Here is a 72089-nt window from a genome sequence, read left to right on the forward strand (position 1 = left end):
AGAAATCTGGAGTAAAGACAACCAATAAATCCCTGCAAATAGCAGCGATTCTGTGATTTTGTAGACTTTGTGACCTAAGAGTTAGCACTGTTTGACAAAAGGCTTGAAATGCATAGAGCAGCTATACTTAAAAGTGATTTCCTGATGGGTCCAGGGGGCTCACACTCTCCACCTGTCAGGTTATGCACATACTAGGAAAGCAATGTTCTGCAGTGGTTACATTACTCCACAGCACATGGCCTATTAAAGCTATCAATGCTGTAACAGAAGTCTCAAAAGCATGGGAATATTGTTCTCTTTTATCCTAATGTAAGGAGAAAAAGCAAAGTGCTGGAAACTCACGCTCAGAAACAAGTAATGCAAAATCCATAGTCACATATGTATAACAAGATTTATTTTTGTGTTTAATTCTTCACACCATCATTGAAAGAATTAATCTGTGTGTAAGGCAGCACACTTGAAGTCAAGCTTCTTTAAGTGAGTTTAAACTGTATTTTGATTAAATTAAAATACTTTTAGTTAACCACAGTGATGACTGTAATATGATTTATGACTCATACAAAAATACACTGTTCTAATTTATTCATGGTAGGCCCAGTTAGACCTGCAGGATTTGATCCGCTATTTTCCAGATAAATATTATTCTTGACTCAATAATCCAGATTATTTCTTGCCAACTTCTGATGTAATTTCCCTAGGTGCTTTTTTGTAGTCCAGAGAGCAATCCATCCAACAGCTCCTCAATCCAGCCATGAAGTCAGGAAGACCCCTTAGTGTGACACTGTCCAACTGCAGTAATAGCAATGGGCTACCCTGGCTCACTATGTTATTTGCCACACTAATGTTGTACACAATAATTAGCATTAGCATACTCACATGTCTGGCCTTTCCACTGCAGCTCCGCTGAACTACAGAAGTTGAGCATGCAGCTTTCAGCTTCCATTTGTGCTTGTTACTACAGCACACACAGGACCAAAGACAGGGCAGAATCTCAAAAGAAATCTGAATATTAAAATAGCTTGCAGTGAGACTGTACTCTGAAATACTGTAAAATCCTTCAACTGTAACAATAGCCCTTCCTGCTAACAGGTCCAGACATCACCTAACCATTCTCAAAGACAAACACTGCTGCTTGTCATATCTAAGTCATTTTTATTTCCTTCTCTTTCAACTGTTTAGTGCTCCAAGGAAATCAATGATTAAATAACTAAATTATTCTTGGTTAAAAAGTTTTATTTACTTCCACACAAAATGGAAAAAAGAAAACAACAACAACAAAAAACAACAACGACAAAATAAAGAAGCATTACTCAAGAAGTACCATGAAACCACATTCAGTATACTCTGGAAAAATACCACAATTCTATAAATGATAGAAACCAGCCTGAAAAAGAAATTTCAACCCTGCCACAACTCATTTTATGGAGCTGAAGGTTTTGAGCTATAGGAAACATCAAGAACTTGCTTATTTGAAATGGGCTCCATACAGTGAGCTGTCCCTTAGTTCCATACCACTCTGAAGAGGAAAAACATCCAGCTTTTTTTCCCCCCCACATTCTCTTTTTGTTCCAGGCCCAAATAAACAGTCACAAAAAAGCATCATACTTACCAGTTCACATCTCTAGAGCTGATTCCCAGTTAGGTTATGGCTTTTACAAGATTTCAGGGCAGAACCAAACAACCCACACATAAATGAACACTTGCCCCAACACAAACTATGCAGAGCTGTTCTGTACTACAACCAGCAACCACAAAAATGAGAGTATGAGTAGTTTCCTTTCAACAGTCTGAACAAAAAGGAGTAGTGAAACTAATACAATTGCTCAGCATAAAGTACTTTCATTCATATTCATTCAGCAGAATGTATGTTGGACTGCTAAGTAGAAAAAAATCTGTCTGCAAAGTACAGAACTAAATCTGGGATCGAGCAACAGTGGAAGTGAGCAAACAGTATCTTTCAGGTTGTAAACAGTCACACAAAAAATAGCAAGTGACATTTTATCTCAAGCCTCTATATCTGAATGGCTCCCTGCAACACAAGCAAGTTAAGTGTGTGCTGCCAAGAATGCCAGATTCCTACCAGCAACACTCAGCTGTTTTTCTCTGGGTGCAAAAGCCCAGGGAGGCTGTGTCTGCCCAGCAGCTGTGCACCATGGTCCCAGGTGGGTGAAGATGGAAGCAGCACAGCTGTGTGCGCAGCCCACAGACACACACACCCCGTGGCTGCCCCTTCCCCTTTGACTGTGATGAACCTCTGCAGCTTGTAGGAAGTTACTATGAAACCAAACTCCTAATAACGAATTCAAGTGTGACTTTTATTACCAAACATTAGCGAGTGACCAAGCAGAACTTCTCAATGCATGACTTAAGACATCCAGAGTCTATGGCCTGTATTCACCTAGTATTAGCATCCTCTTTTGGCAGGGAGAGAGCCTTGGGGACCGAGAAAATGCACTGCAAAGTCACGCACCTACAGATGGAAGCAGCTATAAAGAAACAGGGCAGGTATTTCTCGTCTCAGAGTAGCTTGCTCAACAGCGGGTTGAGTAATATTTGCAGCAGGGATCGCACCTCGCTGTCTGAGGAGTATGGAGGGAAAAGGAGGTCAGCAGCTCCTCAAAGCACAGCAGTAACTCTTACAGCATCCCCATCAGGCCGCTGCGTCACCCCACCGCCATCACGGCCAGCCCCAATTTAGGGCGGGCAGCCCTAAAAGCGCATGCGCATGGCGCCCAAAGGCTCAGAGGGACCCGCCAGTCCTCCACAAAACAGCGCGTGCGCACTCCGCCCGTCCCACACCTCCCTCCCCCCCCTCCGCCGCCCGGCCTGCTGCCGCTACGCCTCGCACCCACCGCCCTCCGCCCGCTCAGCTCCGGGAGCCGCTGCGCCTGCCCGGGGCTGTGAGGAGACAGCGGCCCGCTGCTCCGCCTCCGCTCCTCCCGCCGTGCCGTGCCCCGACCCGGGGAAGGAGCGCGCCGGACGGCCTGCCGCCGCCATGCAGATCACCCTGAAGACGCTGCAGCAGCAGACGTTCCGCATCGACATCGACCCCGAGGAAACGGTGCGAGAGTGGGGGGAATCTGGACGTGTCCGCTTCTCCCGAGCTGTGGGCCTCCCCGCCGTCACAGCGGGGCGAGCGCCGTGTCCGGGCCGTGGCCGTGGGGGTGGGGGGAGTGCGGCGGGAGCAGGGTGGTCCGGGACAGCGGGGGGAGGGACCGGGGGGATCGCGGAGCTACTGTTGCGTGGAGGAGGGAAGGGAAATACCTTCCAGATACCTTCCTTTGGGCCCTGCAGGGCGGCGGGGAGGTCTGGGCCAGGGGTGTTGTTCTGCGCGGAGCAGCTCCGGCGCAGGGCAGGTGGGCTCCGGCGAGGCGGCGTCCGCCGGACATGGCGGCAGGGACATGGCGTGGGGGGTGGAGGGCCGGGCGGCCGTACGCAGCTTCCCGCCGAAAAAGCACGAGCAGAGAAAGCGGTGGGGCGGCCCCCGCTGTTCTCCTGCAGTGACGGTGCAGGTGGGTGATTGCTGGCTCACGGCAGGTTGCTGGGTGTCTTCGGGATCTCCAAGAGGTGAGGGAGTCCCAGGGAAGGCACTCACTTTGTGCGAGTGCTTTCCTTGGAGCAGAGCTGTGAGCTGGGCCTTTGGAGGTGTCTGCAGCAGCCTTATGTCTGTGCTGTGCTTGCTGCTGCTGCCAGGCCTGTTGGCTTGCCCTCCTTCGTCTGTGAAAACAATCCAGGAGGACAGCCAAAATCTGGTTGAGCTCGTTTGGCCCAATGGTGTGACAGGGAGATGGCAAAATGCTCACTGAAGCATGTATTAGAAACCACCAAGGATCTAAAATGTTGTTTACTTACTACTGGGAGAAAATATCGTGTAATCTTACCTGCTCTTCTCTACACCGAGGAAAGCCCTGGAAAAACGAGAGCAAGGGAATTGCTGGGAGAATATTGCCAGCCTGTGAGACAGCGAAATGCATCAGGAAGAAGTTGTGTGATTTGAAACTGGCTTGCCCCATCTTCGTACAGATGTGTTCCCACTGAGGTGCAGCAGCTGACAGGAATACTTCTCGTGAGCACAGTCTGTTGGGCCTTGGCTAAGAGTAGGTGCCTGGGCAGATATAGCATAGTTAGGATTTGGTGTGCAGGGTTAGGACTTGGCTGTGTCAGTCCTCAGGGTGTCAAGGTGAAAATGTATTTAAAAGTGCTTGGACGGCGTTTTAGAAAATTAAGGGCAGACTTACTGTAGAAAGCTGTGGATATTAGAAATTAATGAATAGAATAGGGAAGCCTTCAAACCCAGAGTACTAACCAAATGTCCCTTGGGGAGTCCTCAGATTTTGAAGAATAGTAATTTTAGTAGATTGCACTGAACCCTTAGGTGAATTTTCTGGCATCTTCGAACAGATGTCTGTTTTGAGAGTTCAGGGAGTATTGCTTTTAGTCTTTGAACTACACTTGCGTGTTTTGCTGCTGGAGGTAAACTTGTTTACTTGGAGCTGTGCCCTATGCTGTGACAAGGCCAAAAATGATCTAGTGATAGGCCAGGGAAACTTGTTGCGCTAAATTTGGCTTCTGTTTCTAGCACTTTCTCCCAGAATTCTGAGTAAAAATGAGTCTGAAGAGATTTGATGTTAAATGCAAGATAGTAGTGTAATAAGAATTTATGTTTGTAACAGAGAACTCTTGTCAGTAGTAAGGAAAGTCTTTAAATATACTTTCCAGGGGGGAGTGTGAAGAAATACACTTCAAAATAACTGATTTGTCTTCTTAAAGCTTTTACACAAGCAATGCTTAATTTTCTGCTTGATCAAGCAGTTAAAATGTGTAGTTCGAGATGTGTTTTTAATATTCCAACTTTATTTTGTGCTTAGGTATGTTGCAAAGTACTAGCCCACTGAGCAGTTGAACTGTTGAAAAATCAGTCTGGGGGTATGAAATACTCTTGCTTGTGGAGACAGTAGATAAGGACTGTCAAGTATTTTAACTGAATAAAAGCTGGAAAAAAAAAAAATCTAGCCTCAGGCCACATTGTCTGAGAAGGGTTATTATCAAATGAAGAAATTTTTGCAAGCGTGGCTTTTTGGGGTGGGGAAAGGGAGGGAGAGGAGACAAAGCCACAGGAGTACGTCAGAATCAATGCTATACTCATCCTCTATAAAAAGCATGATGGATTTACTAGCTGTAGTCGTTCTGGTTCTGCACAGAGCAGTTCAGTACCTGAGCATTCAGACAGCCAGGACAAATCAGAATGGGCATTTATGGACACAAGCTGGTTATTGTGTTCATTGACTAACCATGAGAGAACGCGTTAAGTTACATGTTAGAAGGGGATAATAAGTAGTCTGAAACTGATGCAGACCAGCGTAGATAAATCTCTTCTGAACTGGTAGTACTGGCACTGGAAACTTTGAAGTCTTGCACATCTTTTCCAGATATTGCTGTGTAAGTCTGAAATAAGCTTTTAAAAAAAAATCAACAAGTATCTGTAATTTCTGTTTTAAAGTGAAATAGTAATTTTAATCAAGACTGTCCTGTTTCTTTATTAGTTTCCCTGTGTTTTTAGTCCTAACATTCTCACTGTCAGAAGGGGGAGAAGTGGAAGATACAGTATGTGAAGCAAACTTTGCTAGTCTCATTCTTCTATGTTGGGCTTTTACATTGAGCTTTTCTGACACAGTGAGATGTCTGCTTGTTTAACACTGCACAGGGTTAACAGGATGCTTACTTAGGGAAGTTTGAACCTCTTCATATTTTAGTATGTACTTAATATTTTTATGTTTTAGATGCGTCAGGATTTTAGAATGTGCACATGATACTCTCTTGTGCTGGATCTCCTGTTTTTAAAGTTTAGAAATTTAGGCCAGGTGCTAACCTAAGCTGTATTGAATGCCACAGGAGTATGCTCCAATAAAAATCAGCCTTGTCTACATGTATAGACCGGGGGATGAGGAAGGAGAAAGCAGTCCCATGGATAGGGATCAGGGGGTTTTGGCAGGCTGAACAGGATGCAGCAGTGTGCCCTGGAGCCCAAAGGACCAACCATACTGTGGGGTGCAGCAGGCCCAGCGCTGCCACTGGGCGAGGGGAGGGGCTGCCCCCTCTGCTCTGCACTGTGTGGCCTCACCTCCAGCACTGCATGCAGGTCAGCTGCCACAGTGTTGGAAGGGCATCAGGATAGTAGAGGTGTTCAGAGGGGCGGAGTGGAAGTCTGTTCTCTGGTGACAGCGGCAGGGCCTGGGGGAATGGCATGGAGCTGTGTCTGGTGGGGTATTAGGAAAAGGTCGCAGAAGGTAGGAGTTTAGAGGTCTTGCATTTGCCTCCTGAGATTTGATAGATGACTCTGCAGAAAACATTATTTTTGATGATAACCAGACAAAATGTCAGGAACCACGCGCAGTTTTTTCCTCATTTTAACACTGTGTAAGTACTAGAGCATTTTAAAGTTATGCTCTGTTCTACTAGTTTTTTTGTTTTATTAAGTGTATACTTCTTTTGCATTTACTTCTGTATTTAGTCTCTTCTATTTAATGTTGGAGTTTGGCTTTTCAAGCAAGTAAAGTTTTAAGTTCTTAGCTGAAGGAGTTCTTGACGTCTTCAATATGTACGCTGGCCACTTGTTCCCAGAGGAGTGAATTTCTACTAGAACAGTTATAGCAAAGAGGGTATGTTAAGAGTAAATAAAAAAGCCTTGGCTAGCTTAGCGCACAAGGTGGGAGGGGAATTTGGTTGTGCTGAATGTTCTATGCAGGTAGGTACCATGGCAAATGGAAAGGTTGTCCGTGATTAAATTATAATACTGGCTTAAAACCAGAGGATTATTAATAATTAATGGATTAATTTGGGCTGAAAATGAGAAAAAGCTGTTTTTTTTTTTTTTTTAACTTGTACATTTTACCACAGAGCATAAGATGAGAGAAGTTGAAACTGCTGTGTGAGAGGGAAGGGAATTAATTTGTTCTATACACTTGGGTCATGGGAACTGCTTGCTTAGAAGGAACCCTTTGTGTCCTGCTTGCTTAGCTGGCTGAAATAACCAAGGGGAGCAGCTGGGCAATTCAGCACTATCAGTTTCATGTAACCCATTTTTAGGGTGTTCATCTGGGATGCACTTGGGACTGGTATTTTTTTTTTGATGACCTGTTCTGCAGTTAGGTGTTCATCAGCTGTAATTCTTAATTAAACAGATTGCATGGCATCATTTTGAGAGCATTGTGTTCAGTATTCTCTGATTGGTAGGGGATAGTCCTTTAAATTCACAGGGAGCAGAAAAAATCAGCTTGTCATGTAAATTGGCTCCTGCTGTGTATCTTCATCTTAAGTGTTTATAGAGGATGGATCTCCCATAAGCAGCAAACAGATACAGAGTCTTTGACTCTGCTTTGGGTCCTCCTGCAATCAAGGTCCAGTAAGAACTTCTACAATGGAAGGAAAAATATCAGGAGGAATAAGCAGGTGTTCACGTAGAGGCAGTCATGCCTGACTCTCATGCTGGGGTAGTGTTAATTTTCTTCATAGAGTCTCACATGGTGCTGTGTTTTGGATTTTTGATGAAAACAGTGATCATAACACACTTGATGTTTTCAGTTGTTGATAAGCGGTGCTTGCAGGAAGCCAGCTAGGCATACAGGAGAAGATAGGAGGGGACCCAGCCAGGACAGCTAACCCAAACTGGTTAAAGGGATGATCCATACCATACGGTGTACTCAGCCATAAAAGCTGGGGAAAAGGAAGAAGGGGAGTTCACAGTGATGCTATTTGTCTTCCCAGGAAACTGTTAAGCATGATGAGCCCCGCTTTCCAGGAAGTCTCTAACATTTGCCCGTTGATTGGAAGCAATAATTAACTCCTTGTTTTGCTTTGGCTGCATGCACTGTTTTTATTTTAAAGTAGTTAACAGTCTTTATCACTGCATAGGAGTTCTATGTCATTTTCTCCTCCATCCTGCTTGGGGAGAAGTGGCTGTGTGGTACTTAGTTGCCTGCAGGAGGATGGCTGATAATCTTCTGTAATGAAGTCACTGGTATGATGGATGAGGGTGGAGCAGTGGATGCTGTCTGCCTGGACTTCAGTACGATCCAAACGCTATTCCATAAGATCCTCTTGGAGACAGTGTTGAAGTATGGGCTGGCTGTGCAGACAGTGTTTTATGAGAAGGCTGTCTCAATTCCATGGGTGTAGAAGTTGACTGTGTATCTTAAAACCTGATTTCCCAAATTAAGAGATTAATTTGCTGCAGCCAGCTGTTCCTTTCCAGAAAGTAATTTTCACTTAATAACTCTGCATTGATGATTATGTTAGAATCCAGAAAATCTAGAGACTTGCAAATACTATTTGGTAGAGGCAAAGTTCAGGTTATTACTGTTTCCAACATCTCATCATGCCTTTGTTTGGAAGATGCTGCTGACCTTTTTAACAGTAGTGACAGGCTTCTCTTTTTTGCTTGAAAAATGAGCATTTATATTTCAAATCTTAATGAAGCTAGTTTAGACTACTGTGTCTGACATAACTGAGGTGTTTTAGGGAGTGCTTCTTTCCTGCAGGTGTACTAGAAGCACAAGTGTCATATCTACAGTGAATGCCAAGACTTAAGTCAGTCTAGCTAGAACTACAAGAGGAAATTTTATCTTTCATTAGCATGTTAGTGTTGAATTGTATATCAGTTATTATTTTATTTTACTTTTTAATATTCTGTGAATTCTTTGCAAGTGAAAGGAATCTGGACTACAGGATAAATAGTGGCTGAAATCAAAAGAACAGGCAAATGCTCTTCAGATAAATACACTTTAGTGTGTTTCTTGAACACCTCTAACAACTGGATGCTGATATGCAGCTGATTGTAATTTTGTGCATATTTACATGCAGAAAAGTGGGACAATCTTAAGTAGCTTAGGAGACTTGGACTGCACTGGGGAAAGTGCATCTTGATCCAGGTGACAATGCAAACGAAAGGAGAAGTGTTGCTGGACATTTTGCTTACAAGCACAGATGAGTTAATTAGAGGGGCCAAGACTAGTAGCAGCCTGGGCTACAATGGTCATGCCCTAATAGAATTCATGAAGTTGAAGACTGAAGTTACAGCCATGATTTTTAGCAGACTTCCAGTTGTTTGAGGAATTAGTGAATGGGACCTCCAGAGATTGCACTTAAGGATTAAGGAGCAGAACAGAGCTGGCAGCTGTGTAAGGACATTGTTAGAGCATGAGAGCTCTCAATTCCTATGTGTAAGAAGTGATACAAATAAAACAGGAGACCAACATGGCTGAGTAACAATATCCCTGTAAAACTAACATCTAAGAAGGAAATGCATAGGCAGTGGAGCCAGGGATATGTGTACTGGGAAGAGTGGGGACATTGCTCAGATATTTAGGGATGGGGTTGGGAGAGCTAAAGAACAGTTAGAACAGAATTTGGCAAGGAGTTTGAAGAATAATAAGGGCTTTTGCAGGTACACTGGTCAGAAAAGGAATATTAAAGAAAATGTAACCCCCACCTTGATAAATAAGACAGGAGGAGTGGTGGAAACTGACACAGGAGGTGGCTGATGTACTCATCAATTTTTTTGCCTGTTTTCAGTAGTAATCCCATTGTTCAACTTTAGGGCGGTGACTAGGGAAACCAAGTCCATTCCATTAAGCCATTAAAGAAAGAAAAAACAATAAAACACCAGCTATGTGAATTAGGGGATTCCACTGCTGGAATCATGCATGTGAACGTCATCCCGTTTTCTAAGCTGTGCTTGGGGTAGAAGTCCAGCAGGAAGTGCTGCCACTGGAGGCTGTGGGCTAACAGTTTCAGTTGGATAAAATGATGTTGTAGGGAAGTCATCCTTGACTCCTACTCCATTGAAGCCAGCAGAAGCTGTATGTACTGAGAAACTGTACTGTAGAAGCTGAGTTTAGTTACTAGTTATAGAAGGAAACTGTAAAGGGACTTGCCCTAGCATCTTGAACATTGACATTTTGGAGAAGCAGGTGTTCTTATGATCTGTGAAAACACTGGTGAATATTTGGCATTGCTACTGTCAAAATGAGGATGACTCCCCTTTGGGGTGATGGCCTGATCTCCCAGAAGGGATGCTGATAGTAGAGCAGCAGGCATTACTGTTGATGGTGCTGGCTGCTACTCATAGGGAGCAGTGATGGCGATACTGGATCACCAGAGAATATAAAAGAACTTGGGATTCAAAAAGTGGTCATCTGAACTCATTCACCCTTCAGCACCTTCATCTAGCTCTTGGGAACCCCAGTGGATTTGTAAGATTAATAGTTGATTACTGAGGTTTGATTATTGGATGTGATGCAAAACCACCCATGAGTGCAGCATTTCCAAATGTGCTAGTAGTACAGCATAAATATGAAGCAAATAGTACTGCTTGTTAATTGGTCATCATCACAGCTAACACATTTAACTTAATTTTGTTGGTAGTGCAGTTTCTCTGTATCTGGAGAGGTGTGCTGTACACCTCCATCCATGTGCCAGAAGGAAGAAAGCATAGCCCCATCGATTGTCATGGGCTTGAGCATAGGGCAAGAGTGAGGTTGCTGCCCTACGTCACTTACAGTGTGTCAGTGATAACACTGCGCATGAGGTGGACAGCAAAAGCATCATGTAATTTTGCTGTTAGTATTTTACCTAAGTGAGGAACTCCTTTGCATGGTTGTTGTGTAACAGTTCAAGTGTGTGTTTTGTCTGTCCCTGCCTAACCTATGTGATCTGCTGAGATGGTTCTATTTGAGAGAACACTTTAGTTTGGTTCCTTGTAGAAAGCAAATAGTATTCTGGAATAGAACTCAAATCCTAGAACATGAAGAAAATAGAAGTCAGGAGATATCTGACAAGAACAGCTTGACTGAGTGCAGAGGATGTGAGATGAGTTTTAAATTTCAGTGTCAAAAAGGATCACATTACATTATTTGTCTAATCTATGGCAAACATAGTGACTAAGTGAAAGGAGAAACTGAGACATCTTTTTTGAGTCATTAGTGTAGGTATAGAAGTACATGGAATAGGTACGCAGTATGTTAAGATGCAGGCTTATAGAACATGGCCCTTTCAACATGGTTAGGCGTTTAGTTTTCTCTGGTGGAGCACAGAACTTCTGAAATTCAGAAAAATTGCTTTATTGCTTATCCGTGGTCTAGGCAGACTGTTGTGTTGTGAGTGACTGTCAGCTTGAAGTAATAATGGTAGGAATTCATAACTTCAGTTTTTACTTTTGGGGAAAAACATTATTTGTTAATATTAAATCATATTAGTAATATGCCATTAAACAAGCATAACTCCAGAGAAAGAGTGGACTTCTGTCAAAGTAAAATGCAAGGGGATGGTGATGTTATCAGTAAATCAGTAATATTAAGGTAGTTAGTGTTTTGAGCTTTTGAAAACTTATAGATAGTTGTAAGCTGCTGTTAGTTTTGTTATGGAAAAGCAAGTGACTGGCTGGAGGTGGATCATAAAGCTTTTGTCAGGTCCTGAAGTGGCACACGCAGAAAGGGTACTGACAGCGTTTCTTTCCAACTGCTGAGGGGGAAAAAAAGTTTGCTTTGTATTTCAGCGTTGTCCCACGGACAGCATCGTATGTTGTCCTCTGTATCCTTTATGACTCGTAATCACCTACATCAGATGCAAGTTTAGATATTAGGCTTGATTTTGCAGGCCTGTTCTGTGACGTAATACAGCATGGTAAAATGAAAGCTCCTTTTTATACTATTGCTGAAAATATGCAGCTTCTTTTGTCAATGTTAAAGTTTCTTCAGTCCCTGGTGGACCGGGATTAGCGTGATAAAGAGCCTCACAAATAAAATCCAAGAGGAAAACAGAGGAGGGGGGGGCTGCTGAAAAGGAGAAAGATAACACAAAAGTCTAAGACAAATGTCTTAAGAAGAAGAGAGATGTGGAGTTAGGAAGTACGGCCTTGTGTTGAGCAGATGAGATCTTAATTTTGCTGAAAAGTTCACCTTCATGAGTTTTAGTAAAGTTAGCATTGACACGTGAAAATGTTTAAGTGTATTTACTACTTAAGGAACCCTAGCAGTGAACTACAGCTTCAAAAATTAACAAAAGATGAGAATTTTGCAAGTACCTGTGGTACAAAAAAATGGTCAGTCTAGTTCAGCTGTCAGGTATAGCTGGTTAAATTGCTAGACAGAAGCTTAATAACAGGATCAAGCAAAAAAAGTTTGAGTATACAGGAATGCAGAAGGTGGAATTAGTTTGGATTAATCAGTTCATAATCCATTGGCTGTCTATTGCGTCTATATTGGGAGCATCTGCCAAGAAGCAGGAATTAATGTTTTGATACAGGCATTAAAATGTGGTTGCAAATGTGTTGGTACGGACACTTCTACAGGAACAACCTTTGCCTGTGTTTTTAGGTTTCTGTAATTCTCTCCTTGGTGTATTGTAGTGCAGTCTTTCTGGAGAATATGATCACAAAATGAATTTTGTAGGTTTAAATTTGCTACATGAAGCTCTGCACATTGCCAGGGAGGGAAAATAGTTGGAAGCTGTTCTGTAAAATGAACAATGAGACAGTTTGCACAAAGTGCTGCTTATCAATAGCTCATTAATTCCAGTGAGTTAAATGAAATGTCATAGTGACCTTAGCAAAAATAAAAACACAACAAACTATCAAACATTCCATGAAGAGTCATTATGATAAATGTTTCAGCTGTGCGTGGTCTGTCTTAGCATTCAGAGAACAGGGAATGGAAGTAGATTAAATTATTTTCTGCCCAAATTTCTCAACTTTTCTATGTAATGTAGGCTTGCGCTTAATCTAATTCAGTTAAGAAGATGAGAGAAGAGCTTTTATGGATAGATCAGTTATTTGTGGAGGGTACACTTTATACTGATAAGGTGTCTGTGCTGATGTCTTTGGAAGACTGCTGTGCTTTATCAATGAAGTATATAAGATTTAACTGAAAACTAATTTTTAGTAATAAAATTGTATGGAATGATGTATGCTTAATGTTTATATTGTGAACTTATGCTTTTTTAAAACAAGACTTCTTTTGTGATTTAGGTGAAGGCACTGAAAGAGAAGATTGAGTCAGAAAGGGGGAAAGATGCTTTTCCAGTTGCCGGTCAAAAACTAATTTATGCAGGTAATGAATATTTTGAAAATGCTTTATCTGAATTTACCATATTATTTCTGTTATTCTTTGATTTGAATTTAAAGCCCTATAAAGATAAGTTCTGAAACATAAACTAAGTTTAAGCAAAAAAACCCACTAACTTTAAACTAAACTAAGTTTAAACAAACAAAAAAAAAAACCACATCAGGTCTCATTGCCAAGGAGAATTCCTAACTTTAAGTTAAATTTGTTCAAGTTTTAGTGTATATATATATATATATATAAATACACTAAAACTATATATATATATATATGCATTTCTGTTGTTACCTGTCTTGTAACATTGTATGCTAATGGCTTCAGTTATGGATGGTGTAAGCTAGGTGGAATAGAAATGGCTTTCGTTACAATAAATTGGAATTTACAGTTAAATCTTATATTTCATTCAGTTTATGTTGACTACCTGAAGCACTTCTCCGTTTATCTCAGGCAATTAAACAGAGTGTTTCTTTGAGTCTGATTAAGGAAAACAACCACCAAAACTCTTATGTTTTTAGTTTCAAGTGTGCTTGTTTTTGTACATTGTATTACTTCCAAGCAGTTGATAAAAAGTGTGTTCTGTGGTAGCAAAAAGCATTCTAATGTCAGATGAGGATATGAAATTACTCTGTATTAACATAGTTCATTGAAATTTTATGGTAGTGGTTTTTGTTATTTTTCTACCATACTGATCCATTCTATTACTAAATCGCAGAGACAGTTTTTGTTTTTACTTGAAGTCAGAATTCAGAACGTCTTATCACAAAACCCACAGTTCTGCTTCTTTCTCTTAGATTGTGCCTGAATTAAATTTTGGAGATTTCTCACACTCCCCCCCTGCCCCATCTAGTGCTTTATAAGCAGTGCTGTTTTTTCCACTGGTAATAAGCTAAAGACACTAGTGATGATAAAGGTGATCACAAGAGAAGTCAGAAATCTGTACTTGTTTGTAGGAACTTCACACAACAGTTTCTCTTAGCAAAGTTTGTCCCTGTCCTTAAAGAAAGTGCACATCATTGCTAAGGTGAGAGACCCGTATATGATTAAGGCATGTGATAGGCTTTGTACAATACATGTAGTCATGTGGCATTTTTAATACTTTGCAATTTAAAAAAAATTGAGTTGTATAAGATCTTAGAATATGATTTGCATATTTTCAAAAGCCAGAATTCATCTGCTTGCACTGTATCATGAACAAGCAGTAGAAAATGTTGAAAATAAGATATGGAACAGAACTCTGTTCTTTGTAATGACTCTTATTTGTATAATCATATTATGCTTGAGGGTGCTTCTCAAAGATGAATTTTTTTTTCTTGGGTAAGAGTTGAAAAGTTGTGTTGATGTTTTTACATTAAAATGAACTTTAATATTTTCATATTTTGATGAAAGTGTAAGTTGTAGCACATTGATAACCCACCTGAACGATGGAAAAAACACTCATAACTAAAACAGTTTCTTATTTCAAAAAAATAAAAGGCTAATCAACAGTGAGGTAGATCTTCTGTTTTTATCTGTAGTAGCTTGGAATCTAAAAAGCCTGAGGACAGTGTGTCCTGAAAAACAACTCCTTCCCTAAAGTGCATGTAAAATGAAAAGTGTAAAGCCTGTATGGGTTCTGAGTCAGATGCTGCATGATCTGCTACGTGCATTACCATTACTGCTTCTACCTCACACTTAACATGTTCTTGGTCATTTGACCTGAAAGGCCATGGTGGAAACTATGGGGAGTGGGACAGTAGCACCTTGTTTGTGTTTTAAGTGCTGTCAGTGTAAGGATAATTCCTGCTAGTTACAACTAAGTGGTGTATTCTGCTGTAGCTGAGAATGGTTAGGAAAATTTGCACTTTAATGGTGAAATGGCCACTTCCCCATTGACAAGTCTTCAAAAAATGAGTCATTTAAAGCCATGAAATACATACTGAAAATTCTGTAGTGGAATAAGTAAGTGCTATAACACTCACTGTTATATAGTCAATTCTCTGATTTTAAGTTCTTGTAGAAGTGATGTAATTAGCCAGAATACCATTTCTGCTTATGGAACATAGGAAGTAGTATTGTAACAAAAAAACATCTGTCAGGGTAACAGATGTGGAGCTGTTCTAGATTTTTTACTAATACTTTAGCCTTCTTCTATGAATAATTTTTTGAAGTTGTAAAGTCATGAATTGGTGTCATGCAGATAAACTGTGACAGGCAACTGTAGTTAGCAAATTAAATGAGAAGCAGAAAGGTGCAGACGGGATTTTTTTTGTTGCGTCTTGTGTGGGCAGTTACTTTGTTCAGCATAACTGTATGCTAATACATTTTCTCTGCATTATTTATATCTGCGTTTACAGGAAGATTTGTTCTACTGTTGATTTAGCATTTCTGATTTTAATGACTTAATAAAAGCATATTCAAAACTTAGAGCAAATGTCTGACTTTGTACCAAAGCAGAGTTGCAGCTAACAATGGACATCGTAGGAGGAAAGCTAGTTGGAACTGTACTGCTAGGGCTTAATAGCTGATACACTTCAAAATTATGAAGTTTATAAGTATGCAAAATACTTAATTTTATGTGGTTTTGGAGCCTTGTTTATGTGAGGGAATACCAAAGTAATCCAATGATCCATTACACGACTTCTTACAAATTTCCATGTTTTATTTGCCAGGTAAAATTCTTAATGATGATACGGCTCTTAAAGAATACAAAATAGATGAGAAGAACTTTGTGGTGGTTATGGTGACAAAAGTGAGTAATCCTATTTTTTGAAAGGAAAATTCCTTTCACTTTTTTTGTCATTGTTTTTACATACCATAAAGCCAATGGAAGCTAGTTTTCTGGAAGGTTTTATTCTACATTGGTGTAACTACTTGAACAGACTTGATCCCTCCAGGGCTTTTCTTAAAAGGAAGAAAGGAAACTAGGTAGGTTTGTTACTAAGTTATTTATACAGAATTTGTTCCAGTCTTGCCATGTTGCTTTTCAAAACTTGAGCTGTTTCTTTTGAGAAGCTCAGAAGCTTGAACCTGGTGGCTTAACAGAAAAGTTCCATCAATAAATCTGAGAGTTTTGAAGGGTTGCATTGGCAAATTAAAGGGAACAGCTGTGATGTGTGCTTGATGTTTCTTTGCTTTTGACCGGTTTTTAGATTGCTGTCAGGGAATCAAGCCACTGATTGTCTACTTCTTTCAGACACTTGGGGTTTGAATTAAACTGGCTTAATCTGTGTCTTGAGATATGAGGGCAACTGTGTAGTTAAACGTCCTCCCTTTGAGGAAGAAAACCTGCGTCAAGTTGCACTTCACATATGGCCAGTATTAGTTCCTAAGATTCTTCGTTTGAATGTGGCTGTTGTTGCACTTGTGAATAAACAAATGTTCTAGTCTGTAGTATACAATTTGTGACATTTATCAGTAGAAGCAGATATGGATAGATTTTCAGAGTGTGTTTCTCATTTTATTTATAGTACAAGAGACAAAGACCCAACAAAAATTGCTGAATGTAGTTCCTTATGTCAACTTGTTTCATTGTTGGGCAGTTCAGTTTTTCCTGCTTGTGAGTCGATTCTGAGTGTGAGATGCCTGTTGCATAAGCACAACTGCAAACTTTTTCTGATGATCAGAACTATTTTTTTTTCTGTGAATGCTTGGTAAAGTCATCTTCACTGTTGGAAGCTGTTCAATCTCAGACTTTCTGTTTAGACAAAAGGGGAAAATGCGCTTTCCCTAATTAAAAGTAACAAAACAACGTCTGAAAGCAATTCACTTTAAGTAGTTGTGTTACGCTGTTTCTCTTGGTGAGGTGAGGATGCGGTCAGATGTGTAGGTAAGGGACTGTAGGGATAGTGCTTTTCAAAAATTCAATTCCAAAGTTATTTCTTTCTGATGGATTTAATACTGCATCAGAAATTGGTATTTCCAATAGTGAGGCATGAAGATCAAAGCACAGTTGTGTGAGTATTAGCAGACATGAATTTCTTGCTGTTGGTCTGATAGTGCTTGATTCTGCTGGCCTTCCAGTACTTACTATCAAACTCAAGCATGTGAAGTGTTATTTGTGTGATGCTTTAAATCAGTAAACAGTGCAGAAGTTAAAATTGTTACAGGTGAAGCTTAAATTTATTACCTTTCATTTTTAATATTTTTAATATTTCATTTTCCAGAAAAAAATACTGATAATGAAAATTGATTTCTGCCTTTATCGCTTATTTGTAAATATGAGTGGTGAAAAAACCTTATGCTTATTATACTTGTCAGATGTCTTCTGACAACTGTTTCATCTAAAAAATGCACTTTTACAAAACACAGGATTGTTCTCACATTTGGAGTAGTGCAGTTTATAAATACTTGGACCTTATCTTTGCATTTCCCATCACAGGTGAACAGTGTGAATGCTTATGTTTCTAATAAGTACTAGAGTTGTCACTCAAGTCACTACCAGTTGCCAATTTAAGCACAACAAAAAGTATAGATTATCTTGGAAGTATTAATGTTATGATTGTGTTTGACACTGCTGCCTCAACAACAAATGGTTATAATAGAACTTATTCATTGTATGCACTATAGGAAGCATTAGTTTCATAGCTTTGTTGTGTTGTGTCTGAATTCTGTTGTCTTCCAATAGCCTAAAGCAGCAGCTGCAGCAACTACAGCAACTCAGCAGACTAATTCCACTACGGGCATTAGTGTGACAACTGCAGCTCCCACACCAGTCTCTTCACCAACTCCTGCAGCTGCTCCCATGCCAGCTCCCATGCCAGCTCCTGTCCCTACCACTCCGGCACCAGCTGCAATTGCTTGTGAATCTGCACCTGTGAGTACTCCTAAAGAAGAAAAGCCAGCAGAAAAACCGCCAGAGGCACCAACTGCTGTCAGCCTGCCTTCTAATGAAAGGTATGAATGAACGTCCAAATATGGCTTCTCTTGTCCATTTCTGTTGCTTCTAGTTCTGGCTTTAAGTTGAATTTTCCATTATTCCAATCCCTTTTTCTGTCCTACATAATTTTTCTTCTGGTCTCTAACTTCAGTCTCTGACTTAACATTACTTTGTTGTTTTTCATGTGGGAATATGTTTTTTTGACTAAACCTGTGGAGTGGGGAATTTAATGACACAGAATAGTTGCTTTGCCTCCAGGTTTCAGAGTGACTGTGGCCCAGAGTTTCTTAGGGTAATACTCAGCTGTGTGGAGAACTGCTGTTACCAAAGCTTTTTGAAGGGGTCTGTCCTCTTTTGTTCATGGAAGTCTGGTTGCATTATAATCATACATCATACTGGTTAGCTTTGAACCATGCTCTGTATTGCTCTTAACTTCTAGAAAGAGCTTCTTTTATTTTTTCCAAAGCATAAGTTAAAACATTCTTCTTAACCATGTAATAGCTTAAATCCACAAACTTAGTCATTGTGAATAATACCTGGCCTATATGCAGGTAGCTGTGGGAAATGGGATGCCTTTTAACCTCAGTTCTCAACATTCAGGAAAATCAGGTGCAGAGTTAGAGGTTACCTCCCTGTTCTATGCTCTGGACTTTGCTCACCTAAAATTACCTGAGTGTTGCATGGGATTAGAATCTTCTTAATTATAGTTTAGTGACCTTCGAGTGCTGGATAGCATCAGATCTTCATTTTTCATATTGCTTTGCAATTATTTATTTATTACTTATGTGAATACCAGTGCACACGGCATTAATTTTTGAAATGGTTGTCCTTAAATGCCATCAAATATTGATTTGTTTTGATGTTGAGGAAACAAAACTTTTGGCTAATGTCCTAAAAATCATAGAACAGATTTCACACACTGAATACCTGAATTGTTGGTTTAATTTTGCAAAAAAATTACATTTGAGAAATTACATCTGTTTACAAGTTACAACTGAAGCTTCAGTTGTCAGTAGAAAAAATTAAAATTCCTAATGAGTGCTTTTTTTGCTGCTCAGTTTGTATAGTGAGTTCAAAGATTAAATTTAATCTTTAGTACTAAAACAACTTTCCATGTTTTTCATGTAGAGACTGCACTGCTGTAAAACCTACTGTAAGGGAGTCTCGGTGTAAATACTTAAAGGAGAAAGCTACCTACTTTTAGGTTTTGATTTGCTTTAGAAGCTGAATTACTGAAGTAATGTAGCGTGTTCGTTGTTTTTTTTTTCTTTTTTTCTTTTCTTACCCTTGGCCGGGCAAACTATTTTTCTCCTTTGCCTTTAATCAATTGCAGTAGTTATAATTCACTATCACTCATAAAATTTATATGTAGTTACCTGTCATATTTCTAATGTCATCTGAAAACTGATTCAGATTAATATGGTCTTGCGCTTGCTGTTAGGAGTAGCCAGCTCTGTACCCTGATAGATGTGAGGTATCTGCAGCTCCTTGTCCCTGGGTCTATCAAGTACTGAGATGGAGCACACGGTCCATGATATATATGTTCCTATATGTATAACTGGCTGCACAGATCAGCACAGACCAAAGAATAAAGTTCTTAAGCAAATGTACACCACTAGAATTCTCATGCCATTCACTCAAAGGCACGGCTTACTACTGAGGAATACACTCATACGTACCCAGAAAATGAATCCATCCAGTATCTGGCCTTAGTCTTTTCCAGTAGCAGAACCCTAGATTTCCCAGTCTGTCCAGTTACTGGTGCTTGTACATACAGCCAACCTCCTGAGCTCAGCAACCCAATTCTAGGCGCTTATGTTCAGAGTCCCTCTGTACCCTGACTTGTATGCACATACACAGAGTGGAACTGTTGTGGCTGTAGGCATGCTGTGTACCAGCACCTACTCCCTACATGCTCTGTTCTCTCATGCATGGAAGCACAAACAAATGGACCTCCCTGCTACCTGACAATGTCCTTACCTTTAGCTGATGCTCAGGTGCTACAGTCCTTCCAGCAGCTGACCAATTTTCTGCCATTCCATATCTGGCTCTCATGTCTCTTATCCTGCTCAACAGCTGGTCAGCCTTGACATTCACTGGTGAGTACATGCCCATGTACACATCCCTGTGCACTGAGCATGCACTCCAGTTTCTTCAGTTTGATATAGGCCTGTAAGGTCTATCCCTTCTTCAGCTGCTGGCATCTAGACCTCCATACGCTCTTGCATATTGAATGAATGCACTCTTGGTAGTGGAAAACTTATTTAAAATTATGTCTAGAACAGGCTGGTGATCAGGTGCAGGGAATGACCAGTCAAGTGCTATTTACGAGTTACTGGTCCACTTCAGTTGTCTTTACCCCCTCTTCTTCACCCCATACTTTTCATCTGCTGAGCGCCTTAATGCTTCCCTTTCCCCGCCTTTCATTCTTCCTCTAAATAGCCCATGATAAGTCTTTCACAACCTTCAAATGCTTTTTCTGGCCACACATAGTGAGTCCCATCACCCTGCAGACAGTAGTGCCCTTGGTGACCTGGAGATCATCTCCTGTTGACCCACCAAGGGTGACACTCCCAGCCTATCAGGCTGATGAGCTTCAGCTTGCAGCCCTGGAAAGAGCTGAGACAGGGGCTCCCTTGGCTATAACTGGGCTGTTGGGGTTCATCTGCCTGCTGCTGTGCTCCCTGGTGAGTCTTTTCTACTGTAACATAACAATTTTGATCATTTGAGAGAGAATAATTGCAAATATCAGTAATTTGTTTTACTGGAAAAGTAAGGTACTGATATTTTAAGGAGTGCTTCCCACTGATTTCCTTTGGTCCTCGCTGAGGTCAAACCAAATTATGCCAGTGAATAAGGGGAGGCAGTTAAGGAGACTGCTGTCTGCTTTGAAAAACCTTGTTCTCCCACTCTTCAAAACATTCTAGCAAACAGATGGCTAATCCCTGAACAGATGGGTAAGAGCCAAAATATTGGGGGGCAGAGGGAGAGGTTGGTCTATCAGTGTTAAAAGTGGTAGCATTGTAAGTTTATAAAGTCTGGTCTCACTATAAATCCAAGCTCAAGTTCTTTGGAAAACCTTTTTATTCATTAAAAAAAAAAAAACAAACAAAAAGAACGAACAAAAGGGGCCACTTAAGAGTTACAGCTGCTGCTGCTTTTTTTTTTTTGAAAAAAAAAAATTAATAAATAAAAATAGGAAGTTTTCCAAAGTTTTGTAATTACCATTGCACTTGTCTTCGTCTTACAGTACAACAGGTGATACATCTCGATCAAATCTTTTTGAGGATGCTATAAGTGCACTTGGTAAGTGGAGTGTTTTTTTAATGTAGACATTATTTTGGTGCAGCAGAAACAAATGACGGATTAGCAGATGTTGACAGTCTCTTCTATATCTGTCATTGCTAAAGTTATGATCGAAGTACACTTTTCTGAGTTGAAGTTAATATCTTAGAACCAGCATCAAGAATTCTTACTGAAGATTATATCACTTCATATATTTTTGTTGTGTAAGAGGAAGATCCTTATCACTCCTAGTTTTTTTAATACTTTCTTTAATTTCTCTTTTAACCGTCCAGTTTGAATTGGCAGGGATAAAACAGTAGATGTGAAATATATACATATATATGCTTTTGTTTTTCCCTTTGCTTCCTAGTGAGCAGGTTGTATGGAATGGCTGCTTTTAGTATTCACTTGTTCTACTTCGACAGTGCTGTCAGAGAATCTACTTTGAATCTGTCATAGTGGATGAATGCAGTCAGGCTGCTGCTGTCTGGGTTGAGCAGTAAATGTCTCCATATACTAATGTTCAGTTTACTTTTATTTGATGGTTGAAATGTCTATGTTTCTCAGTGGATTAAACAGAATAAAATCAGCAGGAATTTCTAAACTTCTCTTGTGCTTATTTTGGTACTTAGGAAATTATTAGGTAAACAGTACCCCTACTTAAATTTTTGTAAGGAGTTTTTTTGAGTGTAGCAAGTTAGCACGCAGAAATAAAGAGGGAAATGGACTTGTGTTGTCTTTGTGAACATTAACCTGTATCTTAGAATAAAATGTTAAACCAAAATATCTTTCACATACATTTTTGTGTAGAAATATTTGGATGCATTAGAAGCAGGTGTTGTGACTAAACAGCCTTAGGTATTCTAAAGGCAAGAAATGTTTAACCTTTGTTAGTAACACAAGGTTTAGTCTGTTTAGGGTTTTATATTATGATGTGCTAGAGTAGACTGAAGAACTGCATGAACTGAAATAGCTAACAAGGTACTGTAGGAAACAGTTGGTCTACTTCTGTTGCCTTTTTAAAGTACCAGAGGTGCTGCAAGCTTCCTTAACTATTAATTATTGCTTAATGACAGAGATCTGGTCATTATAAATACTCCAGTTAACAATAATGACCAGTTATCTAAATTAAACTGATTGTCTTGATACAGATGCCTACAAAACTGATGAAAAGACTTCTTTAGTGCAGGAGAAGAGGACCACCATCCATATCTATTTTATGTGAAAATTCTTTCTGGTATAGTAAACACATGACCCTAACATTTGGAAGCACAAGACACTGAATGTAGTCTTCCAGAGCAGAATGCTGCCAAGTTCTATTTCTAAAGGCAATAAGCATAAACTCTTTTAATTCAGAAATTATTTTAAAAGGAATTTGCTTACTTGATTTAATAGAGTATGTTTTTGCATCCTAAATGGGATCGTAGTCATGTTCATACTGTTGCTTTTCAGTTACCCTGTAGGAGCATAATAGACTTCACTTAAAAACAGACATTGTTTTCTACTGAATTGCTTTTGTTTTGAGGTGCTGGAATAGGCAGCCCAAAGAAGCTGTGGGTGCCCCATCCCTGGAGGCACTCACCACCAGGTTGGATGTGGCTGTGGGCAGATTTGTCTGGTGATGGACTTTAAGGTCTCTTTCAATTTCATTCTGTGATCCTACGAAATCTGGCCTGGGATGTGTGTTATTAAAAAGCAGAGAGAGCTAATGTGTACCCTGGACTGCACTGATTTACACCCCAGCACATGCAGTTGTGGCCAACAGGCAAGCACACCCAGCTGCACTCTCACAAACAATCTTAGCTAACATTATTTAGAGAGAGTCCTGGCTGTATGATGGTACTGCTGGTGTGCAATTCCTGAACTACTGCTGTTGGTCTCATGTTATTATACTGTTTAAATAGACTGTGTATGGAGTACATGTGCTTAGATTCACAGTACTTCTGTTTCCTTCTTCCTTCTTTTTTCTGTACAAAATCTATCACTGCTCTGGTCTCTACCAAGCTTTTATTGAGAAAAGCACTACAGAAATGTTTAAGCATTAACTAATTAAATGAAAAGGTATTCTGTGTGCTGTTTATCTTCATAAGTCCATGATCAGTAGTAAGAATAAACTGTTGGTGGATGGGAAAATACGAGCAGAAAGTTGATAAATAAACTACTGTATTGGAACAGTTTTGGCTTTTTTGCTTTTTGAAGATATGTACAATAATATATAATTTTTAAGGCAAAGTTTTCATGATTGCTTATTTTAAGGAAATGAGTATGTAAAATAATGGCTATATGTAAAGACATGTATGTACCTTTGTTTAAGTTGGTTAAATCTTCTGTTTTGAAGTCTGAACAGTGGGTACTCACACTAGCCAATAGATGTTAAATCATTATTTATGTGTAATGCACAAGTGTCTTTGAGGTAGTGCTGTTCTACTCTTAAATATATTTTTTAGTTTTTCCTTTTGACTCTCTGTGGGAAGTCTCCCTTAAAATGTTGCTCAATTACAATTCAGAATAGAATAGTTTTTTCCTTTTTGTTTCAGAGGGTTTTTTTAAACCTTGTCTGTTTTTAACAGAAGTAAATGAAGCAGTTTATGTATACTTAATTTTATTTATTTCTAAACCAATTGTATAATGAACTGCCCTGAAACTGTTCCATATGCAGTATTTTTTAACTTTGTCTTGATATCTGCAGGCATGAGCCAGGTTTAGTATGTTTGCACCCAGACAAGATCGGGAGCTTAGTGTGATAGATGTTTAGTCAAAAATACATTGTGATAACTTAATCCTCACTGAAGTCTTGAGATTCTCTTAGATATAACTTTAGTCTTCTGCTTGACTTCAGTTGCTCCAAGTTAAGTTGGTTAAATTACTTTGATTGTTGTCACCAGCTCATAGTTAATAGACAATTATAACTTGATCATAACTTTGTCGCCTTTCTAACCATAGCTTAGTATAAAGTACTTCTTAGGAAAAAACATCAATGGCTAATATAGTCTGACAAGCAGGTTTCTGCCTAAAAAGCTTAATTTCTGAACTTAGACTGCAGGAGACTTTTCATAATTATGTTAGGAATTGAATATTAGTTTTAATGACATTGTTGAGCTTAGGGAAAAGCATAGAAAGGGAAGGGTATCTCAGTTATGAAGTTGGAATTGTCACATGTGCTGCTTTTTTCAGTGGAAGTTTGTAGTGTGTTCATTATCCTAGAACTCTGCTATTCCAACCAAATGCATAATGAAACTATCAGAACATGTTTTGATAGAACCATGGTGAGGTTGATATCAGTGTTTACGCTTCAGTGAATTACTCAAATTTGAATAGAAGTGACACTTCTCCATTGAAGCTTTTTAAGCTTTTTTTTTTTTTTTTGGTACCTTATTCATTTACAATGGTCAAAATGTTACTTCTAGTGACAGGTCAGTCCTATGAGAATATGGTGACTGAAATCATGTCCATCGGCTATGAACGTGAGCAAGTAATTGCAGCGCTGAGAGCCAGCTTCAACAATCCAGACAGAGCAGTGGAATACCTTTTAATGGTGAGCAGTTTGTCATGTATACTCCGTTCTCTCGTCTTCATTGAAGAACTTTGTATTTTATTTACCTGTTATTTTGAATATTGTTTTGATCGTGTGCTACGGGAAATACTGAAGTTGCTGTTAGCTACATCTCTTGCTTTGCTTATATTCTGTTGATTTTTTTGTGGTTATATGTGTTAGGCACACCCAGTTTCATTGGAAGCTCTTAATTGCTAGTGACCAACCCAAGCAGTGGTTGTTGTGACATCTTAGTGATAATGCTGTTTTGTTAGTGTGCATAACATCACACCAAGGTAACACTTTAGAAATTCCTGTTCATCATTACTACTGGTTGTACACAACAATCATACTAATGAGTTTTCCAAACAGAAGGACTTGTAAATTTTTATTAACAAATGCTTTACTTATGCAGTGTTCTGGACAAGAAACAGTTTCCCTTGTCAAAAACACAGTTTCAAAAGTGAAATGAACTTGATTGACTTGAGAGGTAATAAAATAGTAACTTCACTTTAATGGAAATCTTGTAAGTTATTTTAGGGTTTTTTGTTGTTGTCTTTGTTGTTGTTGCTTTTTAAATTACATCTCATTTTAAAGCCAGCTGTCTTGAACTAGTCCCTGCAGAGTATGAGAACAGAATTTCTGAGAGACTTGATAAGAAAACTGACCTCCAGCTGCAAAGTTTTGTTTTTGTAAACAAAATTTTTTGTTAGTGTGTACAACTAGCAGTCACTGGCACGGTTGCTATTCACACAATTGATCCCAAGATCCTGTAGTTTCTAAATGAGCAACAAATGTTTTTAGTACATGAATGTAAAAAGTTAAACTCTCATCTGGAATGGGAGCAAACAAAGGCTTTGAATTCTTGATACCCTGAGGGCAAATGGAGTAGTTCCAACCCAGCTGTCATTAATCTGGAAATCTCAAATATTTATCTTTCATGCCTTGGAAAGTGTTGGTTTTACTGTCTGCTCACTGTGCGTTTAGTTTGTACATAAATCCAGTGCCCCTTTGAAGTGCTGCGTTTGGTGTATGTTCCCCAGTCATGTACAGCCTGTAGTACTTTTGCAGTCGGAATAATATTTCCCTGCTTTAGCTCATTTGTGTTGAGGAAAAAAATAAAAATAGATTATCCAGGAGGTAGTTTAACAGGTGGCACGTTTGTTCATCAAACAGATCGATTCTGTCCTGAGTAGTTAATTTCTTGCTCATTAGGCTTGTGGGTCTTCCTCTTGCATATGTGCTCTCCCTTCTATTTTTTGTCATTCTCTTCTGAAAATATGTTTTCATTTTTCTGTCAGCTGGAGAAAGGAGTGGTGAGAAGTAATCTTGTTCTCAGAGAACATTAGTATACAGACTCTTTTTTTTTCTGTTAGAAAAATGCTATTGGTGCTACTGAACTTTTAGACAGTTTTTTGGTCTATCTAAATATGTTCATGACCAATCTGCTGCATCAGGAAAATGTTTTCTTCAGTTAGTATTGTTCCACTGATAACGCGGTTCTTTGATCTCCTAGTTTAACAGCCTCCAAATGATCTGCAGGGTAGCTTTAGGATGTTGAGCTCTTAAGTGCACACAATTATTGTGGTTTGAAGAATCAGCACCAAGAAAAAAGCCTATAAGCGGCTGGAAAGGAAAGGTCAAGTGTAGTTAATGTAGCTGTTCTGGAGATGAGAACTGGAGAATCACTGACAGCAAGTGGGATCATTTAACAAGCTATTCAATTTTTATGGCTTAGTTTCTCAATCATATATTGTCCTATATCCTTGAGCTGTGTTTGTAGAAGGAGATTTCAATTCTAAAACACACTTCTAAAAATTTTTATTTATTTATTTATTTTACTTCAGACTTGTGTTTAGGAGATATTTAGATTCAAATCTGGTTTTGACCAAAGGTTTTCTTAACCTGTTAATTAGATTTTCTGTCAGTCATCCAGCTATTTAATTCTTTACAACCCTCGTTGTCCAAAAATGTGTATGCTTCTTGGACTGTGCCTGATATGATTATTACACACACCTGTGGTGAATGTTGTCTGCTAGTAAGCCACTCTGTTTGGTTAAACTGTGAGCAGATCTGCCCACAGTAAGGCAAAAAAATGCCCTTTTCACAGTTCAAGTGATGTTTATATTCCAAATTTAAGTTTATGTTTATTGATACCGTGCTTGTATAGATGTGTAAAGGGGGTGCATATACCTTACTGATTACCATCACATATAGTCTAGGTTTGTATGGTGGATTGTTTGTTTTTTTGATAGTAATATTTCAACGTTGTATTTAAGAATTGAGACAATATTCAAAATAGTAAATTGTCTCTAAGTAAATTTGGTTAGGCTAGTTTCCATAGTGTTTCCATTCAAGGACAGACTTGAGGTTTATACAAACATTCACTGATTGGTCTGGATACAGACAGTAGTGACGACACTTTCCTGAGAATATGTAAAGTCAACCAGTAATTCCAGAAGGTTAACACACGTTCATAAGATCATTGCTGCAATACTTGAAGGGAATGTATAAACAGGAGAGGGTATGACAGTTTACAAGGGTGGATAGTGATAAGACTAGGGGGAATGGTTTTAAATTGAGACGGGGAGGTTTATGTTAGATATTAGGAGGAAGTTTTTGTGAAACAGAGGGTGGTGAAGCCCTGGAACAGGTTGCCCAAGGAGGTTGTGGATGCCCCATCCCTGGAGGCATCCAGGACCAGGCTGGATGTGCCTCTGGGCAGCCTGGTCTGATGGTGGGCAACCCCGCACATAGAAGGGGGATTGAAATGTGATGATCTCTGTGGTCCTTTTCAACTCAGGCCATTCTACAATGTGGTGGAGTCACAGAACAGACTGGCTTGGAAGATGCCTTAACACCCACCCAACCCTGTGCCATGGCTGGGGTGCCCCCCACTAGCTCAGGATGCCCAGGGCCCCCATCCAGCCTGGCCTTGAGCTCCTCCGGGGTTGGGGTACCCTCAGCTTTTCTGAGCAGCTGTTCTGGGGCCTTGCTGCCCTCTGAATAAAGAATTCCCTCCTGACACGTACCCTAAATTGCATCATCGCAAATCCAAAACACAGAATCATACAGCTATAGTCAAGAAAATTATCCCAGTGATTAACAGTACAAGTGTAGTTCTGTGCTTATTTCCACCCATTCTTTTCCTCATGTGTAGTTGTTCCCAAAATGAAGGATGCCTTTTTCCTTTAAAGTAGGTGAAATGTGTTCCTTCATACCAGACTTTCTGCCTTCTCAAACAATTGTGGATTTTTGGTGCCATGGAGATGGAGTGCTGTGAGGTAGATGATCTTATATAGGCTTGCTTGTTCAGGACTGGGCTTAGTGTAACTCCCCCAGTTAATACAGTGCATGTCAGCAGCATTACTACTCCATGGAGTCTGCTTTTCATGTGTTTGTCCTGCTTAGCATTTCTCTCTCCCTGTACCATCAGGGTGTAGCCACATACGAACCTTTCTGTTGTCTGTTCTATGCTGATACAAAAGGCTGCTTGGAAAGGTATTTCTGGGCTTCAAGGGGGGACAAGGCAAATTTGGTACAGGAATTCAGTGACGAAGAACGTGGTTAGGATGGGAAGGGTTTCCAGGTAGGAAAAAGGTAGTAATATCTGCCTGGGTTTCTAGATTTGTTAGGCTCGCTGCCCTGAACAGTTATTTAATATGTGAAGTTCTTTGCATGCAAAACAATAAAGAGAATACAGGTTGACTGTTTCTGCTGAAAGTCTGGTAACTTTTCAGGCATTTTCACAGAAGGTTTGGTGAATGATGACTGTCAAACTGTTTTTTTTGATGAAAGTGGTTGAAAGAGCTGTGCTGCCTCTTGATTAACTTTGCTGATAAGAAAGTAACTGTTTGATGTAAGTTCAGTTAGCATTGTGTAATACATGATTATGTCGCTGTAAAGTAACTTTGTTTGCAAGACTCCATAACATAACACTGTAGGTAGTTTAACTTTTCTATTCATGTCAAATACCTTGGAACATAATTCATAGCAAGTATTTGTTCATGGACTTGAAATGCACTACTAAACTGATAGAGATGCTTTACCGTGACAAATTATTTCTGTCGCAGTATGCTTCTCCACTTGTAAGTGAACACCTGTCACAGCATCTTGCTTTGGATTTGCAGTGAAAATGGTAATATTTTTTCTTTGTTCTTAAATCTAAAATATGTGCAGTATTCTGTAGGTAACAATGTCAACTGTGGTTTTAGGGCATACCTGGAGATAATCCGGCTGTGGCTGAACCAACTCAAGCAGCAAGCGCTAGTACCTCTCAGTCTTCAGCAGTGGCAGCATCTGTAGCAACCATACCTTCAACTGCTTCTTCACTAGGAGGTAAGAAAGAGTATTCTTGAGGAGATACAATAAACATGTGCATTGAAACATTCTGTGCTTTTAGTAAATTTGAATTCCTGGTAATTGTGAACTGAGCAAAGTGAGTCGATTAGAGCCATAATACAAAAATTAGCTACATGTGGTAGTGGCTTGCAACAAAAAGCTTTTTGTGTTGATATATCTAGAATAATCAGTGAAATTTTTAATAGTGCCGAGATCTCGACCATACACATAATTCCACTGGGATTATCATCACAAATGTGGAGACAGTTTTACTTTCTCTCACATAGAGTCTGGCTTCCTCCTTTTTATCTCATTGTATATTGTTGACTGTGACTATACTATAACATATTAACCACAAGTTAAGGAAGGTAGATGTAGTACCTAGTAGATCCACCATGAGCTAGGACTCTTCTCTATGCAGTGCAAGACACGGACAGAATTGTTAGGACACACTGCTGAAAATTGAGTCTTAGAGTGGAGGAAATGTATGAAAGGAGCATAGTCAGTGAGTATAAAATGTCTCTTAGTCTGTGGCAAAGACTGTAAGCCTGGTTAGCCTTCAGAGTATTAAATACAGATAGGACTGACAGCCCTCATCTGTAAGTAGAGAGGATTGGAGAATTGAATGTTTCAGAGCACTTTTGATTGTGCTGAATTCATTGCAATATCTAATAGTACAGAATATATGTGATTCTAAGACTTGACTGACCTACTACAGTAATTGGGGCTCAATTGTAGGTCAAGTGGGAAGACAGTAGCTGACTGTGTGCTTCTGAATGAGGTTACTCAAATGAGACATAAAGAGAAAACTGCTGGAGATCAGAGACAGAAACCTGTTGGATCTTCAGAGAAAGCTGAGTAAAATGAAAATGCATTTTTTTTAACCTTGATGACTAACACCTAGTTGGTAACAGTCTTCTTCAGCGAGCGGTTTATTGTCTAATTTGGTATCCTTTTTCTATGTACAGTTACAATGTTAAATATGTATATTAAAACAGTCTTGCTAACCTTTTGAAGGCATTGTCTTACTGTTTTTCAGGACATCCTCTTGAGTTCTTGCGAAGCCAGCCCCAATTCCAGCAGATGAGACAAATCATTCAGCAAAACCCTTCTCTGTTGCCAACATTGATGCAACAGATTGGACGGGAAAATCCTCAACTACTACAGGTGAATCTTAAACCAACAAAACAGTTCTGCTCATTTTGATGTAGGCTTTAGCAGAAAGGGAGATTACCTAAGATAACATGTTAATAGGAATTCCATAATACTATTGCTGACTTTCCAGCTTTTCTTACTGTATAGAAGATTGTGCTATGATCTTAGAAATGAAAGTTGCTCTCTTTGTGAGAGGTGCTAAGCGCATCAAGGAGAGGGTATCCACAACTGAACTTAAACGTGAAATTGTGTTTCCTGTGGCTAGAGTTAATAATTTTTTTCACTACACATTTTTTTTTTTTACACATTTTTGACTGCTTAATTCACTGAAGACAAATATTCCTACTTGCCTGGTGGAAGAACTAAATGTGTTTTAATATTTCTTTCTTTTATTGTCCTGTGCATCACAGCAAATAAGTCACCATCAGGAGCATTTTATTCATATGTTGAATGAGCCAGTTACAGAGTCTCGACAAGGTATAAGTGGCAGTGATGATAGTGCCAGCATTGGAATAGCAGACGTTGGAAATGTTCATATGAGCTACATTCAAGTAACACCTCAGGAAAAAGAAGCTATTGAAAGGGTGAGCCTTTCTGCTTTGAAATGTTTGTCTGTTGCTCTAAGATGCTCACTGCTGCGTGTTTAAGACATACCTTAACTTAAGCTTTTTTTTTTTTTGTTAGTTTATGCTATTAGAATATGAATTATTTCTGCTATTTCATAGCCACAGTAGTTGTTTCACAATATTCACAATAGGTGTTTCAAATCACATGCCATTTAGTCTTAAGTCTGGGTTTGTCCTACTTGAAAGATGCAGAGTCCTCTTAAGTGAACAAAGGCCATTTGAAATAATATTGAGTTTCCCTTAGGAAAGGGATGTTGGGCAGTCCCTCTGGCAAAAGCCTCAGAGAGTACTATTTAAGATAATGTCAACTATGATTGATTTCCATGTATGAAGGAGTGTATGTAATCCCTCTTAGCAAAACACTGGGGTAGTTAAAGCTCTCATAGTCACATATATTAGTTGAAGTTGTTACTTAACTCTGTCATCTGTTCATCATGAGAAGTAATTAATTTTATCTTTAAACATGTCTATAAACCATACATTTGAGGTTACGCTGTGTTCATAGTACTATATGTAACACTTGTATTTACCTAGATGGTGGTGCCTCTTGAGATGTTTTGATTTTTTTTTTCCCTTTTTAAGAACAAATAGTGAAGAATTGTTAATGCTGTAGTAATGTTTTTGCTGTTTATCAGAGGTGGATTTTTTTTTTAATGGCAAATCAAAAGGTTCTTAACTGTTATCAGAAAAGCCCATCAATATAGTTGTCAACTTTCTAGATATCAAGGAAACACTTGATTAATAAAATCAGTCTAACAAAACTGTTTGCCTATATACTTTTTGTCAGATCATCCTCTCCAGTCTGCTGCATTTACTTATAAAACACTTCATGCAGTAGTACGTTACCTCTTCAACCTGTTGCAAAACCCAACAGAGAGGGCTGTGAGCTTCTTCTGTTAATTCAGAGGAAACTTAAGTATCATTCTTGTTACACATTGATGCTATTTGTAAGCATGAAATTAAAACTAAGAATGGCTGACAAGCAATAGTAGGAAGTAGTTTCTTGCAGAGATTTGACTTGCCCTGTGTAGACAAATATCTTGTAGGTACTGTGAGGATTTTAATAAAATCTGTAAATGATAGCATATTGTAGAATCTTTTGAGTTGGAAGGGACCCTTAAAGTGCATCTAGGCCAACTCCCTTGCAGTAGGGAAACCTACACTAGATCAGATTGCTCAGAGCTCCATCCTGCCTGACCTTGAGCATCTCCAAGGATGTGGCGTCAGCTGCCTGTCTGGGCAACCTGTGCCAGTGCATCACCGCCCTATTGCTTCTTCCTTTATATGCACTGCTTTAGTTTGAAACCATTTCCCCTTGTCCTGTTGCAACCGACCCTGATAAAGATTCTGTCCTTTTCCTTTGTATAGACCCCCTTTTTAGATGCTGAGAGACAGCTGTCAGATCTCCCCAGGGCCTTCAGACTGAACAGCCTCAGCCTGTCCTTGTGGAGGGGTGTTCCATCCCTTGAGTCATTTTTGTTGCCCTCCTCCCCAGGTCTTTGGCTAAAACAAAATTTTATTTGCTTGAAGCATTTCAAATGCAAGCTAAGCCCATTTTCCTTGGAGTAGTAACAAATCTCTCAAGTATTCTAATACCCGATTGTTAACGTACGTTGGAAATCAATCTGCTGACTTTTGAAAGATTACTCTCAACTAGATATTTATAGCTGAAATTTTTAGTGAAAGTTCAACATAGCTTAATGTGGTCTGTTGTGCAACCTATCAGTTATAAGCCAAATCAGAGTCTGGGGGACCTTGCTGCAGGCAAGTTCTGGTGGAAGGCATGGGCTTTGTATCTTTAATCATTTAAAAAATCAAAATTATGTTTTTTCAACAGCAGTGCCATGTGCAGTTACTTCCTGACATTACTGTGATGTAGGTTTATTTTACTGACTTGCTATAGCATTGAGCAGTGATGTGATTTATGGTGCTTAGATTCATGGAAATCACTTTTCAATTACAAACTTTATTTTAGTTTCTAAGGACAGAAAGCAACATTTTCTTACTCTGTTCCGTTTAGTGGCAGCAGTATGGGTTTTTTTTGGTTTTTTTTGTTTTGTTTTTTTAAAAAGACATTTGCTTAAATGTTATCTGATGATAGTAGACATACAAATAAGCTTAGTATACAAAACATTCTCAATGTGTTTCTTTTCTTCAGCTAAAGGCACTAGGATTTCCAGAAGGACTTGCGATACAGGCATATTTTGCTTGTGAGAAGAATGAAAACTTGGCTGCGAATTTTCTTCTACAACAGAACTTTGATGAAGATTGAAAGACTTTTTTTTCTTTCTTTTTTTTTTTTAAATCTTACACCTCACACCAGTGCATTACACTAACTTTGTTCACTGGATTGTCTGGGATATTTGGGCTTATATTCTTAATGCTTGGGGTATATGGTGTATGAGGAGGGAGAAGAAAATGTGGTAAATCAAGTAAAGAAAACAGTAAGTATATCTGCTTTAAGTTAGCAGATGCAGAAAACCACATAGTGTAAAATACAACCAAAAATGAGCTTCTGCAGACATTTAGCTCCTTCTGTAATGTAGCTTAACATTTTTTTTTCCCAGGTTTTCATTCCTACTGTACTTTTTACAGAAAGGTAGTGTAATGCCCTGCTTCATGTTCCTTTCTGTTGGTATTGGAAATAGGCTGCACTACTAGACTCCATAGTCTGTATTTCATGGCAACAGTGGAAAGCAACATTATGACATCTAAAAGATCTGATTAGATATAAACACAAATGCCAACATGCGGATATTTATTTTGCTGTCTAAAACCTGTTAAATTAGTGCAAGAAGGACATTATTTTAATGCTGGATTTGAAATGGATTTATTCAAATGAAAACCTATTTCAACGAATCTTGATCTAATTGAGAAGCTCTCCCACCCACCCCACCTCTGATTTGGGAAGGTATATACAAAAAGAAAAAAGTGCTCTCCTGTTCACTTCTTTTCTTTCGGTGAAAATTCCTAGGTACCTAATTACTGTTCACTTTGATGTTATGTTTCATTAGAAGTGTTAAAAGCAATAGATTGCATTTTTTACTTTACTGTATGCTTTATAGTGAATTGAATATCCTTTTTTTTGCCAGCAGATAAAAACACAAGGCTCAGTTTTGTCCATTGCAGTGAGACTGAATCATCAAATCAGATTTCACTTTCATACTTGTCTTGGACCAACCTTTGCAAAAGAACATAAAAATGCAGTTGTAAGCATCTGAAGATCCTGGCATTCTCTTGATCTTGAGTAGATTATAATTATCAAACTATTTCCCTAAAGTAAGGATTTTTTTCCTTTTCATTTTGAGGAACAGATTTCAGAACTTGCAGTATCCAGCAAGCAATCAAGTTTCTGCTGTCCAAAAGAAAAAAAATGCATACCTTCCTTTCTATTGAAAATAAACTCTGATTATAGAATTCTTGATCTTAGACCCTGGTACCTTCTGACCCACTTACGTTTAGTCATAACAAAATGTAGCATTTTCCTTTGATCATGCAATTCTCTGTTAGAGACAATCTTGCAGTGCTACTGGTGAAGGCAAATTCCAGTTTTGGCTAAAATTACTTCATGCATCCTTTCCTGAACACAACTTGGGGATATTTTGACTTTTTACTGTTGTACTCCAATTAACTGAATTACAATTTTATCTCTAATAACGAAGGTGTTATTAGTATCACTAGTGGTACAGCAGTGAGTTGTGCCACTAATGATACTAATGATTTAGTGGTACAACCAAAGAATGATTTCCTGCTTTGTTTGTGTAGCAGTGGATTCAACAGCTACTTAAGCTCAGAGTAGAAGTCAAGTCCTGAGAAAAGAGGGCAAGAAAGACTGAAGCATTCGTATTTTGTTCCTTCTTTGCTTTGTTGTAGTCTGTAAATAATTATCTGCATCAAATAATTAAATGTAATAAAACCTTTGACTTTTCTTTCTATTCTTAAACATCTGTGATGTTTTTCCAGATAGTGTGTATTTTAGTTACTCAAACTTCATTATTTTCAGATTTCATAAGTGCGTATTGTTTGAGTTATTAGTGATGCAAGCAGAACTGTATCAGTAGAAGTGATACTGCTAAACTGAAAATGAATTATTCATAACGTTTCATTTTGCACAAATTAACATTAATATCTGAGTCAGCCAGTAGGTTGTAACTAAGCAGGAATATCAGTATATTTATGGACTTCGGGAGATGGATTGTAATGATGTAACACTCTGCACGAAAAAAAAGGGGATAATTGTTATATGTAAAAGGAGCAGCTGTCAGGTGCTTGAGAAATGCCAAACTGATGCAAGTACTTCCTGAATGTACTCTACTACATAGCTGATACCTAAATAAAAACAAAAGCCTTTAGCTTGTGGGTGTCTTCTGTGCTGGTTAATTTGTTTGATATCAGAAATAACCATACCTTCTCAGGAAGATGGTGGAGGAAATGAATGCCTGTGAGTGTTTTCCTCTTCTTTCTGTAGTTAAGATTCTGAGATGTTTACTTGTTGTAGGTGCATTTGAATTAAAGATTGTCCAGCATTGTCACTCCAGAAGAACTGACTGACTGAACAAGAGGTCTATAGCTGCTGTGGCCGAAGACCTAGTAGTAGTTGATGTTTCCAGTTTTCAGCATTTGACTTCTGGCAAATGGTTGTTTGATTTTATATGCTAGTAAAATATAGGAATATTTGCCAAGGAGAACCGGTATCTTTGTAGTTGCAGCCAAAGGGGAAGAATATATAGAACTTGTGGTGAGAAAGGTGTGACCCAAGGAAGTTGCACAGGTATGCTGTGCAACTTCTTATCAAGTGCTACCAGGAATGGTCTGTACAGAATGCTTTTCGGCTTGTATTCTGCAGATCTCCTAGGGATTTGGGGCAGTTTCTGTATCATATATTCTTCTGCAGCTGCGCCTAGAGACTTAGAATGAAAAGTTCATTTTACTTGCATTTAAAACAACTAGTATACAAAACTTCATTTACTTGCATTTTACTTTTTTATTTTGATAAGTCCTGAAGTACTCATGTGAACACTGTATGACCAAGGACAAAGAGCAACATCCTTGAGATTCTTGTTGCCCAAGATATCTTTTAAATTAAACTAACTCCATACACACCCCTCACCCTTTACTCTAAATGTGCTCCTCAGCCCCACTTTCCCCCCCTCCTTGTTGCTGGGGAAAGCATGCAAGCTGCAAAGGGAGTGCTACCAGCTCATGTTAGAGAAAGAAAGAAAACGAGTTCAGAAGCTGAGATGCTGGGTAATGAAATAGTTGGTCTTAGGGTTGGATATGGAACAAAACAGTGAGTGAAACAAAACAGTGAGTGCTGAATACATTGGGTGGTAGAGTGGAAGCAGTGGAAGAGTAACAGTAGTTTTTAAAGACAGTGCATGCCTGGGAGAGTTCAGCAGTGTGTTGAAGGTTGAGAGTACTGGAGTGGTACAGCAGGACTGAGTGAAAAGTCAGCTTATGAGTAAACTTTTGGTGTAACTGTACACATAAATAAGCAAGATTTTTATTGCAGGAGCAGAATTGACATTCCAGGAGACTGCGGATGGAAAGAAATGACAAAGTTAACACATTTGCAAGAGCTCTGCTAATGTAGAGTTTTGGACTGTCCAGACCTAATGAAGTGCTCCTGCTTAAAGCTAAGGGAACTTATTTCTAACTACAGATCACATTGTTACAACCTGGTGTGCTCTTCAAGTCTCTTCAGAAGCTGTTGCTCAAGGACGGAAAAATGAGTGGTCTGCCTAAATGGTGCATTTCTTAGCAATAGCACTGTTTTGTTTATTTGTGCAGCTTTGCAAAATACCAGATTGCCGTTGGCTGCAAATTTCATTTAGAGAGCTAATTCTGATGGAATTATGCTGCATAAGTGTGAATATAACTCGTGACCCGTCAGTATTGTCACCTGTTGGAAGCTGCAACGAAAACTGGGAATAATCTCAACAGAGCAGAAAGGTCAGGATGAGAAGTTATTGGTGTGTGTGAAATGGGGCTGTAAATCAAAGGAGCAATTTTTTATTTTTTATTTAAATAAGAACATAACTGTATTGATTTATTTCCCATTTCTTGGAATTTAAAGGATCTGGTTCACTGGAACAGAAATACAGAAGAGGTGAAATAGATGGAAGACCAGTTTTAGCACTTATCTAAGGCATTTGTAGAATCACAGAATTCATGCAGTGCTTAAGTTACTGTTCAAATGTGGTGACAAATTGTGTTTATGAAATGTGTAACCATGGTTTGCCTTGAACAAGAGAGATGACAGTTCACCTGCAGGATAGCTGAATGGAGAGATACAGTAGGTGGTATGACAGTGTGTGAGAGAGGAACATCTAATGGTGGTGTCACAGTAGTATGATTTTTCATTACTGGTATTCCACATCATAACATCATGTACTGCAATGGGAGTTAAAGTATTAATGCTCAAGTTCTGGGAACATGTCCGGACGAAGAAGAACTGCGTTCCCCAGGGGGCTTTGTGATCAGAGAGATGTAACCCCTGGCAAGGGGTCCCTCCCTTTTCCCTAAAGCTTTCCTACCTGTTGCTCATCCTGACTGCACACATCACCTCAGCACTACTGTAAGGCCTACAGCTTTCAGAGACTCTCATTATATTTGATTCTTCTATTGTAATTATGCTCAGATCATTGCCACTGTTTTTAATTATTTTGGGGTCCAGTTACACTTTTCTGGAGGTGTGGATTTTGCAAAACCTCTCTGTCCCACTAGTCATGGAACTGGGAGGAACCAGCCTGTCAGCTGTTGACAGGTGGCACTGTGTGCTTCTGCTAGCAACGCAATTTGCCATGTGTCCCTGAATTCAGGTTAAAAGTTGCTTCAGAACTCTTGGATCTATTGTTTTGCAAGCTTAAGAAAGTCAGCTTTGTCACTTGAGCTGTATATCCCTAACCTTCTTAGAAGAGATTCAAATTGAAAGCTAAGAATGCAAGAGAGGAGAATTGAGAAGGTCACTTGTGGCTTCCTAAATTGTTAAGAGCTCAGTCTTTTTTAAAAGCCACATTACATGAGCACAGTAATGTAAATTGATGCTGAAGTTGAAGTCTTGCATTTGATGCAGTCTATCTAGTGTTGGCAGAGAGATAAAGTAGTGGTTTTTAATGAGTCTGCAGAGCATAATTTAAGGGAAGTGAAGTCAAATTGCTTCTAAATCACTGCATGGATCCTCTTTAGTCACAGCAGGTCAGCTAGGAGAAAAATCATTGTGTTCAAATTTTTGTTTGTGTGAAGTTCTCCTTATGCAAGCATGAGTATAATGAATACAAGTTGGCGGAGGTTGTATGGTCTAGTAGCTGCCATCTCTTGATGGACCATGTCAGATGTTTTTTTTCTGATGTGCCCTTGAAGGAAACAAAAAATTGAGAGAGAAAGTCCTTTTGGAAGCTAGCATGGCAAATATGCGTGTGTATGTGTAATGTTTAACTAGTACATAGACAGAATTCTGCTTTATTGTATTTAGTCTGAATTGAGGACACTGGCTGTAGTTTCTCGTTGGTAGCATTGTTGGGATTTGTGATGCCTTACTATGCCTTCATGAGCCTTACTGTGCCTTAGTAATACCTTATCAAGTGATTTAAGTCTGTTTTCATTTAAAAATTACATTAAGTATTAAGAAATGTTTAGGTGGTAAGATCTTATTTGCATGATTGTGGTTTGTGGGTGAAGCTGCAAGCTTGCCATCTTACTCCTTCCAAATGAGAAAGGTCTCCACTTGGCTGTCCCATCATCTTCATAGCCTGCATGGAACAATTAGTGTATTTTACAAGGGTGTGGAAGAATACTGTATCTTTTTATATAGCTTCTCCTCGGCAGTTCTGCATTGTGGAAAGAATACGTTTTGGAGTGAGACAAATGAAACTCATTTTTCTGTATCTTTGCTGTTTACTGTGTTCTGCTAATACCCAATTCTGTGTATGTGTAGACAATGTAGTACCATGAAAAGGCCTGAAACTTCTTTTATAGGAATGACAGCATGATCATCATTACACAGTGGCTTTAATGAAATTCAAGTCTTGGCTGCTTAGCTTAATCCTTCATTTTGGATCCCACCAAGATTGTTTCTTGTTCTCATGCTAATAATTAATTTTGCTATTGCAGAGTGAACTACACTAGGAAGATGAGCATTGTTCAGTTCATCTGTGAAATTAAATTAGAAGTTACAGATGTGTAGACAGAGGTTACACAAAGCTGGCTTACAAGGTAACCAAGGAGAGAGGAGAAGAGGCAGGGTGATACTCCATTTGGAGAAGGATAAGGTAAGATAAAGGTTATGCAGCAGTTGGTAAGGCTTTACTGAGACTGGAGCTTAAGGTTAAAGAATTTATGAATATGAAAGCTTACATGGGAGAGTTTTTGTAGACATACGGAAGTATATGCAGCTTGATTAGGAAGGAGGTGGGGTGGGAGTTTTGAAGATACTTGCCGGTAAAGAAAACTGATTTATGTTCCCTGGTCTGAAATTTTTCTGCTGCTTGCTTCTATTTTTTTCTTTTCTTTTTTTTTTTCTTTTTTTCATTTGAAAAGAATCTGAAAGGGAACTTCCCATGGTTAATGTCTCCCTGTCACAGTCTATGCTGTCTGGTTTTTTTTGTTGTTTTTTTGTTTTTTTTTTTTAATATTTCACATAAAAATGGTTGTGCTGTTTAGGAAAACAATGCTGGGGTAAAAGGAACACTTTTTTCTTCCAATTTCAAGATAGTTTCATTGAGCAGAGGTATTAGGTCTCTTCTTCACTAGCGTACTTGTGTTCCAGGAAGAGGAAAAACTGTATTTGAGTTTTTTCCTTGGCTTCCAGTGCTCAGTATCTACATAGATGGTCTGTGGCACAAGGAGTCTGAAAGTCCTGACTGTTCATCATGCCTGTCTCAACAAACTTGAGTTCTTGTGTGTATCATGTTAATATTTATGCTGTGTGCATAAATGATTACCTGATCTGTTCTGAATGTGCTGATTTTTACCGTTCATGCATAGTTCCGTGTACGTGGTAGGCATGGAAGGGTGACACTGCCCTAAGAAAATGGATCACCTGAGATTTGTAGGCTTGGTGTTTGGGCAGTATCACAGTACAGCAGCTTATGTGTACAAGTATGTGAAACTTGAACTCTCTACTGATGTTATTTTTATTAATTTTTTGCTGTCCTTCTATTGTCTCCTTATGTTTGCATTAGAGATGTTCCATTTCTTGTTAGCAGCAGTTCGCAAGACTGTCTGCAGATACCATATGGATCATAGGCTGTGAATTACCAAGTGATGGCACATTCAGCTTTGGAAATGGCATCTTAGAATCACAACACTATCTGCATTCTGCAGATATCTATAAAGGCTTCCTAGCAAAGTTTTCATCTTACTGGTTTTACTATTGTCCATAAAAGAAAATGTCCTATAACATTTACAAGCCTAATTCCTAGATGTGGTGGAAAGACTGCGTGGCTTGAATACCATTTGTGAACCAAGTGTTAATGGAGATTAATTGATTAAGGATAGACTTGCAAAGCATGGCTTAAGGATACTGATGGATAAAAAATCAGATCTGAGCTGGAAATGTGTGCTTGCAGCCCAGTAAACCAGTGGTACTCAGGACTGTGTATAAAGAAGCATGGCCAGCAGTGAGGGAAGTGGTTGTGGCTGCTCTACTCTTGTGAAGGCTCCACCTGGACTACTGTATCCAGGCATGGGGCCCTCTGCACAAGAAGGGTGTGGAGCTGTTAGCTTGGGTCCACAAAGTTGACCAGAAGGCTGGAGCACCTCAGGTACAAAGATTGGCTGAGGGAGCTGGGCTTGTTCAGCCTGATGAGTATAAAAGGGGCTTGGCTTACAAGAAAGCCAGGCTTTTTTCACCAAAGCACGTAGGAAATATTTCACTGTGAGGGTGGTGAGACACTCAACAGGTTGCGCAAAGGATGCACTATACCTGCAGGTGCTCAAGGCCAGATTGGATGGGGCTGTGGGCAGCCTGATCTGACAGTAGGTATTTCTATCCACAGTAGAGGGATTGGAATTAAATGTTCTTTAAAGATCCCTTGCAATTCAAGCCACTCTATGATTCTTAAGTGATGAAATGAAATTTATTTAAATCAAACACTGGAACGTATAGTATAGCCCATATATATAGCCCATAGAGGTTGTGCTGCATTCACCTTTTGAGCTTTTCGGGTGCTGACTGGTTGAAGCCCTAAGCATGCTGGTATGATCTCAATGCTAATCTTGTTCTGATTGAGCCAAGAACCTCCAGAAGTCCTTTCCAGTGTGATTGTTACAGCATCTCAACTGAAGCACTTTTGCAATACATCTTGCTTTATTTTGTGATGGAGACAGAACTTATGAGAAGGTTCATCCTCAGTTTCTAAATCCCAAATTCCAGAATCATGTAAAGAGTTGGATGACAGTTCTTATTTGAGAATGTGTGACATATACTGCAAAGTGAAAGAATCTGAATAGCAAGTAAGGTAAATGACCTCTGCATCTCATTGTTATTTAGTGTAAAATTGTACAGGCTCCTTCAGATGGTAAGAATGCAATTGTTCTGTTAGAAAGTCAGGGTTACCCGTCATGGAATGTTCTTCCACGTGCCTGTGTGAAGTTGTTAGACCATTATGATGACTGCAGAACAAAGCAGATGCACAAGCTGGTGCTTGCTGTCTCCATTTTCTGCCTTGGGTTGACTCCTACCTAGGTGTCAATTTCTTTGATATTCTCTGACTGGGACTGCCTCAGTAGATTTCCAACATGGGCTTGTTTAATCTGTGGTGTGTTTTAAGTTCAGCCAGTAACAGTGATGATTGGGATGAAGCCACCCATGGAGGTGGGAGGGAGGTGTGTATTATTCTAAACAAAACTACTTTTCTCTGTCAAAAAGCTGTTTGAGTTGAAGTTGAGATGAGGTGGAAACCTGTGCTATTTGCAGGAGCTGAAAATTTAGAAACAGAACCAGTCTTTAACTGTTTGTTCAGTGTCTTCCTCTGTCATGTCCTCATTTCAGGTTTTTATGTTCAGAAATGTGCAGATTCCAGCCATCTAGAATGAAGAATGAGGATCACATTATTCTGAATCAATCTGGCAATCTGTAAGGACTGAAACAACATGAGAGTTTATCAGGACTCTTAGGAGTCAGAAGGTCAAAGCTTGCTTTCAGCCACAAGAATAATACATTTCCATCATGAGAGATGCTTACTAAAATGTCTCCTGATCCTTTTTTAGGTTGAACTGCTTCGGTCTTTGTGCTGCTAAAACATTGCTGGGTTTTTGTTTTTGTTTTTTTTTGCTCCAGTGAAAAATGACAATGTGAAAATGAATGTCCATATGGGAACTTCTCAGAGGATTTTTCAGTTTATGGTGTCTGCCTGGTTATGTGCAGACTGGGTGGTGGGAAGAGGAAGTCATATGTTGGAATGACAGAGCAGGAGAGTACACATAATCAGGTCTTGTAGCTGTGTGCGTGCTATCTCACTTCAGAGGACACGCTTGTTATCAGCCCTGGAGTTACCATGCACCTTTCTCACTGACAAAGAGGAGGGATGGTGAAAGCCTTTGCTTCTTGAGCCTGTCTCTTGCAAATAGACATGGCATGAGCTAACTCAAGCCAATAAATCAGAGCTCATTTCTGAGTTTTAGAAGTGTCTGGACAAGAACAGGACTTTGCATAGTGGATATAGAGAGGGGGTGGGGAAAGAAAGCTAAAGGACTGCTCAGCTGTGTTTCTGAGTGAAGTGCTACCACTGCTCTGTGTTTTGGGCCCCTGCCTGTCTGGGCTCTCTCTGATTTTGAGCGTGAGCAGATGGAAAACGAGGCAGTAACTCAAAGAAACAAGCCACGTACTAAATGAGTATTCAGGAGAGAAAAGAGCCATCTGCTGACCAGACAGTATCATGCTGTAGAGCATGTGCTGAAAGGAAAAGCAGTTATGCTTCTGTGTCTGTGTGAACAATGCACTTGATGCTGTGAAGGTCTCTAGATGCGACTCTGACACGTTAGGAATAATTTACATCATAAGCTGCTCCTTTACGGCAATCTGGGAATCCAGAAGTAATCTTCTCTGATTTTTAGAGGTTTGCACATTATAAAGCAGAGGTTTGTTTGCACAGTGCAATCTACATCTGTTTCACAATATTAGGAAATTAAAACAAGTTTTATTTCCCCCCCCCACCTTCCTGTCCAGAATACTCCCAAATGTCCCCAAGTCATCTCTAGTGCATTGTGTTCTTCCCTTACGATGAAACTGGTGGTTCCTAATTAGAAATATCAATGTGATTTATATTGGCCCAAAGCTTTAATCTATTGTCATGTAGTAATGGACCCCACTGTGTTAGATCTTCTCTTGTTTCCTGCAGCCTCCCACCTTGTGGTGGTCTCCATTTGAAGGAGCTAGCTGACCCAAAGCTGTTGTTGCTGTGGTAGTTGTCAGCCTGAGAGAGTGTTTACCTACATGATAACAAGCAGGGTCAGGCTCTGTATGAGGTGCTCGAATAACATCTCAGCTTGAATGCGAGTTGTATATTTCCTAGGAAGTGGAAGGCTTTCAGTACTCAAACAGCAGCTGAGCCTTCCTGGGAATGTAGGTGTTTTACAACAAGATTCTCAGATGGGGTTTTCATAGAACGTGGAGTATTTGTGCTACATTCTTGGTATCTGGGTCATTTCTCATCTCTTCAGCTGTAGCATCAGTGACTTCGTGTCATTCATAAAAAGAGATTTAGAAAGGGAGTAACTGCAAACTAGCTGTATGGGCGTTTTAGTAATTGAGCAAAAGACAAAAAGTATTGTAAAGAATAGGTCAACTGACAGCTAGCCTGATTTGTGCTCCTCTTCTGGTTTAACCTGCATCATTCTAGTGCTCTTCTGAACCATCTGAAATGAAACCAGGTTGTCTATGGTTTTCACAGTCTCATAGTATCATAGTCTGGTGCGGGTTGGAAGGGACCTTAGAGATCATCGAGTCCAACCCCCGGGGATTTGAGCCTCCTGTGTAGCAGAGCAGCACTTCTACCACTTGTGCCACAGGGGGGATTTGAACCCAGGGCCTCCGGTGTTGCAACATGGCATTCCTACCACTGCACCACCAGGGCACTTGGTGTGCATTAAGCCTTCGCAGAAGCTTTCTCTCTCTGTTGAGATGTTTATAGAACTTTTTATTTCACTCATTTGTCCTACTGGTTTCTAACCACCAACATTTTCAGTTTTCACTGAGCTCTGCTTTTCTGAAATACTATGAATTATTTCTTAGGCTGGAAACATCTTCCCACATCAAAACTGTTGGTCGGGTTTGTAGGATTGGAGTTGTTTGAATGGATAGATACGAGAACAGCAAATAATTATGTCCATCTCACAGATGTGACTGCTGTAGGAAGAAAAGTTCTCTTCAGGATCTCAGTAAAAACACCAAACCCAACAGCTGAGTCCCAGATCCTCACTGCCATCTGTTCTTGTTGCCATCCATTCCCTATGTTTCATTTTCCAAACTGTCACATTTCCTCTACATCAAACGCTTAAGCCCACCCAAACTCTTTGGATGAATATCTATTTTTGAACTATTCTATTTGCAAGTACCTTCTGCTGTTGTACCACCTACACTTCCAAGCAGGGTTGTCTTTTTTGTTTTTCTTTCTTTCTTTTTTTTTTTTTTTTTTCCTTAGAGTCCTTTATTATTTTTGAAGTGACTGATTAAAAAATGAAGCTACCTTCACCCTAAAGCATGGAACAATCTGTTTACAATTACAGTACAGACACCTTTTGAAACCTTTTCCGTATCTCCCATTAACCCCTCTGCAGCTGTCAGTACCCCCATAGAAGACTGCTACGAACACATCCACTACTCTTCACAATGACATGGCAGCTTCTGTGTGAGTTCCAGATGATTCCTCCCCCCCACCCAAGAGGAACAGGAACAAAGACCATGACATTCCCTTCTGGAAATTCCACTTTCCCGGTGGGCTCTTCCAAAGCTGATGGCAAGTGCAAATAAGAATCAGGCACTTTAAAGTGCAGAGGGATAACAAACACGGCCATTAATTTTCTTTTTGCAATATCACAACAAAGGCTTTTGCAGAGGCCAGAGCATCTGCTGATGAAAATTACCATAGTTTTACTTATCAGGGGATTCATATCCCTTCATCCCAGCTTGGGGTTTGCCATTGAGAGATGGTTTAGTGTTCTACCAGCTTTGACAGATAGAAGAAAGCAACACTGAAGAAATCCATCTACTTATGTTGGTATGGGTGTTAAAGGCCTGATTTAAAACAAGAGAAAAGGTTACATGTTATAGTTGATTTTAGAATGGGTTTGCAGTGACTTCCTACAGTTGTGCATATGGACCAGCAGTCTTGTTAAATGTGAGGCTTTTTGTTTGTACTTGTAATTACCGGCTTCAGAAATTAAATACAGTTCGGAACATGCAAATTAGTGCCTTTTGCTGGCAGATTGAGTATGCACATAACTTGGTCTCTAGACTTCAAAGTGGTTACTCACATGATCGAAAATTACATGCAGCACTGTTGTGTTCTCATCTACTAAGCTGGTGTCTCCTAGTGTAAGCTCTGGAGCCTTACCATGAGGATCAGACTAGCATCTTTCTGAAATGTGGAAATTCCCCATGTTAGTCCCATTAGTAATAAAGATATTTTCTTTCTTTTTCACGCGATAGAATAGGTTGCATTGTATTGCTTCCTGGGTATTGAAGAAGGGCTGAAATTGGCCTCTGGCTGGTGATGTGCCTGCTAGAACATGTAGTCTGACCAGTCTGATCTCACTACCCTGACAGAGGCATCCCTCATCTTGTGCTGGCATGGCCGGCTCCTGTGTGCAGAGGGACGCTCCTGGTTCCAGGCAGGTGTTTGGAGGCCAGGCTCCTAGCTGTGTTAAAAAGAAGCAGCCCATCTTGCTGCTGCTGGGCTTGGTGCAGATCTGTCTGCCTCTGCTGCCTTTCTGTGATGCTCCAGTCAGCCATGTGGGGCTGGGAGTGGCAAGAAGGGGACATGCGGACATCTTGTGGGCTGAGAACACACTAAACCTATTCAGCTCGTGTTCAGAGTTATTCTTGTGGCATATTGACTGGTGTGTTCTGTATTCAGAAGGCTCAAGTGACTTGGTTTACAGATCCAGCTCTCTGAGAGCAAGTCCATGTGACCTAACCAAGGAGCATTACGGCTCAGTTAATTCAGGCCAATCCTTCTTGAGTTAAAAGCATTAGATGTCACCAAAGTAGTGAAGTGGATTTTGTTTCCTTTTTTTTTTTTTTTTTATTAGTAATATCATATGCTCGATTGTACATTTAGCTTTTTGCTTCTTACCATATCAGAAATTCTATTCTCCTTGCCCTCTCAATCTGCATCAGACCCCTTCTTATGTCTGATTCTAACACTTCTGCAGCTTTGCATCCATGCTTTCATCACTTCACTAAGGCAAACACAAACAAGGCTTTTACCCATCTTCAAGTCAGTGGGAATCTTTCATCTTTCCTTCCTCAGAACTGGTTATCTCAGGCCCATTTTTGTTGTTCCTTTCTTAGCCTTTGTTCCCATCATGTCTAGGTACTTCAGTGTGCAGTTGGTTGTTCTTTCTTGTTCTGCTACATTTGTTATGTTTCATGATGAGTCTGGCAAATGCCAGGGTCTCCATTATTTCACATCCCCATCCTTAACTGTATATGAGTTACAAAGATGAAAGGCCAAATTTTCAAGATGTGCATGGCCATCCACTCAGATTTCTTCAAATTGCCCCAACAAGGACAGGTTTTGGGTTTTTTTTCGTTTTTTTTTTTTTTGTTTGTTTTTCCTGCTCCTTTAAACCTGTAAGTGTCCTGGAAAGACTTAGCATAAAATAAACCTCAGTAGAAGCCACCTGTAGCATTTGATGGAGGAGAGCTGAAAAGGCACCAGCTGCATATCTGCTTCTGAATGGTTGGATTCTCCCTGTTCTGAAATTAAGTTACCTCCCAGCCACAGGCTTCTTTGTGGAATGGAAGCAAAATGCAGACAGAAGCCCTGTAGGGAAAAGCCACTCTCTAAAGCAAAAGATGGTCTCTGTGGCCATGTTTAAGGTTTCAAGTACTCTTCTCCCTTGTGTGCCTTTTCAGTTCAGGGGGATAGTCCTGTGATTTAAGAAAAATCTAAGCAAACTAATTCCTGCAAGGCCAAAGCCTCACAGAGTGAGCATTAAGTAAACTTTCAGAGGTGAGGAGCAGTGCCTTGTCTTGTTCCTTTCATATAGGAATGAGTAAAAGGATGTGAAAAATGGGAGAACTGGATAATTGTATTGTTGACAAAAAAACCAAACCAAAACAAAACCTCATTCCTCTATCTTGATTACAGCTTACCTAGTGGATCTTGCATGGCTTCCATGATGTGTTCAGGTGCTCAAGCTGTACCACCAGTACTGGCAATTAGTTGTACCTCCAAAAATGGAGTCCCTCATTAAAGCTTGGCCAAAGATGTGAAGACATAGCATTTCACTTGAAACCTTTGAAGTCTTTGAATGTTGAAAGTGTAATAACGATAATAACGATTATATATAAACCCATAAACACTTCTTGAGTGTGTCATAACCACATAAAGTAGAGACTAAGCTCGAAGATACCCACTGCATGTTTTCATAACAAACGTTGTTCTTTTAATAATAAATGTGTTCCTTTCTCTTTGGCCAAAAATTTGTTCCCAGTTATACCAGCATTGCGGCACCAGTTCAGGGCACTCTGTGTCATAACTGAGTTACTAAGATTATGGAGGGGAGGAGTGGTGGTTTTTGAGGTGAACATACAACTGTTCAGCCGTTCCACAAAACTGTTGCTGAAGGGTTGCATGAAAAGTTCATATCCTTGCAACCTTGGCTGAGGAAAGATAATCTCTGAAGTATAGCAAGAGCCAAACTTTCCTCCAGGAATTACTGCTGTGTTCGGGAAAAGAGTCTGGAGGTTCAAAAAAGAACTACCACTACAGTTTGAGGACAGCTTGGGCCATAAGATCTTTGGAGCCAATAGAGCATATAAGAGCTGAGCTACTTAGGACAAGAGGTAATGGCCTCAAATTGCACCAGAGGAGGTTTGGGTTGTATATAAGGAAAAACTTCCCAGAAAGAGCAGTGATACAGTGGCACAGGCACAGGGAGGTGGTGGAGTCACTGTCACGGAGGTTCAATAACTGTGTGGATGTGTCACTGAGAGACATGGTTAGTGGACATGGTGGGATGAGCCACCGTTAGACTCAGTGATCTTAGGAGTCTTTCATCTCTTTTAACCTTAATGAGTGTGTGATTCTATGATTTGAGAGACCTTTCTCAGTTAGCTAATTCTTTATGAGTGTGAAAAGGTGCTATGTCTTGCGCATGCTGCACACTGTCTATGCAGTACAACTGGGGATCAGGCCTGGACAGCATGGGTTCATGAAAGGCAGGTCCTGCTTGACCAACCTGATCTCCTGTGATCAAATGATCTGCCTGGTGGATGAGGGAAAGGCTGTTTGTGTAGCGTACCTAGACTTCAACAAAGCCTTTGACACAGTTTCCCACAGTATTCTTATGGAGAAGCTGGTAGCCTGTGGCTTAGACAGGTACACTTTTTGCTGGATGGAAGAACTGGCTGGATGGCTGGGCTCAGAGAGTGGTGTCAGCTGGTGTCAGAGTTAAACTGGTAGCAAGTTGTGAGTGGTGCTCCCAGTCAGTACTGGAGCCTGTCCTGTTCAGCGGCTTTATTGATGATGAGGACACTGAATGCACTCTCTGTAAGTTTGCAGATGACATCAGGCTGGCAGGAAGTGCTGTTCTGCCTGAGGGTAGGAAGGCCCTACAGAGTGATATGAACAGGCTGGATAGTGGGACGAGGTTCAACATGTCCAAGTGCCAGATCCTGCACTTTGGCCATAACAACCCCAGGAAATGCTATGGGCTTGGGGTAGAGTGGCTGGAGGACTGTGTAGAGGAAATGGACCTGGGGGTGTAGGTCAGTACTCAGCTGACGTGAGCCAGCAGAGTGGCCAAGAAAGGCAATGGCATCCTGGCTTGTGTCAGAAATAGTATTGTGAGCAGGAGTGGGGAAGCAATCACTGAGCACTGGTGAGGCCTCACCTCAAGTACTAGATAGAGTTTTGGGCCCCTCTCTACAAGAAAGACATTGAGGCCCTGGAGTGTGTTCAGAGAAGGGCAGCAAAGTTGTGAGGGGTCTGGAGCACTTTAGGGGGAGCAGCTGAGGGAGCTAGGATTCTTTAATCTGGATAAGGCTCAGAGGAGACATTATCACATCCTCAAGGGAGGTTATGGCAAGGTGGGTGGGTGTTGCTCTCTTCTCTTGTGTAACCAGTGATAGGAGTAGATGGAATGGCCTCAAGTTGTGCCAGGGGAAATTCAGGTTGGACGTTAGGAAATTCTTCTCCAAGAGAGTGGTCAGGCACTAGAATGGGCTGCCCAGGGAGGTGGTGGAGTCACCATTCCTGGTGGTGCTCAAGGAATGTTTGGATGTTGTACTGAGGGGTGTGGTTTAGAGAGAGATATTGGTGGTAGGTGGATGGCTGGACTGGATGATCTGAGAGGTTTTTGCCAACCTGGGTGATTCTGTCTTTTGTTAAGCAATATGGATGTGGCACTGTTCAGAAAGGAAAAAGCGGAGTTTTGAAAAATTCTAGAGGAGAACAAGCTACAGATTAGATGCTCATAGAAACAGTTAGTAGTCTGCTATAGCAGCTCACCAAGGAAGTGACAATATTGTTGCCATATGAAACCAAGAATAAAATGGCTGTGACAGCTCAGAAGTTGATGGCACAAAATGTTTTGAGTGTGGAATTAATTGCTCACTCTGTGGTTTGTGCACAGAGGGCAGGATCCTCACACGCTGACATCCATTGCTGATAAGCACAGGAGCAGTGCTCAGTGCCACTCTTGTACCTGGGAGCTGGGATTAATCCTATGTGTGTACCCTCAGCGTAGCAGGTCTGGTGTTCCAAGGCATCTCAGGAGTTGGCATGTGAAACGAAGCATCTCCATGCACTGCTGGACTTGCAGCATTCAGCCACAGCCACCACCAGGCAACAAGCAATACTTCTTAGAGCATCGTTTGGGTTTGAAGCTGTTCTGAATGTACTGCTCAAGGAGCTGCTGGGTCTGCAGGTGGGATATTGGTTCGGTGCTTGGGAAACATCAGTGCTTTCCTTTGCAGCTGCCTTTCTCTACAAATTGGGGTGAGTTCCTCACCTTTTTTAGCAGTCAAACTATGTTACCGTGTTACTGAGCCTAGGGCAAATGCCTTAACGCTTAAACGGCAGGCTTTGTTATTTTAATTTTGTTGTGTGATGGAGGTATAATCCTTAAAAGAATGAACAATCCTGTGCTTATTTCCCAGCGGCCACTAGGGTCTCAAAATAATTACAAAACCATGTAGTACTGGATAGAAATTGAAGCCTCTTCTTTGGACGACTTGTGTTCCCGAGCTGAGCCAGGGAGACATTTCCAGGCAGCCTGAGATTTCTTTCCACTGGGCTGCAAAGCAGGAGCTCAGACTGAATGGCACAAGGAGTTATCCTGACCACAAAAAGCTAAGCATCTGAGACCTCTTTTCTGGGTGGAGGTTTCTGGGAGTTGTGTGCCTCCCATGTAAGCCTGAAAGCTTTTTTTTTTCTTTTCTTTCTCTCTCTCTCTCTCTTTTTTTTTTTTTTTTCCTTTCTCTCCAAAAAGGCAGATCCTAGCTTCATCAGTTTGTAGCATATAGCCAAGTGTAGAAGTTTAAAATATATGAGGGGAATTGTGTTTTAAGATACAGGATGAGTCTGAAAGAAAGATGGTATTGAGTTGTACCTTCAGGATAGAGCAGCGAATTCAGAATATTGTTTGAAAGGACTTCAGTAGGTACCAGGCCCACCTTTAGAAAACTGGAGGTCTCGTGTATTTAATTTTCTTGAAAGCACACATTTTTTGCCAGTGTGAGTCCTTCAAGCTTCTGGGTTGTTCTGAGTCCCGAGCCCAGCCCTCTGGCCTGTCTCTCTGCCACAAGGCCTACGGAACTGGAAACCAGGGAAACTGATCGGCATTATAATAAAATACCTCCTGCTCTCCGGCCAAGAGTTTCAGCCTGAACAAATTTATTACCCTTTTTAGGAGATTAGATTATGCCAAGCACAGGAGATGAAGTCCTAGGGACTTGGTTTCTGAGACTTTGCTTCATTATGCTTGCTGGCAATCTATGCAGTATATTGCAGAGGGCAAACAGCCCACTCGCTGTGTCTGTGCCAGCCTGACCTGCTGTGGGGGAGTAATTTCTTCAGATCTATAAACAGTCTGTTTTGTTTTGTCTGACTTTGAAAGTGTAATGAGGACATGTTTCCTCTCAGCTCTGATCCTGGCTGGTTTTAATTTCCTCACTGCTTCACCTACCTGAACTCAAGTGCCAAACTATTGATAAAAAACTTAGGAAGAGTATGGCAGAAAAGGAAGTAAGAAATTTGGAGAATTTTGGCAGAAAATAAGCCAATGTTTGCAGTTGATACCATGCAGACATATAGCTAAAATCTTAAAAATTGGCCAGTTTCAACTACCAGACACTTAAACAGCTATCTTTGTCGGCAAGCATGAGATGTTCGCTGGCATCTGATGTCTTTTCCATGTGCCAGTATCTGGACTGAGCTGTGTCTCAGTCACAGTGGCTCCCATTCTCCAACTGCACTTTTTTTGGGTAGCTCTCTCCAAACTGATGGCCATCTTGGGCCTATCTTTGTCTTTTGAGCTCCTCAGCATGGTCTTGGACAAGCTCGAAGAAGGCACAGGACAGGCTCTCACCCTACCACTGTGACATACACTCTGTGCCCAGAAGCAGCACCTAGTTCTTAGCTCCACAAAAATGTGGTTTTGTTGTCTTGTGACCATTTACTGAGTGCTTCCTTCCATAAGGATGACACATCCTCCTAGGTTTTACTTTCCTCCCACTCCTCAGTCACCTGCTGACTTCGTTGGTGAGGATTTGGCATTGTTGCCTGAATAGAGAGTGGGAATACAAAACAATATTGCAGCAAGGATCACATCTGGGGGTGTTGCTAAAACAGGCCCACACAGTTCTCATGGTCTCATTAGCAGCCAAAGAACGTGAATACCTGTCAGTGGAGAGGGTGTTTACTCCTATCATGTCTGTTGTATAAAACCTTCATAATGCAAAATCTTGCAACAGACTGTAAGGTAAGACACCTTGGAAAATTCAAGTATATCAAGTCAACACAGTAATCTCATTGAAATGAAATGTTTATTGCATAAGGCATGCTGACTGGAATTAATTATGTCAATGAGATTCTGTCAGTATGTCCCAGGAGCAATAGTTTCATTTTGCTCTCTGCAAGTGACATTAGTCTGAAGCTCATATACCAGAAATGAGGCAGCACTTTGTGTGCCAGCTGACTGCTGATTTTCCACAATTAGAAAAGATTTGCTCATTTCTTGGACAAAAAACAAAACCAAAACCAAGCATTCCTGTGCCAAGCACCCCTTCCTGCTGCAAATGTCCACCAACCAAATACAATAAAGTGGAGAGGAAGAGGGAAGTGCATCCCATTGTCAATCCTCAAAGGCTTCTTGGCCACAAGTTGCTTGTGTGTCCTGAGGACTGCAGCAGGGGCTGCCTGGGTGACGTGTTTGCAGTAGGAAGGATGGCACACACAGGTGGATATCTGCAGCCTGTATGCTCTTATAGGAAGCTGTATCAGCACACACGTTTGCAACATGATAAGAGGTGCTAAACTTAATGCTGTTGCCATATTGAAAATTTACAGGGCAAGCAGGCTTCTGACTGCTTCACTCCATGCACTGTGTGGCTTCTGCACTGTTTTGCTTTGCAGCTTCCTGCAACTGTAATTTTCTTTCCAGTTCCAGTGTGGGGGAAAAAATGTTGAAATGCAGTTTATACCTGGTGCTTACTGAACATCTTTTAGATGTCCTCTGAGATATCTAAACATGATATGTATCAATTAGCGAAACTACAGAGGGAGAAGGCTCCATAATGTAAATAAGCACTTTCTGCAGACTTCCTGTCCTCATAATTACCCTGCAACAAGAAACAGATGATGTAAAGCATGTAATTAAGGGCAAAGGTAGGTGGTGATACCCCTGGATCTCCAATATTGTCTCTTAGTCTGACTGCAGAGATCAGCATCATGCAGCACCTGGGGCCAGACTGTCACAGGAGGTCAGCTCTTTGGAAAACCAAAGTGGTTATTTACATACAGAGTTATTTTTAAACTGGTTTCCTAAAGAAATAAGGGATTAGGTATTCCCCCTGCCTGTCCCTTTCTGACCATTTCTCTTTGAAAGCCTACCCCTGACCAACTTCTGAATGTAGTGGCTGACCATAGTTGACCCAGTAGTGAACAGCCCCTAAGCAAGAACATGAACTCTGTATCATATCTGATTTTTTTATTAGAGGAGTGAAAATGGTGATTTGTTACCTTATTTTTTGTTCCTGAAAAAATTCCAGAATGTTTCAAATGGGTATGGACCTCAGGAAGTCTTCAGTCCAACCTCCCACACAGCATGGTCAGCACTAGGTTCAGAGCAGGGTGTTCCAGGCTTTCTCCAGCCTTGAGCCCCTCCAAGAGTGAAATTAGGACATCTCTGGCCCTTGTTCCCTGGCTGAGGTTTTCCAGTAACTTAATATATGCTTTTGTCACTTCTCCTTTGGTGAATGATGAAAGACCAGAAAAGTGAGCCAGCACAGCTTGTTACCAGTATAACAACACAAGCCTCAGCAGAGTGAAAGAATCACAGAATGGTTTGTGTTGGATGGGCCTTCAAAGCCCACCCAGCCCCGACCCCGCGCTGTGGGCAGGGCTGCCCCCACCAGCTCAGCTGCCCAGGGCCCCATCCAGCCTGGCCTTGAACATTCACGGATGGGGCACCACAGCTTATCTAGGCAGCTGTGACAGGGCCTCAAAGCCCTCCAAGTAAATAACTGCTGCCTAACATTTAACCAAAATCTTCCCGTTTCCTTTTTAAGGCTGTTCCACCTCATCTTATCACTCTCAGACTATGTAAAATGTCAGCTCCCTTCTGCTAATAAGCTCCATTCAAGGACTGGAAGGCCATCTGGATTGGTGTCTTCAGCAAGCTTGCCAAAAGTGTGCTTAATCCCATAGTCTATGTCATTGATAAACATGCTAGAGAGGACCAGTCCCAGGATGGACTCTGTGGGGCACAACTCATGACCAGGCTCCATCTGCACACAGAGCTGTTCACCACAACACTTTCTGGCTGCAATCATCAAACCAATTCTTTATCTACCAAACAATCCAGCCTTCAAATCTACATTTCTGCACTTTAGCAAAACACTGCTGCTGAGTACACTCACAGTGGGTTCCACATGATGAGAAGTCACTTAAAACACATGTGAATCCGTCAGTCTTTGTGTCTGTGCTGGGGCAGCCCTTCCAGGGTGAAGCCAGCAATGCTCCTGCACTAATAGCGGGGATGATGTGGAATAAAAACAGTTTTTGTGGCCTGTAAATACAATGAGGTTTTTATATAACAGGAAGGTTAAAAAACAGTAGTGGAAGAAGCTTACATGGAGAAGGGAGAATGGTTGTCTTTCACGTTCACTTGAAAGTTCACTCATTCACTTGAGCAGCTGGTTTGAGACTGTTTTTCCAAGCTAGGGGACCTTATGTGAGCAAGCTGCGTTAAAGGCTGCCTCCACTGCACAGAGCTGTGAGTCTGAAATCACAGAGTTATTAGGGAGCTGGGCAATGTGATTTGCACAAGCCACCTCTCATCCTTGATTGTAGTATCTCTGTGTTATCCCTCAACAGCAGTAGCAACAGTAGGTCAGCAGAGACCCACCGTTCCACTTGCCCCAAGTTCAGCTGATGTCCTGTAGTTAGTGCTGTCTTGCTTGGTGATGGCACATCTCACAGCTGATCAGCAATTTGTTATCTCTGGGTCTGTACTGTCCACCACCTCACTACTTTATTGCCTTCAGCGTTCAACTGCATCATTCACATTTCCACATTAAGACAGTGCAAAGGAGAAGGGTTGTTAAAGTTGCTGTGTCAAAAAGTTACTGAACTAGTAATTGTGGAAGTTTTGGCGACCCTGCCAGGCAGGGGGGTTGGAACTTTATGATCCTTGAGGTCCCTTCCAACCCAGGTCATTCTGTGATTCTGTGAACAAAACCAAAGGACTAGATTCCTATAAAGGTCAAAAATGAAGTAGAAAAAAGAATGTCACAGCATGGTTGGTATCAGTTGGGAGCATAATCTAGGAACTTGGTCCTGGTAGCAACTGTCCCATTACTGATTTCTCTGAAGGATTTGGATTCATTTTCTTCATAAACATATGAGAAGTAATGCTCCCCATGAGAAGTGATGGTGATAATAGATGCATGATTTTATTGCATCTATTTGAAATATGAAATTCATCTATATGAAATTCAATTTCAGCTGAACTTCGCATACCAATGTGACATGCTCATCTTTTTTAAATATAATAGAGTTTATTTTCTTTGTAGTGTAGTTCAGAGGTACCCCAAGTCTCCAAATGAATAAAGCTGGGTTTCAGGGAAGTCTCCACATAGCAACATGTGCCTTGCTTTTTTTTGAAGCAGGTGGTGTTGGTCACAAACAAAGAAAGCACACAGTGACTGACATGCACTTGGCCTGATCTACTATGTCTGTCTTGCTGTGCAATTAATTAGTGTTTTTCTCTGCCTCAGTTTCCTGTCTGCAGTACTGGATTTGGCCATTGGGAAATGTTCAGCTTCACAGCCAAATACAGACCTTGGCTGAATCAAATTTCAGGATGCAGACAGTGGAGATCAAATTTAAATCCAAAATGTTGAATTCTGAACCGGTGTAAGGTAAGTAGAAAGCAAAGAGCTAAGGCCATTCGCCATGATCACTGATAAGTATTCCACCGTCATACAGTCTTTCCTCCTTTCTTCTCCCCCTCCCTCTCCCTTTCCTCTTCCCTTCCCTCCTCTCGTCTCCTCTCCCTCCTCCCCTCTTGTCTCCTCTCCCTCCTCCCTTCCTTTTTTTCTTTTTTCCTCTTTTCTTCTCTTTCTTTTTTCCTAACTCTTTTTCGTTCCCTTTTGTTTCCCTTTCTTTTTCCCTTTCCCTTCCCCCTTTCCATTTCCCTTTTCTCCTTGCCTTTTCTCCTTTCCCTTACCATTTATCTTTTCCTTTTCTCTTTCTCTTTTACTTTCCCTTTCCCATTCCCTTTTCCCTTCCTTTCCCTTTTATCTTTTCCTTTCCCTTTTCTTTTCCTTTTCCCTTCCCCTTTCCTTTCCCTTCTATTCCTTTTTATTTATTTATTTATTTCCCACAGAGCAAAGCCAGCAAGAACTATGAGTCCTATCTCTCCCGTCATCCTAAGCCCGTGTCACACATAGCAGCATTGCAGTTGGGGTGGAAAATGCACTGACTCAGCACAGCATCCTGCTGAAATGAGCTGGGGTTGGTGGCTGAGGTCTGCGCTCCGCTCACAGTTCTGCTGTCACCTGCCTGGTAAAGAAGCCGACAGCAGGGCTGGGGTTTGCTCGCAGCCTCTCCACCAAGCTGCTGGGCACTTGCTGTAATCTACTCAATGCCATCCTCACTTCTGTTTGCACTGTAAGCCCTTCAAGTCTGTGGCGGTTTCATCCTACAGTGCTAAACCCAGGAGGATGTATGTCTGAGGCTCCTTGGCAATGCATTAATTACAATGATAATAAATATGACATAGTGAAGTGCACTTCCATGTTCAGACTTTATGGGAAGTACCCTGGTTTTGAAACATCAGGCCGCAGAGAAGTGTGCTTGCCTGCTGGCCATATCTGCTTGTCTCGGGTTATGCACCAAGACACCAAAGCCAATCAGTGTACACATTTGGTCTCTCTGCTGTTCAACACGCAGTCTAGGCCAAATTTCATAGGATCAATGAATGGTTTGGGTTGGAAGGGCCTTCAAAGCCCATCAAGCCTCAACCCTGTGCTGTGGGCAGGGCTGCCCCCCCTTCCAATTCAGCTGCTCAGGGCCCTGTCCAATCTGGCCTTGAGCGTTCAGTGATGGGTCAGCACAGCTTCTCTGGGCATCTGTGCCAGGGCCTCACCGCCCTCTGAGTGAAGAATTTCCTGGACTGGGTTGTCATGGTTGATCTTATCTCAAGGATGAAAGAGCTTCTTTTCCTCCATTCTGTGGTGTGGAGTGTGTCCTTCATGGTCCCACATCAACGGTGTGGCTGGAGAGTAACTGAGTGGCCTGTAACAGGAGGGCACATGGGGAGCACAAGCAATCATGGCTGCTCCTCCTGAACACAGGAGACAAGAGGTGGGTGTGTCTGTGCTGGGGTAAATTTACAGCTGTCTGCCTGCGAGTTTGAGCCACATCACTCCTCATAATTCACACCTTGGCAGCACTTCAGGTGGCTTCAGCTGGTGATGGTTTGTTTATCTATGAGTTCTTTGGGTTTCTCCAAGTACCGCATTTGTTGCTGCATCAGACATGAGCTGTTGCGGATGCTGTATGAGGTATGCAACTGCTTGCTTTCATCAGCATATGCTTCAGCCTCAGCACTCATTATTACTGGAGAGAGGGGAAGGGGTTGTGTGTAAACACAGGTTTATAACATACCTTAAGTAAGTGATACAGCACAAACCTCATAAATGAGCCAGTACAAAAGCAAATATTCCACTCTGGACTTCCACACTGACACTCTGTTTTCGGTTCAGCTGTGATTCTGGAGAAAGAACTATTTTTCAACTCTGGTGTGTTTTGTACATCTCCAAGAGAGGAGTGTAAAATGTTGGGGTTGTTATATGAGGAAGTGAGCAGCAGTTTCTGTATTTGGGATGTGCTCTGGCTGGTATAAAAGCTGAGAACAGAAATCTCTAAAGGCATTTTCTGCTCTTGTAAGGTGTAAATCTTGTTACTTGAGGCAAAGCAGTGAACACCCAGCTTTCACCCCTAAGGGAGAAGTCTCCAGGATAAATCACTGCTGTGTAGTTGTTTCTTGCCTTTTGAGAGCAAGCAAGAATGTGAAGCTGAAAAGCTATGGACTCTTATGTGTCTCTCTTGGACTGCTAGCTGATGCTGCAGCTCATCCTATTAGCAATGAGCAGTGTCCAGCTGTCTTGTACAGGAGCTGTGAAAACAGAATATTCTTTCTGCACCTTAAAATGCTGCTCTGCATCATGGCTGCATGCTGGAGGCACTCCAAGAGACAGGGCCAGCTTGCTCCAAGGGACAGAGGCTTTCCAACAGCAGCCTCTGCACCAGGCACGAGGATGTAATGTGGGGCAAGACCAAAGCCCTAGGCCATATTAAGCATAATCTCTACAGGTCTGTTCTGGAGATGCTTTTGGACCACTATACAATGCTTACTGCGCATCCCTCCCTGCCTGGCAGGGCACCTGGAATGGCCAGGTGTGCTCTGAAACAACTGTGCACTCACTGGGCCTGGTACTATGTGGCCAGCTGTGGGCTGCCCGAGCCCTTCCTTTGCTCGTGCACATATTCCATCACATGTTTATTGCGTACTTTGAAGCTCTGGTCCCCTGGACAGGTGGTGTGGTACCTCAGTGGTGGCTCCAGGTGGCTGCTGGCCTCCAGGGTGGGCACGTTAACTTATCAGCTCTCTTTGCACTGAAACTGACCCAGCAGGGGAAAGCACAGTTCTGAGGAGAGCTGGTCTGCACATCCAGTCTGACTTTCAGGCTATGTAGCTCTGCACAAATTTCTCAGCTGCAGGATGGTAATGCAGAGTCCATGGGCAGCTTCCAGCTGTGTGAGTGATCACAGCACCTGCATGGCTGTCTCTTCATCTAAAAGTGCAGCACAGAATTCTTGTCATGGATGTCTTGTCTTTGGCAGCTAGAATGATGAATAAAGTTGTTCTTTATAATGCTGCCTCAAATAAACAGCATTTTAAATTATCCCTAACAAAGTCTGAATGCCTTTCTTACTAGCATCATAATGGGCTAGCATCTCCTTGTGCAAAGCACCACCATGCAGGCAGGAGTTGGCCCTTGGGTTGGTGTGACAAGCAATAAATATCAGGACAGCATATGGAAGTCTATATTGAAGCTTGAGTTCTGCAAGGAGGAAACTGATTTTTCCAGCAGAGACTGCTGCTGGAGTGTTATAACTTGGGCTTGTTTCATGACTGGCTCTCGATACCCTGTGGAAGCCTCAGTCAAGAAAAGTATCCAGACCCTTCAAAGCAAATTCATGCATTTACTGTCAAGAAAAAAACAACAACAACAACAACAAAAAAAAAACACAACAAAAAACCAAACCAAACCAAAACAAAAAAACCCAAACCAAACTAAACAACAACAATAAAATGAAAACAGCAGAAACCAACCAGCCAAACCAAACAACAACAATGCCCTGGTTATTTAAAAAATACTCTGAATTATACCTAGCAGAGCTTTTGACTTAAAAGATTGAATTAAGAGGAGAGATCTACCAATGCTGGCATAGATTTAGCTGAAGACATCCTGTCCCACAAGGAGAAGAATTAGCATCAGCCTTGGGTGTTTGATTTCAGCTCTAGCAGTCGAGCTTGGAGACAGCTCGTGTGCATTTCCACATGCTCTACCGCCAACTTTCTGAAGGTGGTAGTGTTCCCTTCTTCAAACGCTCACTGAGTAGGAAATGTTGAATAACCATCTGCTTCAGGAAGGAGGAGAGGGTGGGAGGGAAGGAGGAAAATCCACATAGAGAAGCCCTGACAGAAGTTCACTGGCAGTCTGTGAGCTGCAGACTGCCTTGGTCTCCACAGTGAAGAAGTGATTGATGTGCAGTGCTGAGGGTTCCATCTCACAGGGATTTTGAGTGGTGTAGCCCTTTCTGAGCTAAGTGTGACAGGGACCCAAAGATGCCAAGGCCACTGTGGTCAATGCCTGGATTTGTTGCTCCAGGGAATGGAAGAGTACCTCCCTTCTACTTGGTCCTGCTGATGTTCCAGGAAGGGGAAATGCTGGAGAATAAAGTGGCAGCACAAAGGTGTTTAGACCATCTGCAGCACTTTCTGTTCTCATTATGGTGACTTGTGTGTGGACAGAAACACCATACATTGTGGAAGAGATTAGAAGAGCATTACACTTCATTCTACATTTGCAGATGCCAGGTTTTATTCAGAACAATTTCCAATAGAAGGGGTTGCTTGGGGGTTCTGTCCCTGGATCCTGTAGCATGGAGGTGCAACCTGCACTTACTAGTCCTGCATGTACCTTTAGCATACTGGATGACACATTAAGATAAAAATAGGAGTCTTCTCTGGCAAACTTAACTTATAGACAGGTAGGGAATCAAACATTCACAGCAGGGCAGTACTTCAGGTGGCTTTTGAGAGCCTCAGTTTTGTATGTACTCTGTCTGACAATGGAGCAAAGTGAACTGGTAATATCCCTGTGCAGTGTTTTGTTGAGACACATCCACAGTGACACTTGGGGTAATTTACCATGGTAATTTATGAAAATTAACCATGGGGTAATTTATGAAAAACAGCTTTTGATGTGAAGGCATGAGTGACAGGATCCATGGAGCAGCTGACCCAGGATAACTTGCTGTAAAATGATGAGGCAGAGGACAGCTAAAGCTCCTAAGGACCTGTTGGTGGTTTGTGTTTGTGACTAGTTATGAAGCCACAAACAGGCCCAGATCTGTCATGTGGGCAGGAGCTTGGGCTCCATGATTGATGATCACCTGGACACTCATGCTCTATGCTAATATTGACAAAAAAATGACTTAATAGAAAAAGACTACTCCAGATGTAAGCTGCACTTTTCACATGCATAGAATTTTCCTTACACTTGCTGAGCGGTAAACAAAGCTTGTTCTTATGCTTTAACTTGTCTCCCACTGTGCACAGTTGTCTGTATTATCAGCAGCTGGTCAGAGCCAGGGTGACAGAAACGTCCCTTCAGAGCCTGTGGTTCTGTGAACACTGAGATGGTGACAGGGCTGGGTTTGTGCCACTCGTGGCTTGTTTTGGAGGGAGAACTGGGGCAGGAAAAAAAGCAAGCATCTTAAGCCTTCAGTCCTTCAAAATGAAATGTTTTGCATTTGGATGGTTCAAAAGCAATCAGAAGCTCCATTGTGGCTGCGTGCAGAGTAGAAATAACGCAGAGCTGACGCAAAGCAAAATGTTCCTCCAGGCCCACATCATTTTAAAAAACAAAACAACAAAAACAAACAAATAGAAATAAAAATGAAACCCAAGCACACACACACAAAACCACCAAAAAAACCCATCAATCAATTAAAATAAATACCACACGGCTGTCACGCAGCACATGTCAGTAGAAGTCTGACCTGTTTCTGCAGCCAGTCGCACTGTAGCTGCAGGAACAGGGCAGTGGTGGCAGAGGGTCCCTGTCCCTCTACAGCACTCATAGTGCTGGGCAGACATAGGGCACCTCATGGGAGCCCCATTTCATGAGGAAGGAGCTGCTACTGCTGGGCATGAGCCATCTCTCAGTGCAAAAGTTCAGACCCAAAGGGCTCCTTGCCTCAGTCCACACACCATGCTGCTTCAACCCAGGTTTTTGGTGCTTATCTTGTAGGTGGCCAAGCTCAATAGGGAAATGTGCCAAATGGGAGAAAGACCAAGTCCTTTGAGCTGCCTCAGATGGGGCCATGACAGAAGAAGGCACTTTGAAGGCTCAGCTCTGGTGGTGACCTGCAGGCTTGATAACTTGAACTGCTGATTTCCCACTGGTGAAAGTATGCCAGTTAGTTTGTTAAGGAATGTAAGGGCAGCAGGCATTGTGAGGACAGGAGATACTTTATTCACAATTATTCATTTGTGAAATAAAAGAGGACAAATAATACAAAATTTATCTGAAAAACAGGTTGCTAGGGCACATGTAAGATATGCTGGATATAAAGTAGGTTGTCAGTTCTTCTCTTGCCAGTTCAACTATTGATCTGAAATCAAACCAAACAGAACAAAGCCTCGTGGTGCTGGCCTCCAAGTGCCTCTCCAGGAAGCAGCTTGAGATGGAGACAGGAATTTAGCTTAATCATATTCAGAAAACAAAGAAGCAGAAATTACAGCATCGCTGAAGTCACTGAAAGTATTTTGAGCTGCCTTCTCAGAGTCTTAATAAAAGATGGATAAACAGGTTCCAAAAATATGTGAAACCACCACACCTAAACCTTAACCTACTCCTGGCGTTAAAATGTAGAATTAAAACAAATTGTTCTGAAAGGCTTTGAAATGTTCGGTGATTATTTTTATGATGGTGGTGCCCTCAACTAAACAATATTACAGCCCCACTGACTGTGCACAGCTCTTGCCATTTCCACAGCTGGGGCTGCAATTTCAAAAATGTTACTGCATCTTTTAAAGCTGGGCTGCTGGTTGCAGTCCCTTAGGAAGACTTTAGAAGTCACTGACAAACTTTATACCCCTTTTCAATTTCTTATTTTCTTCCCTTTCTTTCTAAATGCCTTTTCCCTGCTGGTCAGTGCACTTCCCAGGCTATACAGCATGGCAGGACAGGCAACAGCAGTGTGGGGCCTCTCCACTTCTAAGAAACCCCCATGATTTTGGATAGAGATGCGTTACGTTCATCTCCATCTCAGCCTCCACAACCGGTGAGACTTTGGTTTTGTTTCTAAAAAGCAAGCTATCGCCACCTTCCCAGGAAGTCACAGAATCATAGAATTGTTAAGGCTGGAAAGACCAATGGGATCAGCCACTCCAATCATCAGCCCCTGCCTTTGACTGCTCTAGGTGATTTCACTCAGTGCGACATCTGCCCCTTTCTTCAACACCTCCAGGACTGGTGACCCCACTGCCTCCCTAGGAAGACAGTCCCAATACCATGCCACTCTCTCTGAGAAGGCATTTTTCTTAATATCCAACCTGAAGTCCTGTAAACTGGGACTAAAGTATTTGCATGCTGATTGGAGTATTCTGGGCCTTCAGTTGAGTTTGGCTGACCCCTACAACTAGCAGACAAAAAGCAGTTTTCTGCTCATATGCTGCTGACATGCATTTGTTGTGGTTCTGTGAATTACCACATTACTGTGCGCTGTGAGCACGACTGTGTGATATGCAGCTGCTTATGCATCTGGGTACTGGCTGGTGAAATGTCTCAGCAGCAGGGTTCAAGTAGCCACTTGCCAATGAAGTGCTGTCAGAATGGATAAGGCTGTCGGGGACCTCTGGGTTCTTCTGCTCCAGCCTCTCCTCCCAGAGTAGGCTGTGCAGGACCACCTCCAGGCAGCTTTTGAAGACCTGGGTACCATGCCAGTAGTGAAGGATCAGACATGTGACCATGGCTCCTCTACCACCTCGCAGCCCACCATTACTGTGCTTTTTAGATCTCTGCAGATCATCCCCCCATGCAACTTTCTCCATGAAGATAACCTTCAAACCACATAAAAAATTAACATAGGGGGAAATTCAGCATGAGTTCCTGGAATTTTGTAAATGCACCCAAGTGTAAAGTAAATTAGCTGATTGGGTTCATTTTACCCACTTAGCTCAAACGTATGGGCAAAGGTTATTTTACCACAAGTATTTATTTTGCTGGTTATGATTCAGTGCTGACTGTTGACATATGACTAGAACTAAGATATTCTCACAACTATGAAACCATTAATAACCATTTTATCAGTCTAACGACTTAAAAAATTTCATTTGCTTTTCTAATGCATGTCCACAGCATGGAGGGCTGCTACACTTAATGGCCAATTTGCTTTTTGCCCTTTTTCACTTCCTCTTCATGAGAACTAGACAAACATGCATCTAATAGTGAAATCAAAAACTCAGTGCAGAGGGTGAGTAGTTCACTGCATGTCCTGGAGGGCCTCCGCCACACTCACAGGCTTGGCGTTGGCTGTGACCGTCAGGTCGGAGCCGTGTGTGTGCACCTCAGGCTCTGAGAACCTGTCTTGCTTAGGCTCGTTTGGCTGCTGCTGCTTTGCCTATTTGGGGTATAAGAGGAGGACATTCCAATACGGCTGCCATATGTGTGGCCCTGCCAGGCACAAGGAGGGCCTGGGTCTGCAGGAGGAGCAGTGGCCAAGTGCTGCTCACCGTGCAGTTCTATAGGCCTCTGTGCCTGCACAGGCTGTCCTGAGCCTCAGCCAGGACTGGAATCTGTTTTCCGCTCAAGCAGTTTTCCAAAATAAATAAATGAGCAAAGTTTGAAAGATGGTGTCATCAGAAACTGTCCCGAAACAGATAGTGAAAAGTTCTCTTCCTGATGCACGAAAAGTCAATTAGTGCGTTACTAAATACATGCCGGGAGACATCATCATCATAGAAACAATCAGGTCATTTGAATAGCCAAGTTTGCTTTTATGCAGTATTTGTTTACCTTGTAGGACGTATCCGTGATATACATGTAAATGCCAAAGTCTACTTCTTGTTAGGTGTAGTAATCCCTCCTCCCCTCAGCTATCAGTGTGGTTCCTTGTTTGTACCTGTCAAGGGCTGCAGAAGCCTAGAACTGTTGGTTTAAGCAAACAAGCAGCTCTTCGCCAACAGGAATATCCTGTTTGGTGGTGCTCTCGAAGGAGCCAGTTATATAAACTTAGCTGTCTGCTGTCACAGAAGGCACTCAGGGAAAAGGCAAGGAGCCATTACAGGTAGTGGAGCCCCTCACTAGAAACGTAACAGTTTCTCCAGGCAGAAACACCTGATTAATTCAGTAGTAGAGAGAGGTGCAAATGATCAGTTCCCAGTCACACACACTGGCTGTGGAGAAAGCCCCTCTGAGGCTCGCAAAGTACAATAGCATCAACTAAGCAGGGCCAAACACAAGGCCCCCAACAACCTTAGTTCTTGCCTGAGCTGCAGCCTGCCAAGGCAACAGACAGTTGTCTAAGCGAGGTCCCAGTCATTATGCTCAGTCCTATGCCAAACAGACTGCAGCCTAAGCATGCAAAGTGAGTGGGAATAGGGAAGTGATCTTTGTTCCTCTTCTAGGTGTAGGAAACTGAAACCCGGGGAAACTCTGGCAGCAATTCAGCAAGGTGCTTAAGCCTGTACTTTATTTTTAAGTTGACATGCGTGGGTGGAATCTGGCTCCATGCAGTCAAAGGCAAAACTCACATGAAGTAGGATTTTGCCTTCTCTGACTATGAAAGTGTTTTGGGAGGGAAATAGCTCGCCTGAGGTCACAATGGGAGTCTGTGGCAGAGCTGGGAACTGACGCCAGGTCTCTGGAGTCCCATAGTAGTGCCTTAACCTGTTTTTAACTTACTGCACACTTCCTCTCAGAACATCATCGGGCTTACATACCAGGTATCTCTGAGTGACTGCAGGCCTGCTTCTTGTTTTGGCCAGGTTTGGAGGGGTGAGGTGAAAACACAGATTTTGTTTTACCCATCAAGAGATGGCTAAAGAAGATGTAAACAAACAAAACTTGAATGCAAGCTCATGGGGAATCCTGCAGCATGATGTGCAGAATCTCTGATCTTGTGCATTGGTGAAGCATGCAGCTAAGAATTACAGTGTGGCATCAGTTTATGCAGGCACAGTACTGCTGTATTAAGCTTCCTACTTCCTAAGTCTGGAAGGGGCAGCTGCGCTCTGCTATTGTGACCTGCACAGGATTTCTTACTTACTCCTTGTAACCATCTCAGCATACTGATTCATTTACTCAGATTGATCCTAACCAAAAACAACGGGGCGAGCCCAGGCTCCTGACAAAGCCCCCATCTTCAGATGAACGGGCCGTGGTCAGCGGGTGCTGACTGTGCCTGCAGTAGCGAAGGGTAAAGAACGCAGTTCTCCACCAAGGGCTTCATCTAGAGAGTACTGCCGGGCTGCGGACGGTGCTCGAGCACAGTAACCAGTCCTCACGGGGGCACCACGCCGCCGTTAATCAGCGCTTGGCCGCAGCCTGCCCCGCCGGGCCCCGCCGATGTTCCCGTTGCACTGCCGTATTCTGTCCGCAGAAAGAGACCCAGGGTGAAGTCAGCACCTCATCTAAAACCGACTTATGGAATATCGCAGAACTGCCAAGCCAGACAGATGTGAATGCAAAGTGCTGTCTGATCTGTTAATGCTTGCTAGAAGGCTTTCATCCAGGCTCCAAGTACCGGCAAGTGGTACCTCATATTAATGCCTTCTTTCATGTTCTAGCAGCAATATTTCATGTTCTTTTCCTTACATAAAACATTAGCATTAAAAGAAGAGAAAACACACACACACACACACAACAAAACAAGCAACACATACAACCCAACAACCCAAACATCTGGAAAAATGATTACTCTCGGCATTCAATTAGTACTGCGGTTATTCACTCCCAAAAATCCACGTATGGGCTTTCCCACTCAGGAGAAGGGCAATAACTCTTCCTCATTTGTTGCTGGCTCTTCAAATGGGCCAAGCTCTGCTCACGTGGCCTTCAGAAAGCAGGGACAGCTGTGTCTCTGCAGGGCCAGATTCAGCCAGGTAATAAAACATGTGAGCAGTCCCCAAGGTGTGATGAACAAACCCTGGGTTATTTACATGCCTGCCAAAAACAGAATGCAGAGAGGAACAAAAACACAGCTGAAGGTCTTCACAAGTAACTAATGGTTTTGGATGTCTCAGAGGCTGAAGATGCTATGAAGTATGTGCAGTATATGCAGTTAGGAGGGTGGCCAATTGCTTTGCTTCTAGAAAAGCTCTTTATCAGACTACCTTTGCACATCGAAGCAGAGCCGTTACCACTTCCTTCTGAAATGCAGGCAACAAATTGCTCTCAGAAAAGAAAGGGACAGATTCATTTCCTCCAGCATGAATGTGCCACGTGTTCATTTTGGCCACAGTTGGCACTTGTGCGGGTCTCGCAATGACAAACTTCCTGCACATTCCTACCAAAGTGGTGTTCTAGTGGCCCAGAGGGTGAGCTTCTCTAATGGAGGGAGGCAGGCTCTAATGGCCACGCTGTTGCCTCAGGCGCTGATGTGGTGCTGCACCAGGCTCCACCATGCTAATGTTCACCTGTAGGATGGTCACCTCTGCTGGTGTCCCTGGGGTTTGTGCTTGTAGAGCAGCAGCCAGCACTGCCAGGCTGATGCTTCCATTGGGTTGAGTGGGTTGGTGAGATGTGCAGGCCTTTGCTCAAACTTCCAGTGCAAACAGGAAAGAGGGAGCAGCATGTCTCAGGGTCCCCATGTGGGTGCAAACTCCAACAGACCCCACAATGCCTGACACAGCCCCATGTCAGGATAGTGGGTTTGTGCGGTACAGACTCAGCAAAATCATATTTTTCCTCACTTGTGTATGTGGAAAGACATAGCATTGCAAAAGCAATGTTTAATTGCAGGGCACAAATCCCTTCCAAAAGGAGAGCTTAACTTTTTTTTTTTTTTCTTTTTCCTCTGCCAAGAACATATGTATTTTGTATAGATTTAATTACATGATACAAGTATTTTCACAGCATCCGTCACTTTAGAAAAACAAAAGCCTGATGCAGCCTCTTCTTGACACTGTGATTTTAGAATCCAGTTTTCATATGTGGACTTGCTCCTTCTGTCACCCCCAAGTATTGTGAGGTGGGCGCATCTTTATTTGCATTCCCCAGTCTCTCCTTCCTGCTGCTGCTGTGAATCCTCACCACCTGATAACGTGTTTGTGCATACAAAATAATGAGAATCCAGAATGCTGGGAACCTCTTGAACTTTTGAATTCGGAGAAAAAATTGAGCATTCACACACACCCCAAGTTGAAAATCCTGTCAGTGTTATATGATTTCCTCACTGCAACAAAGGAAACAAGATGAAGCTCTACAGGGCTAGAATGGTGATGCATGTCTTGCTTTCCTATTGCATCCAAGAGATGGGGAGAGCACCTGCCAAGCTGCAGGTTTTGCTACCAGATTTCCAATTCCTCTGGCCGTGTTTCTGAGCCCCTCATGTCAATTCCTCTGTCCAGCAATGCGTTTTGTCACTTCACTTATTCTGCAGGACTCCACAGGCTGGATCTTCATAAGCAACACTCAGCTGCAAAGTGCAAACTTGTCTCCACAACAAAACGCATTATCTTGGCTTGACAGCACAACTGCAAGTTCTCTTGCATTAAACTGGCAAGGCTGAGAGAGAAAGAAAGAGATGAGAGTTGGAACAACAGCAGCAGACTCAGTGTACTTCAAAGAATTATCATCTGCTCCAACTCAAAACAGCTCTGGTTTTGATTCATTTATATACGAAGTGGGAGGAAATCAGAACAGCTGTCGCTCTATTATTCCCTCTAGCATTGCTGAGCCATTTCGGCTGTCTGCAAATTCTCTTCCTCCCAACCTCTCTCTCGTTTTCACATCCTTCTCTCAGGAGCCTTGTACTTGGAGCCTTGTGTGCCTCCAGCCACAAGCATCTCTCCAAGTACTTGTTGTCAGTCTTGCTTCTAAAAAGAGAGCAGGCAGCACTGGCACAGCATTCCTCCTGGGGGGTTTGTTTTTCTACTGCCACCTCCCTTCCAGCTGCCAGCCAGTGCGAAACAGCAGCTGTGACAGAAGACAGAGTTATTTGTCAGGTGACTTTCCTGGGCTGGAGGAAATCTGTATGACAAGTTTTCTATGTGATGCACACCTGCAGGAGAAGAGCTGTCTCTTTTTGACTTGTGCTGCTGCACTGCTGAGTGAGATGCATCCAATGGACAGTCAGTATTTATTTAGATGACTAACTTGTGCAAAGTTATGAAATGTAAATGCTGTCGTCTTGTTTTTAGTGTGGATTAAGATGCTAGGTGAAGCCCAGCCAGGGAAAACCTCTGACTTGCCCAGTGGTTTGGGCAATACATGAATCATTCCTCAGCTCTCCGTACTCCCAGACCTCTCCTCCTGTACTCACAAGGAGCTTCCAGTTTTGGACAGTGAACATTCAGATCTCAAACTTTTTCAAAGTGCTACCTATTTTTATAATGCTTTGGATTTGCCTATGTGGTTCATTTGCTTAGCCCCAAATCAGCATAAAGCCTAACCTCATCCCACCAAGGGGATTTACCTGTAACCATCAGAATTTGCTTTGCTAATGAGACAGTCGGATTCCCAGACAGCTACGGTTCACCTTGATCACTTCTTAGAAAGCTAATTCTGTCATCTGGAGTGGATTCCAGCTCCGAGTACAGAGGGACTCAAGTTTTTTTGGCATTTGCTCTCCAAAACCTGGGGCGCAACAGAGAAAGACATTCAGAAAAAGCATTTTGAAAGTGTAATCAAAGAGAAAAAGTGAGAGTTGATCTTGGAAATGTTAGATTTGCACGAGTGAACACTGCTGTGGTCAGTTTCCTTTTGCACGTAACAATAAATGGGAGCAAATACCCAAATCCAACAGTTACCCACAATGCCTTAGTAACATCTGTGTACAAATGAATTATGAGTAATTGAATCCCATCTGGATGTTTGGGTCCATGACAGGGAATGCACTGTAACTAATGGTGTCACATCTTGCAGAGATGCACTGATATAACAAAAATCATGAAAAGTCATTCTTTTGTTTTAAATGAAACGTGAAGAATTAACTGTCCTTAGACAAAAAAACACTGATGGCTGAGGGCTTCTTAAATGTTCTGGCAATTAAAAATAAAACCAAAACAAGCCAAGACATATTTAAAATATTGACTGAAATATCATATTAAGCTAATTTCTCCTGGCATTCTTTCAGCGTACAGTAGGCTAGAACTCATCCATATGTGAAAGTGCACATATGTAAAAAGTTTGTATTTACTTTCTCTTCCCATGTTCATTAAAAAGTACAACTGAAGTTGAATCTTTCCAGCCTTTGGCAGTGAATGACAAAACTGAGGATGATTGAGAGCAGGAACTTACACCCTTTCCCTCTGTCTTGCGTGTAATATGTAGAAAAGAGGAAACGGTAGGAATCTGGAAGGTGGTGGCCTCAGAAACTGAAGGAAGGAAATACTTTCTTCTCCTCTTCCCCCACCTTTATTTTTAGGCTAGCTCATAAATAGTTGTGAAACTCCTTGCCACAGTCTCTCTGAAGCCGGAAGTTCAGTAAGGCTCCAAAGAGGATCAACTGTTTATTAAGTAGAATCTGTGCAGCTGCAACAGCAAGCAGCACAAAACCAACATGAGTTGGACAGGGATCTACAGTGCTCAAGGTTCTGGGGCTGAAATAAAGCTGTAATCATCAGAACCTGGATGGGAGCTTTGGAGAGAGTGTGGAGGGGTTTGTCTGAGCTCTGCCTATGCTCATGGTCAGGCTTCTGGTCAGCAGCTGAGGCAGGGCAGCAGTGGCCAGGCTGGGCTGGGCTCTGCCCTCTCCTCTGCACCACAGCGAGAGCTAGAGGAAATCCAGTCACCCAACCATGACAATTAGCATGCTGGTCTCTTTGCATACAGAACCTTGCTGGTAAGTTTTACATTGTGAACATGGGAACTTTGTCAAAGTGAATGTTGGTTAGAAGGTGTTTACAGATAGAATGTAGTCAAATGTCTCTGACAGGTGACAGGAGCATTATCGTATTCTGTAAAGCTGAAGAGAGAAATTTCTGGGGAGGCAGGAAGCTTGAAAGCAGTGATACTTTGCTTTCCACTGGAAAACTGCTTGAATTTGGTAATACAAAGAACAACCTGCTGCACGGCCAACAGATTTAGCCATTCCTTGTCAAAAAAGATGCTGAAATAGTGTGATCCAGAAATTGACAAAGGACAGCCAAACCTAGTACATCATAGCGCAAAGACAAACACATCCCTTTGGGTAGCCTCCTCGAGTAGCCAACAGCGTTATTGACTCAGTATGTTTGGAGCCTAAACACAGAATAAAACCTCATCCAGAGCTTAGAAAGTGAATTCCAACACGCTTCAGTAATCGTTGTCAATGTTGCCCCAGTAGTTTATCAACATATTAGTATACAATATCCATTTTATCAGAAAAGAGAAACATGATGGTGGACTCTAGGCCCCAAGGAGATCATTTATGCTGGAGGATTCCAGCTGTGATCTGGACATCAAACAGCACTGACGCCCGTGACACCCTCCCAGGGGCCCAATGTACAAATCAAACTCACGCACGAACCTCGAGAAACAGCTCTTTGTACATGTGAGCAAAGCCCTGTCTGCAGTATTTCTGCATGGAAGGAAGCACATAGCCAGTGCTACCAACTGGCCTTCCCTTGGCTGTCCAGGAGCTGGAGGCACAGCGCTCTTGCCAGCCATGGAGGCACTAGGGATGTATATGTGCAGAGACAGAAAACTGCTGAGGAAGCAAGCAGCAAATAAATTCCTGTGCTGGTGGTACAGTGTTGCCCGTCAGATGATCTCTAATTTCTTCAGCAGTGGAGGAAGTCCTTCTGAATAACTGCAGAATATTTGTTTCTAAAATGAAGGGTCTTCAGCAACGAATACAGGGAAGCTCTATCATTTTGTCGAATATAGCCTGAAACTTTAATAGCAGAGAACTTGAATGGCAAGATTTAAGCAAGCCTTAGCTTGTGCTTGATAAACAAGCACGTTGTACCCAAAGTAAAACCATGCAAAACTTTTTAGAGTTGCAGCAAGATGGCTGAGGTGATAGCAGCACATGATTACACTTCTGCTCATACAGGCTCCCTAGTGAAAGGAGCTCGGTGTTTTCCCTAAAACTTCTCATTAACAAAAGTCACAATGCTGACCCATGCTGACCAGGCTCATGTGAAAATGACTGTCTCTGTTAGAAAGGAATCACAGATTCATGAGTCCAGAAAGCATCACTGCAGGGAAAAGGTCCTGCTGCCAGGTGCCTCCTGGGAGCAGCTCCTACAGCCGTTTGTCTTCTGTAAATCTTAGGGCAAACATGGTCTAAATATAGAAGCATTCATAACGCACAACCCACTTTTCCCCTCCTGCCTTTCACACAATTAAGGTTCCAACCCTGAGGGCTCACAGGTAAGCATCCAAAGGTGAAAAGGAGTCTAACAGATACCTATCTGCAGCCAGGGTGGAGAACAAGGCTGCGGAAACACCACCACCACCCACCTCCGTGCCGCAGAGACAACTTCTGCACTTGGTGGCAAGGCCCTTAGAGGTAATGGAAACGTCCCCTGGTAAGGAGAGCAAGGCAGACAACGAAACGTGAGTCATCCCAGTGTACTGCAGACAAGGGAATGTGGGTGTGTTACCCTGTGGCTTGAAGCCAGTGTGACCTCAATTAAATTTTGGTGAATGATGGGCCTTCCCCTCTTTTATGTACGTACTCCTCGGTACTCGGTACTCGGTCTCCAGATCTCAATGCACTGAGCCTACACACAGGCACTTCATCCAGTGAGCTGCTTTCCTGGCAAGTACGAGGCAG

General features: G+C 41.6%; 1 protein-coding gene and 1 long non-coding RNA gene across 6 annotated transcripts; both read left to right on the forward strand.

Annotated features, from left to right (window-relative positions):
- Positions 1-2816: 2816 nt before the first annotated feature.
- Positions 2817-35261, forward strand: RAD23B (RAD23 nucleotide excision repair protein B). 5 transcript variants are annotated; one of them, XM_015849641.3, is made up of 10 exons: positions 2817-3061; positions 13022-13103; positions 15764-15843; positions 17719-17987; positions 21221-21276; positions 24663-24790; positions 29002-29125; positions 30168-30295; positions 30694-30867; positions 33068-35261. In XM_015849641.3, exons 1-10 carry the CDS (start codon positions 2996-2998, stop codon positions 33179-33181), a joined length of 1221 nt encoding a protein of 406 aa, XP_015705127.1. In that variant the 5' UTR covers positions 2817-2995; the 3' UTR covers positions 33182-35261. The 5 variants fall into 5 exon arrangements, with proteins under 5 accessions (XP_015705127.1, XP_015705128.1, XP_085385314.1 ...); XM_015849642.2 differs by lacking the exon at positions 15764-15843; XM_085529188.1 differs by lacking the exons at positions 15764-15843; positions 21221-21276.
- Positions 35262-55585: 20324 nt separating this feature from the next.
- Positions 55586-56595, forward strand: LOC146753890 (uncharacterized). The gene is made up of 2 exons (XR_014939409.1): positions 55586-55723; positions 56191-56595. It is a non-coding gene; the product is annotated as an uncharacterized LOC146753890 (long non-coding RNA).
- Positions 56596-72089: the final 15494 nt, after the last annotated feature.

Source organism: Coturnix japonica, chromosome Z, assembly GCF_054131305.1.
Source record: "Coturnix japonica strain WE chromosome Z, WE-NBRP24, whole genome shotgun sequence".
NCBI classification, from domain to species: Eukaryota; Metazoa; Chordata; class Aves; order Galliformes; family Phasianidae; genus Coturnix; species Coturnix japonica.

Coding starts and splice junctions, on each gene's coding strand:
- RAD23B (XM_015849641.3), top strand. CDS start 2,996: ATGCAGATCACCCTGAAGACGCTGCAGCAGCAGACGTTCCGCATCGAC. Junction 3,062..13,021: donor ACATCGACCCCGAGGAAACG/GTGCGAGAGTGG, acceptor TTTGTGATTTAG/GTGAAGGCACTGAAAGAGAA. Junction 24,791..29,001: donor CAGTGGAATACCTTTTAATG/GTGAGCAGTTTG, acceptor CTGTGGTTTTAG/GGCATACCTGGAGATAATCC.